Source organism: Trachypithecus francoisi, unplaced genomic scaffold, assembly GCF_009764315.1.
Source record: "Trachypithecus francoisi isolate TF-2019V2 unplaced genomic scaffold, Tfra_2.0 Lachesis_group1, whole genome shotgun sequence".
Taxonomy (NCBI): domain Eukaryota; kingdom Metazoa; phylum Chordata; class Mammalia; order Primates; family Cercopithecidae; genus Trachypithecus; species Trachypithecus francoisi.
This window is the reverse complement of record NW_022681454.1, coordinates 161,361,859-161,433,947: the sequence shown is the minus strand read 5'-3', so window position 1 is coordinate 161,433,947 and position 72,089 is coordinate 161,361,859.

Sequence of the window (72,089 nt, the reverse complement as noted above, 5' to 3'; positions counted from 1 at the left end):
CAAAGACTGATTTTAGCAACTCTCTTGAGAAAACAAAACAGAACAAACAAACAAAAAATTACCCCAACTATAGGAAAACAATGGTTTTTAAGATATCAGATGTCAGTCGATGAAAAATACTGATTTTTGAGAGACACAGAACAAATGAAGGGAGCCCTATTTCTACCAAATTTACTGCTGAGAGAATAGCCCAAGGTCATATAGGCATCAAGGGCAAAGCCAGATGAAACCTAAGGCTTGGGCTGTGGCTTCTCTCCTCTTCCCAGACAGCTCCACTAGGGAAACTTCTCAAGGTTCTCCCAGCTGCCCCATGAGTGCTTACTGGGGTTTTTGGAAGAAAAACCTGCAAGAGGGTGTAAAATCCTGTATTTCTCCTGCATTTCTGTGACCCTCCAAATCTTCATATTCTCACATTATCCCACAATTTACCTTTAAAATTTCTGATAAATATTTAGTTCAATCTTCTTAGAATCTTTCATGGCTTCCGTTCCTGATAAGCAGGTGCTCAGATCCTGTGTCTCTCTGGTGGTGCCTGTTTCTGTCCATATTTTGGGTTACTCACTGTTCAAACAAGCTCATTGCTCTGATAGGCTGAAAATAAATTGTTAATGCACACTGTTCAACATTTATTCTTGTAAGAGTGAGAGTGACACTTTCTCCAGCTCTCTGCATCTCTAACATTAAACTGGAAGTCCAAAGCAAAACAGGTTTAACAGGAAATTTATGAATATAACATTCAATAAATCTGGTGCCATCAACTGTAAAAAATACATTCAAAGTTTTGCTATGTGATCTAGTTATGCTAACTAAAATATATTTTATTATATGTAATGATGGTTCCATGACAGTTGTTCCCTGCCCCTCTCCCCATAAAGCTATTTTTTTTTGGTTTATGAATTATCTCCCTAACAATGCCATCATTTTTGTGAAAGAATGTACTATTGATGGGAACACAAATGCAGTGACCATTTCCACCAGCATTAGATTTCTCCTGGCTTGCCTCTGACATTTGCAATGCCTTTCTCTTAAATTAACTCTAATCAGATAACCGGAATTCCCCATTCTAATAGTTTTCCTTCTATTCCCCCTGCCTTGAAACCATATAATCCCAGTACTTCCCAAATCTCACCTTTTCCAGAAGGTCGTTATACCAACCGAAGATAGTTAATAACACATTTTAATGACTTTATACCGGCTGAGGCATATTTTTCAATGGCAAAACAGCAGAGGTGAGCTCATTTATGACTACTTACACCTCTGTGACCTGGATTCTTCTCCAAGTTTAATCTTCAGTTCATGTTAAAACTCTGTTACTTAATAATTTTGTTATATTGTGCAACTCTCTTCAACCCTTTCCACCTCTATAAACCTGATTCTTTATCTAGTTATCTCCAAATCATTGTTGCAGTTTTAAACTTCTACAATTCTTATCTGAAATCTAAAAATAGTAAAAACTAGTATATTACATGTGAAAATTTATTTCATACTGGGAAATTCAATGCTTGAATTGTTTTAGTAGATAATTATTATAAAATGCCAGAAATGTTAAATACAAAGTTAGCTATCAAATGCTACCTAGACATAATCCTATGCAAATATGCATTAACATCTTATTTCAGGTAAGTTTCTGATCCTCCTCAATGTGTTCTGATCCTTCCTTCCTGGAAGAAGCTCCCTGAAGTCTGAGACTCACAAAAGATAAACTGTTACAAAAAGTAGAGCAGACGTAGAAACAGGCTCTCTATTATGAAAGAAAGTGGTACCATAGAGGAAACCTGGAACGTAAAAAAGGATGGAGAGAGCAGAATCTTAGGTGAGGAGAAAGGATTTTGAACAATTAGAAGAAAGATACGCTAGCCTTTTTCACAACTTTGGCAGAATTTAGTTTAGCTTAATAGACCATGCCATAGACATTTCTGTGATTTTTAAGGGTGAATCTAGATGGCTTAAAGTTGAATGCATGATTTCCTTGGTGCCTACACTCCTATTTAATTTCTTACTCACAAGTAGCTTTAGGTTTCAAGATACTTCTCTGGGTTCAGTTTTGACTAGTTTCCTCTACTTTTACCCCACATCATGGGTGTGCATGGCTACTGGGCCAGGACATGCTGCCCACAGGGAAGCTGCGATCTTTCACTTCTTATCATAATGAAACTTAATACATAAGGCAGCCTGGAGCATATGCACATTTGGGAATTATGAAGAGTTGGTTTACTATATGTGGAAATGGTGGTACACTTAATTTAGGACCGATTCATATTATTCTTCATTGTATATGTTGGCTATGGCTTTGTTGAAGAATTCCTGAAAATACTCAGTTAAAAGATCACCACAAATGGTGGCAACAAGTATTTTTAATTCTCTGTTCCACTATTTTATTCTTTCATTATATGTGAAATATTGAAACATAAATAATTAACAAAGCCTGTGATATGTCACATTTGGAATTGAAGTAATTTGCAGGTCTCTATCTGATGATGAATTTAGAAAACTAATACCTTTAGTAGTGTTTGTAATAGCGTTATGTGCATAATATACTTTTTAATATTTCTTTTGATGATAGAAAACATGCCTTATTTTGAAATATATGCAATGTATTGGTTAACACTAGCAACATATATATAATTGCTGACATTGTAGTGTGAAACTAAATCATTTTTACTTTAAGTAGTTTTACGATTTAAAAATGGTTCAGGAAAAGCAGCACAATGCTCAATTTTCCAATGTGTTAATTTTTTTTTTTTTTTTTTTTTTTTTTGAGACGGAGTCTCGCTCTGTTGCCCAGGCTGGAGTGCAGTGGCCGGATCTCAGCTCACTGCAAGCTCCGCCTCCCGGGTTTACGCCCTTCTCCTGCCTCAGCCTCCCGAGTAGCTGGGACTACAGGCGCCCGCCACCTCGCCCGGCTAGATTTTTGTATTTTTTTAGTAGAGACGGGGTTTCACCGTGTTAGCCAGGATGGTCTCGATCTCCTGACCTCGTGATCCGCCTGTCTCGGCCTCCCAAAGTGCTGGGATTACAGGCTTGAGCCACCGCGCCCGGCCCAATGTGTTAATTTTTATATACATTTAGGATGCTGTGTAATATGTTGGTTATTGAGAATACAGTTAATTTGCAATTTTCCTAATTAATTGGTTATTTATATAAATAAAACAAAGTACTAAAATTATCTACATTCTTTTTTTCTATCTAAATCTTAAACTTGAATCATTTTCTCAGCTATTTTTTTCTCATAAAAATCAATTTACGTATTTGCTGTTACAGAAAAATACTGCTGTAATGCTAGGGCACCGGATAATGCATTATGCCACATTTACCTAATGTAACAAGAAGTATTAAAAGTAATAAAGGTATAGAATGAGAAACAGAGAATAGAGTAGTATATATGGATTGTTACTAAGTGAACACAAGCAAGGTGCTGAGGAAAAACATCTATCTAAATCTATATAATGTAAACATAGATCTATGTATTCTTTTTTTTTTTAATTTTTTTTTTTTTTTTTTTTTTTTTTTTTTTTTTGAGACGGAGTCTCGCTCTGTCGCCCAGGCTGGAGTGCAGTGGCCGGATCTCAGCTCACTGCAAGCTCCGCCTCCCGGGTTTATGCCATTCTCCTGCCTCAGCCTCCCGAGTAGCTGGGACTACAGGCGCCCGCCACCTCGCCCAGGTAGTTTTTTGTATTTTTTTTTTTTTTTTTAGTGGAGACGGGGTTTCACTGTGTTCGCCAGGATGGTCTCGATCTCCTGACCTCGTGATCTGCCCGTCTCGGCCTCCCAAAGTGCTGGGATTACAGGCTTGAGCCACCACACCCAGCCAGATCTATATATTCTATTCATCTATTTTAATAAACAATATTAACTTCAATTTAAATCATCTCTTAGAACTATATGCTCTTAAATCAAGTGAAGTCAACAAAAATTTTCTAATGCCTATTATGTGCAGATGCTGTGAGAAGTTCAGCAAGAAAGAAGGTGGAACATTTGTCCTTGGGGAGCTTATAATTTAATAGGGCTTCAAAGAACCAGTGACTGGATTGAAATAGAGGCATCATCATTGTACATGTTAGGTCAAGGCAGAAAATAAATGTAAAAGAAAGTAAAGGATGGAAAATTAACTCTGACTTTCAGTAGGGGGTAGAAAAAAGGGACTTATCACTTAATAGAAAATTGTCTTCCTGTAATCCCAGCACTTTGGGAGACTGAGGCAGATGGATCACCTGAGGCTAGGAGTTTGCGACCAGCTTGGCCAACATGGTGAAACATTGTCTCTACTAAAAATACAAAATTAGCTGGGTGTGGTGTCACAGGCCTGTAGTCCCAGCTACTTGGAGGTTGAGACAGGAGAATTGCTTGAACCCGGGAGGCAGAGGCTGCAGTGAACCAAGATGGTGCCTCTGCACTCCAGCCTGGGCAAGACAGAGCGAGACTCCATCTAAAAAAAAAAAGAAAGAAAGGAAGAAAGAAAGAAAGAAAAGGGAGGAAGGAAGGAAGAAAGGAAGGAAGGAAGGAAGAAATAGAAAGAAAGAAAGAAAGAAAGAAAGAAAGAAGAAAGAAAGAAGGAGAAGAAGAAGAAGAAGAAGAAGAAGAAGAAGAAGAAGAAGAAGAAAGAAGAAGAAGAAGAAGGAGGAAAGAAAGAAAGAAAGAAAGAAAGAGAAAGGAAGGAAGGAAGGAAGAAAGAAAACTGTCCTAAAATGCAACGAAATACTATAATGGAATTTCAACTATAGACTTAAATTATGTGAACTTTGCTTGCAGAGTTTTATAGGGAAACATCCTTACTTTAAAAAAGTGTGTGAGGCCTGAACAAGTTAAAAATGCAACAGTTTTAAGACTCACTCACTGAAGTGATAGACAAGGCACTTTTGGAAATCATAGTGGAAAATGAGAGAAGTTGTCTCACTTTTATATACTCTCGGTGAATCAGTAAAATGTGTAGTTTAGAGTCAAATTGTAAAGAAATGTTTTTGAGTAGGCAGAAGAAACTACAACTATTTCACTATAATAAAAAGAAAGCATGCAATTTAGAAGAGATCATAAAGCTGAACTGAAACTTCTAAGAACTAATTATCTTCTAATGCACTTACATTTATTTCATGTCTTGCCCGTATGTACCACAAAGAAACAAAACAGGAGTTATGGAATTTCAAAACGTTAACTTGTGCAGAAATGTCAGATTCAGATATTACCAGTATTAATAAGAAGAACAATGAGCCTAAAGTTGCCTCAGAACAGTTGCAAATACTGAGAACTAAAGAAAAATAGCATAGCCTGTTGGAATCAAGTATATATTTTCCATTGCATTCACTAATGATTTCCAGAAGATAAACATACCTGACATCCATCCATGCCTTCCTGTATGCAACAGGTGTCTGACTACTGTTTGCCAGGCACTGTGTTGTGTGGGATATAAAATACTGTGAGAGACACAATGCCTTTTCCCAAAGTGTTTGCAGTTAAGTGCAGATGTATCTTCCAGCAATTTCATTACTTTGTGATAAGCAGTGAATAGGGTCAAAAAATTAAAAGAAGGGTAATGAAAGCACAAAAGGAACACAGCTTAGCCTCTGTCAGGGAGTAGGATAATAAGATAAGGCTTCTCTTAAGAAGCAACTTCAGTAATATTCCTAGAATAATTATTCAGGAGAAGAAGAAAAGCATAGGTAAGAATAAACAGATAAAAAGTCAAGATGAGGGAAATGAGTAAAGTCCCAGAAAATAGAAGAATGGAAACAAAGACACAGGATGAATAATGTTCAACCCATTTAAGGAAAAACAACAACAACAACAACAAACCAAAAACCCAACTATATAACAAAGAAATCTCAACCAATCTGAGCAGAAGGAATTAAATCTAAAGTGATGGTAAGTTGAAAACACAAATAAGAAGACAGGAATGAGTCCGAATATATCTATAGTCACAAAAATGTGTTCAAGTAAATTTCATCTATTGAAAAACATACTGATAAGGTTGTCCAAAATGCAGTTGAACAGTTATGGCTAAGAAATGGTTCAGCCTTGGTAGTAAAATAATTGGACAGGCTAAAAGTTAAGACCTCCTCCTACAACCAAGCATTTGCTCTCTTTGTTTTACTCATCTGTTCCAATAATGCTGCCCCACCTGGGGGCCTTATTGGACAAGGTCTTATAGCCCGAACTGTAGGACAGTCATTGAGTAAAGGTAATGGGGGAAGACACTCAAGGTCAGATAACAATGCCTTCATACAATATGTATCTATTTATCTAGGTGACCTTGCACCAACATAATACAAGACTGTTTGTATTGATGATAATTTTGTGAGACATTTTTCTTTTCTGCTTTTTTCCGTATCTGTATTTTAAAGATGCATTATAATTCTATGCATTTAAAAAACATACATTTAAATGAAGAGTAGAATTATTAATGTCTTATTGTTTGAATTGTCTTTGTCTTCCATCACGTAACTGGTTTATGTAAAATCTGGAAGGGGCTACATGAAAGACAAATAATTCAAATTGTTCAACTGCTAATGATCCCCCTTAAACAGTATTTACTTTTTCTCTCAAAGCAAAGATTGGAAAATATTCAGCTGTGTTGTCATGCAAAAGTTATTTGTGATCTTTGTTATGCTTCAAGAGTTGGGGATCCAGTGACAGCTCGCACTGCCCAAGAGGAAGCCTGGAAATGGGAGTTTTAGTGTTGAAGGGATGCTTGGGGTTTTAGTTTGTGGTCGATTTGTTGTTCAGTGTTGTAGTTTATAGATCAATATATTTTACCATATTGCAGTATGTAGATTTATTTGCCAATATCATAAAATGATGTATACCAGATGGTTATTTTTAATGTGAATGCAATTTTGTGATATGTGGATCATAAAAGAGGTACTATAAAACCAGACTAATGAGATAACTTTAGTTAGGTAATCATATTCATAGCCAAGTACCTGTTCAATCAGTATACGATGAAAGCTTGTTGAAAGCTTTGTTTGCTTCTATTTTATTTTATTTTTTGCTCAACTTTAAAAATTTTCACAAAGGACCATTTTTGATTTATGTGAATGGAACTCATAGTATGAGACAACATGGATCTCAGTTGGAATACACAGGCTGCTCTATCTTTGAACAACAGTGGCTCATTACCCTCATTAAGGAAAAAGCAAGCAAACAAAGAATTATATAGATCAGAATTATAGAGCCAATATACTATTTTCATATCCTTTGAAGATTATGTGTTCCTTCTCCGGAATAGAGAATCAAGGAAAAAGTGTTGTTGGCATAAGATCCAAAAAACACAGGTAGCTACATAATTATTTTGCTTTACCATTATATTAAAGTACACAGGTCTAAGAGATTCTGAATGTAAGTGGCACCTTTTATTGTGCTATAGATTTGCTAATATTTTCTGGCTTGCTTGCTTCTTATATACTTCAGTTATAATGTGCTAGTATTTACTCCTTGATTAGTATAGAATAGAAATGACTTAATGAGATGTACAGAAATTATAGGAAGAATCTATATGAGGCATTACATTTTAGATTGTCCAGTTATTTCACAATCAGGTATAATCCAATTAATCATCAACAAATTTATTATTATTTATTTAATAGTTTATGTAGCTCTATAGTAGGGATTCATTAAAAGAGAAAGCTCTTAAGAAAGCAATATTTATAATTTTAAGTGCTCTTTCATTCTCATGGCTTTGATACCATTTAAATATGGTTCGTTTCATTAAATAAGCATACATATTAATATTAGAAACTCACACTTTCTGGCACTGTGTTACTTTTATATTCACTTTCTTGTGCATTACATCATTTGTCTATTTTAGGTATGCTGTAAATATGTAATCTGCCAATCAATTTTGTTAACTAGAAATATGCTTTTTTAAAATCTAAGGCTACTGTTTTGCAGCAGTGACAAACATATCTTTGACAGTCATCCATAAAAGCCAAGAAATATTTCACAAATGCTGTATAAAATATAAATGTTTTATATTTATATGGTTAGAGGTAGAGTCCAGGGAATACTGATATTTTGTGAAATTGAAGCACACTTTACCAGAGATAGTCATCAGTGAACCAACTAGCCACAGCCCTGGTTTACTAAAAATCTCTATATTAATAATAATAAAACATATCACATTATTTGAAAATAAAATGTTTTTTCATAAAAACATTTTTTTCTATCATAATGCAAAGCATGGTGAATCTTTAGACTGGTTGTATGGGATTAGGATGAAGTCTACATTGGTTAACTGCTTCCATGACAAAGCCACTTTTTCTGGTTTTGTCTGATACCCATTCATATCGACTTTCTAGTATTTTCTCACTTCATGGATTCTTGGGAACCATCTTTAGAAACCTCTTCTTTACAACTTTAACTAGGCTTGGCTTAGACTGAAAGGGTAACGACTTCATAGGAGCATGCATATTATGGATAGCATAAGTCATAGTTGAAGATACAAGAATAAAGAATAAAGCCTAAACAGAAAAATGCTTGTAAGTATTATAGCATACATAAACGAAAATGCATACCATAACTAAGACAATGCTGTTGAAACCTTTGTCTAAGCTTATCGCATTATTGAAATAATTTTTACATATGGGAGTGAATCATACACAGCAGAGCAGACACTAGTTAAGTTACAGCAAGATTTAAATCCATTTGAATAAATATGTGAACTAAGGAATTAATGTAGAAGATATTTTTATTTTAAAAAATATGTTGAAACAGGTTTTAAAATGGACATGAAATACCCAATTTTTCTTCCTCAGAAATCAAAAATCCATGCAGGAAAAAAACAATAAAAATATAATTTTAACCCCTTTAACTGAAAGCAAGACAACTTCAGTAGTGAATTCCAATGTGCATGCTTTAAACCTGGATTAAAAAAAATAAGACTGCATTAAAATACATGATTTTTTTTAAGGCTTGTAAAATGGATGATGATTAATGAAATAAATAGTATGTGAAAGAGTCTCCATATTAATTTTTCATCAAGTTGTATTTGCAGATAATGTATTTTTTAATAAAAGATTTCTCTACATCCTACACTACTATGAAGAACACATATGACAGGAAAGCTGACCTTTATGCTTCAATGAAGGAAATTATTAAGGAAAATTGAGAGAAACATACATACGACAGTACATAAAAATGAGCACGAAGATGAAAATATTCTAAGAAAATGGTGGAGATGTTTATCAATAATAAGTTAAAATAATTCTTCATTATCCTGTTACCAAATCCCAGACACAAGGGGAATTTTGGTTCATCAAAGAAAAAGATGAACACTTTTGTTTTGAAATGCAACTGGAAAGTACACAGTCTATAGGAAAAATAAATAACATTGGCACTAAAAAAGGAGAAATGTGAAATATATAATGCCAACAAACTCATTAACAAAGACAAAAAGGTGCTTTGCTCAACAAGTGTGTTTATATATTATGAATAATATTTGCAAAGTAATGGCATTTAATCACTAGACTAGACAACTGAGAAAAGGAAAAATATTGGAGCAATATTTTCTAACATGAAGGCATTGGCATAAATATCCATTAAATACCTCTTTTAAGGAAGCTATGAGAGGTAGTAGAAGAATGAAAGCAAAATGGTTCTTCTTTCTGAGGGTGATTTACATTGCATTTTATAGAAGTCACTGATAAAGTAGGGAAGACATCTGATTTCTCCAAATATTTATCTAGCAATCATCTATCACCTATCTGTCTATTTATCACTGCTTTTAAACTATATTTTATCTGAGATGGATAAAGGAAATGCAGAGGTCATATTCTTTTAATTTGTATAATAATAAGTCAGCGATGCAACAATGTTATTCTACTTTATTGAAAACAACAGAGTAACGGATAAAAATGAGTTCAATTCTTTGTTAAGCAAAATAGTATAATGCAAAATATTCAAAAATGTTAGACTACATTCCAGTTGTGCCAGGTTGTCTGAACTTGAGGAAATTCATTCACTTTTCTGAGTTTTGCAGAATCCAATCATAAAAATGCCATTTGAGTATCATCTCTTTTTAACTCTCAGGATAAACCACATTGTCAAGTCTAAAGTGCCACAAAAACATATTAAAAACTTATTGATAGAAAGCTTGCAAGTACAGCTTTTGTTTTTTTTGTTGTTGTTGTTAGTTGTTTTACTAAGAACATAATAAGACTTCATTATCAGGATTAAGCAAAGCTTTTATCCATAATTACTTTCAAGGGGAAAGTGCTACTTACAATTATTGATGCTATTTAACTAAGTGACCTTGTACGTGGAAAAACATTAACACAACTCTGCCTCTTCAGCAATATTCCCACAGGGTGGGAATGTCTTTCGGTAACATCAGGAATCCAGTATTTTAAAATTAAGCTGATTCTGTCAGTGAGTGGGCCTAGAAGCAATGACAGCTGGTAGCAACAAGCACCTCTAGCAATCAGATCTCAGTTTCTCATTTCATTATTCAATCAAAGGGAACCAGAGCCCCCGTAGCAAAGGCTGATTCTAGAACTGGGGCAAGGAATACATAACATAGCACCTGTACTTCCATGAAGCAAGAAGGTGCTCAAAACGAAAACCAACAATGAAACCAAACAAAAAATTCCACCTCCTTGATGGAGCATGTGAAAGAGACACAGAGTCCCCAATGGACAAAAGAGTCCCCAGTGGACAAAGCTGGAATTTTTTTTTTTTTTTGAGACAGAGTCTCGCTCTGTCGCGCACGCTGGGGTGCTATGGTGTGAAGTCGGCTCACTGCAACCTCCGCCTCCCAGGTTCAAGCGATTCCCCTGCCTCAGCCTCCTGAGTAACTGGAATTACAGGAGCCACCCCACCATGCCTGGCTAATTTTTGTATTTTTAGTAGAAACGGGGTTTCACCATGTTGGCCAGTCTGGTCTCCAACCCCTGAGCTCAGGTGATCCACCCACCTCGGCCTCCCAAAGTGCTGGGATTACAGGCGTGAGCCACCATGCCTGGCCAAAGTTGTAATAATTTGAGAAGCAAAATGAAGTAGTATTGGATTATAGCCAAGAAATAAATATTCATGCATTCATACTAATATAAATAAATGATTGAATAAATCAATAAATGGGAGACATGAGTTCCATGCAGGAGAATTTTAAACAAGTTACTGAGGTACTCTTTCATTAAGTAGATTGAACGTAACTCCCTTCTCAAGTGCAGGCTGCAGTGGGTGACTTCCTTCAAAGAGTACAGTATGGAAAGGAGGAAAAAAGGAGCAACTTCACAGTGAGAAAATCTGACAAACATTACTTCAACCAGGTGACTGAAGTCAACACCAATGGTGATGTCATGTTGATATTATATACCCTTGGTAGAATGTAATGAGATTGATACTTGACTTTTGTGGGATTTTCTTCAAAATCTATAATCTCAGTCTTCTTAGGTGAAAAATATCAGAAAAATTTCAACTGGGGGACATTCTACAAAATACCTGACTGATACTCCTTTCTTCAAACTCATCAAAAACTAGAAATGTCTGAGAAACTATTATAATCAAGAGGAAACTAAAGATTCCTATCAACTGAATGTTAACGCGATATCCCGGATTGGTTCCTGAGACCGAAAATTAGGCAAAAACAAAGGAAGCCTGAATAAAATGTGAACATGAGTTAATAGAAATGCGAAATAAATTGTCCTGGGATAAGCTTCTGCAGCTGAATTTTACTAAAGTATGACTCCAATGGAAATGGAAATCACTTACTAACAGAAATTAAATCTGCTCTTAATAACATGTGAACAAGATGGAAAAAACCAATGGAGGATGAAAGGCAGAGGCTTAATGATTTAGAAGGACAGAATTAAAACTACTACTAAGAATATTCAGTGGAATTTTTTTGATCATTCAACAGTAACGCAAGTGTTATAATAAAATTCCAAAAAAAGGAACTGCATTAAGTATCAACGTAATTGGGAGTTTAAATTGTCGGAAACTTTTTTCTTTTCTTTTTTTTTTTTTAAGCCGATAGGTTTTTTTTTTAAAGGATGAAACGTACTCAAGGGGCATAGCTGGCAAGTCGCTGGTTAGAGAAAGCCTTTCACCACCTTTAAATACTTTCTTCCTGTTTGATCTTATTTGAAAGATTTGGAAGTGTGCCGCTGCACTCCAGAACTTTCCTGTTTTGTTAGTGTGTAAGGGAAAAGAAATCACACAAGGTGTCTGTGGATACAGTAAAGAGAGTCTGCTGCTACTTAAAGCACATTTACTTGAGAGTGGGGAAACTACAGCGATCCTAGCTTGTGAGAAAGCCGTGCCACAAACACGCACTCCACACTGATGTGCATGCACACACTCCTGGTTACTAAGTTCAGGAACCAATTCTGCACTTACAAAAGTACAGAATATGTGTGCGGCGGCTCATGCCTGTAATCCCAGCACTTTGGGTGGCAAAAGAGGGTGAATTACCTGAGGTCAGAGGTTTAAGACCAGCCTGGCTAACATGGTGAAACCCCATCTCTACTAAAAGTACAAAATTAGCCAGGCGTGGTGGTGCATGCCTGTAATCCCAGCTACTTGGGAGGCTGAGGCAGGAGAATTGCTTGAACCTGGGAGGAAGAGGTTGCAGTGAGCTGAGATCATGCCACAGCACTCCAGCCTGGGCTGCAACACAAGACTCTGTCCCAAAAATAAAATAATAATAATAATAAAACCCAGAATGTGTGTCTTTTTTAATATACAGAGAACAGAATGAAAAGCATGCTGCTTTTAAACACTATATGCAGCAAATTTTCTCTCAAGTTTTTTTTTATCTTTATCTAGTCCATGTTCCTAATGAAATATTCACTTATAAGGATGAAAAGTATCTAGATACAATATTACAGTACAATCTGGCAAATAAATGGTTAGTGTTTTTGTTTACCTGCCTAAGGACTCAAGAAAAATCGCCTTAACTATTGACTAACACATGAAAGAGACGTTCTAACATACTTTTAAACCTGTGAATTTCATACTCTTCTTTTTTTTGAATATTTTTCTTATTTATTTTTCAATTGACAAATAAGAATTGTCTATATTTATGGTGTAAACCATAATGTTTGAAATGTGTATCCATTGTGCAATGGCTAAATTAAGCCAATTAACATATGCAGTACCTCACATGCTTATCATTTACTTATGGTGAGAGCTCTTAAAAACTACTTAACAATTTTAAAGTTTACAATTCATTGTTATTAACTGTGGATACCATGATGTACAACAAATATCTTGAACTTGTTTTTCCTGTTTAACTGAAATTTTGTATCCTTTGAGCAGCATCTCCTCAATCACCTAAATCATATCCTCCATCACCTCCCAACTTCCCAAACTCTTAAAAATTTAGGAAACAAACTTATCAGTATCTCATAGGGATAGGGAAATGTATTTGCTGAATAATTCTCAATTTTTCTAAAACATATATGTTTACATCTGAGAACATTTGATGTGCCCTGAATGTACTTATATCTGGTGATATTCAGAGTGTCCTTTAAACATTACTACCATCATGTTTTTAGATTACAGCAGCTGGTAACTAAAAACAAAAAAACAGTAAACAAAAGATACACTAAATGGAAAGAGTTAGGAATACACCTGACCTCCTCAAAGAGATGTGGACAAAAGCAAGTGTCCTATTTACATAGGTGTGTTTCCAGAATGATTGTGTATTTGCTAAAGGTGTATATTTACACCAACAGGAAGACTGAAAAGAAGAAATAATAGCCTTTCCCAAAATTACTTTATCCTTAGCATTCTATTTATGTCCAAATTTACTGTACTCCAATTTTTGTGTGAATCTAGCTAAGTACTTTGCCTATACAATTTATATTATACAAGTATGATGATAGGACAGAAATCATTAAATTTTACATGTTTTTCCATGACTGTTCTTTAATTTAAGATTTTGCTACCTTAGGTTTTAATTTCTTTTTTTTTTTTTGAGACAGAGTTTCACTCTTATTGCCCAGTCTAGAGTATAATGGTGCCATCTCAGCTCACTGGGAACTCCGTCTCCTGGGTTCAAGCAATTCTTCTGGCTCAGCCTCTCGAATAGCTGGGATTACAGGCATGCGCCACCATGCTGGGCTAATTTTGTATTTTTAGTAGAGACAGGATTTCTCCATGTTTGTCAGGCTGATCTCGAACTCCCACCCGCCTTTGCCTCCCAAAGTGCTGGGATTACAGGCATGAGCCACCGCACCTGGCAAAAATTTTTAATGTATGATTCAGAACTAGTGATGTTCTAGACAAGCATAGTCTCATAATAGTCTCTTCAAAGACTTACATATGAATATAGGTATGAATGAATGCAGGTATGAATTTATGAATTTATTTTGTATATATGCTTTTTCTTTCTCTCTCACCTTCTTTCTTTCTATTTTACCTGTATAAGCTCTTGCTCCAGCTCTGTGGATTATACTACTACCTACCTTAAACACCAGCATTGTGCAATACTTAAGAATATGCAGGCTTGAATGCTTGAATTTAGGCTTGACTGTACCAGTTTCCAACTGTGTAACTCTGTCTAAGTCATTTAAACCCTCTTTCTCTGTTTTCTCACCTGTAAAATAAAGGTAATAACTGTGTAGGTGTCATAAGTGTGACAATGATTGTTAAAGAACAACAATCACTGGCAGAAGATACATATTCTTTTATAGTGATTAAGCAATACAAGGAATTGCCTATTCATAGATGTCTGAACAAAACAGTACGTGTAAAAGAACACGTCCTGTTGGCAGAGCAAGCCTCCCTGTCTCTCAAGATACTGTACCAATAGCAACTGCCTGTAATAATGGATCCTATTAGATCTTTCAAAAATATTTTACCCTCTTGTTCTCCAGAACAATTTACTTACTCCTTGCCTCTCTAAATTGCTTTAGATACTGCATTTGTGCCTATCTCCTTACTGTTTTCAAGTAATTGATAAAAAATCTCAACACTTTTATAAATCCGTTTTGAGAGACTGAATGAAACAAAGGTCAGTGACTTAGGTGTCCTGGGTTGTAGTTGGTCTTGGCAGAAAGTTATATTCTGGCAATAAGAAAACTCCTATAGAGAGTTATATAACTGAGAGAGTTAAGTTAGATAACGTAAAAAAGGGCTACCAGCATTCATCAAGAAGTCAGTACATTTTAGCCATTTATAACTAAAATAAATTTTATCAGAATTTTTAAGACTGAACATCACCAGAACTTTTGTTCTTTTGTTTTGAGATTCTAACCATTTACTTTAAATAAAAATGATTTATTTTCATTGTCAGAAATTTTTAAAGTAAATCACAAAACTTCAATAAGACATTCCTGCATGAATTGAAGTAGAAAAAACTGTCAATTATTGAGTGATTTCCATATAGTAAGCAATTTACTTGGCAATTTAAATATTCTAATTTGCCAGACATGGAGGCTGATGCCTGTAATCCCAGTACTTTGAGAGGCCAAGGCGAGAGGATTGCTTGAGCCCAGGAGTTCAGGACCACCCTGGGCAATATAGGGAGACCCTGTCTCTACAAAAAATTTTAAATAATTAGCCAAGTATGATGGCATCCACCTGTAGTCACCAGCTGAGTAGCCACCAGCTACTCAGAAGGCTAAAGTGGGAGGATCACTGACACCTAGGAGGAAGAGATTGCAGTGAGCTGAGATCATACCACTGCACTCCAGCCTGAGTAACAGAGTGAGATCCTGTCTCAAAAATAAATACAAATGTAACATCAAAACTTATTTAGAGTTGAACTGTATTAGTTTGCGATGGTTGCCAAAATAGTGTTAACACAGACTGGGTAGACTAAATGACATTTTTTTTCTCCTCACAGTTCTGCAGCCTAGAAGTCTGAAATCAATGTGGTGGCAGAGTTGGTTTCTTCTGAAACCTCTCTTGTTGGCTTATGGTTGGCAGTTTTCTTCCAGTATCTTCACATGGTCTTCCTCCATGTGTCTGTGTCCTAATCCTCTCTCATAAGGGCATCAGTCATATTAGATTTCAGGCCACCCACATAGCATCACTTTACCTAATTACCTTGTTAAAGGCACTATCACCAAATAGAATTATATGCTGAGAAAATTAGGGTTAGGCCTTCAACACAGAATTTTCAAAAGATACACTTCAAGTCACAGCTAGGACTTAATTCTGGGTGCCTCTGACTTTGAAGCTCAAGTGCTTTCTTACTGTTATCTACACCAAATATCTAGATGGTGCTTTGTTCCATGGAGATGTGTAAGTACTGGGCCTTGGGTGTTGACTCCACATCTTATATAAATGCGTGGCCAGTACTGTCCACTGTTCATCAATCTGTTTCCCTCTCCTGAGCACAGGCTAGTCTACAGTTGGTGTAGTATTACTGACTGAGTTCTGGCTATGGAATGCCAGCTAAAGTAATATTGGTACTTTTAGTTATATTAGTACTTTTGGCCTATTAACATCTACACAGTATTATAGCTTTTCCCTCAACCCTATCTTTTGGCGCAGGATACTGTGTTTTGACACTGGGTGGGTCCCTGTCAGGATGGGCGTCCAAATGACTGTACAGATCAGAGTCCTCCCTGCTACCTGATGAACTTGATATAAATGTATGACAAAAAAACTGTATCATGCCACTGAAATATTGGAATTTATCTATTACAATAAATATATTTAGCTTAACTAAAACAAGTGACTGAGGCCAGACATAGAATATCTAAAGGAAAAAATAAGAACCCCAGAAAGCATGAGAAATTGCAGCCTGGATCTCAGTTGCATAAAAGTAACGACTGGTGAGAAGCTTGAAACTTTAGGGTATTCAGCAGAGCAGGACATGCTGGGAACTTGGGAATTCTTGCGTTTTGCAATATCTTACCTTGTTCTGGGGACTCGGATATAGAAATACAAGCACCGACACTGAGAGATTAACAAAATCCACATTTGTGCTCGAGTTATTTAATAGCAAATTGGTTCAGAATGATCTAAGAGTATTCAGAAACCTTGCTGACCACAGTACTTAAAAGCAATATTTATCACTAGATAGATTACTCAGATTTATAATTGTTAACCCAAATTTGTAAACAAAATAAAAACTCAATTTTCCTAAAATCTTTAAACATACAATGCTAGTTCTCAATTATTTGACTTTCATTACCTTGTTTTTAATCTCAGAAACTGTTTTTCATTTTTTTTTTAGTTCTGTTATATATATATATTGTCCCTTGCAAGATATAACCTATGCATTTGAAATCATGACAAGCAGAAGAAAAATACATAAAATGATTTTTATTCTTACATCAAGATGCAAAAGCATTACAACATCAGGGAAAAAGATATATGGCCACTGAGAATGAAAGCTGGTTTAGAGATGCCAGTAATGAAATCTGGATCTCTTTTATCACTTCAAGAAGAAAAAAGAAATCAAGAAACCCAGGCCGAAAGTTAGAAACATTAGCACAGGCACTGAAGGATGAACAAAACCCATGTTTTTGTTTGAGTTAGTCTTTATCAACTTGGCTCAGGATGATCCAAGAGCATCTTATCTACAATTTCCAGCTATGATAGAAGTTTTCTATCTGTGGAACATAGCCTAATATATGCAACACATGTATTTATTTCCTTGGTAATAAATATCAGCGTGGCATTCGATTTTCTCAGACAGATCTTGCATTACAATTTACTAATAACTTCTTTTAGAAAATTAATAGTGTCATGCACATTGATTAAATGCAAGTATGTTTATTAATTAAATGGAAATTCTTATCTCTTCAGTATATTTTTTCATAAAAGAATTTGAGGGAGACCAAGGTTGGAGGAATATTTGAGCTCAGGAGTTCGAGACCAGCCCAGGTACAGAGTGAGAACTCATTTCTACAGGTAATGTAAAAATTAGCTGGGTGTTGTGTTGCACACCTGTGGTTCTAGCTACTCCAGAGGCTGAGATGGAAGCATCTCCTGAACCCAGGAGGTTGAGGCTGCAGTGAGCCATGATTGTGCCACTGCATTCCAGCCTTGACAACAGAGCAAGGCCCTGTCTTAAACAAAGCAAAATGAACAAACAAACCAAAAAGAGTTTGATTGATCAAATATTTTCTGATTTAGAGGATAGCTTTGATTAATAGAACTTTTTGGACAGATACAGAGTGTTTTTTTTCCTACAAATAAAGTAAAATGAAATTTTAAATGGGTTTATTTTCTGACATCAAAAATGCTTACTTGGCTTACAGACAAGATGGAATAATGGAAACTAGATTTATCCTCCCACCTGAAACAAGAACAACAATGACAACAGAAAGAGAGAAAGAAAGAAGAAAGAAAGAAAGAAAGAAAGAAGAGAGAGAGAGAGAGAAGAAAGAAAGAAAAAGAGAAAGAAAGAAAGAGAGAGAGAGAGAGAGGGAGGGAGGGAGGGAGGGAAGGAAGAGAAGGTAGGAAGGAAGGAAGGAAATACTTGAAATAAAATTTCTCATGTCTCTGGATGTCAGGTAATAAAGGACACTCATCTCTAAGACAGTAAAGAAACAAGGTAAGCTCTGTCAATAGGGGAATTTCCAGGCAGTTGCCTATAAAGGGTCTACCAAGGTGGGACCCGGCAGACTCCCTGAGTTTAGGAGATGTTGCTAAGGCTCCCGGGAGATCAAAGTATGTAGGGTTGGAAGGACAGAGTATCAAAGAGAAGAGAGCTACCAAAAACATGACTACAATAATCTGAAAAGTGTCATCTTCACATGCTCAGCTCAGTGCTTGTCAATACATACATGTATGGAAACCATCTAAGAACAGGGAAAGATACCTTGAAAAAGACTATAGATTATAGTACCTGACACTCACACAGTGCTGGGAATCATGCCCGCTCTACCAGCCAGACTGGAAAATCTCATAATTCATGATACATCAGGTAAAGTATCCAGAATTATCTGGCCTCAATAGTGGGGGAAAATTAACCCTAAGCAAAACATGCTCTGGTCTTGTCTACCATACCTTAAAAGCAAGGCACAAAACGATCAAAGTATTTTCAAGTAACTAAATGAGATGCCAGAACAATGCAGACAATTTATTGGATAATAAAAATATTTAGCATCCAATAAAGTAAAACACATTTTATTCATGGCATAAAATTAAAGCTTATCAAATATGCAAAGAAGCAAGAAAATACAATCCATAATGATGAGAAAAATCTATCAAAACAGAGCAGACATGTATATTAGAATTAGCACACAGTGATATTAAAACTGTTGTTACAGTCTGTACTTCATGTGCTCCAAAAGTTAAGTAAAGACTTGGGATATATCACAAAGCCCAATTTGAACTTCTAGGGATAAAACTACAATGTATTACAAGAAAAATGAACTAGATAGAATTATTGATAGGATAGCTGCTGACTTCAAAACACAACAACGAACTGTAGAACTTATAACATACGTAAGTAAAAGGTATGACAACAATAGCATAAATCTAGGAGTAGAAAACATTGAAATGTATTATTGTAATGTACTTAACTTATCTACATGAAATGGTATAATATCACTTTAAAGTAAACTGCTAACTTAAAGATGTATACTATAACTCTTATGGCAATCAATAAAATGTAGACAGACATATACAGAAAGGCTAATTGGGTCATAAAGGAGATGAAATGGAATCATACAAATTTCTCAATCCAAAAACAAAGGCACATAATAAGATAATAAACACATGAAAGACAGAAAACATGATCTAAATACTCCGATTGAAAGGCAGACATTGTCAGATTGGATAAAAAGGCAAGACATAAGTGTTAAGATGTAAGTCTTAAGATAATAAATAAGAACATGAAAATATGACCCAAACTATTACTTATTATGGAAATATGACATAAATCTATAACGAGATACTGCTACATACTTACTTGAATCCCTAACACTAAAAAGTTTGATTACACCGTGTAATAGTGAGGACATGTGGGAATTAGAAACCTTACCCAGTATTGGTGGGTATTTAAAGAAACACAAGCACTTTGGAAAACTGTTTTTCTATTCTTGACAACCAAAATATACCTCCAGCTTATGTTCAAGCCATTTCACTTCTTAACATTTACCCAAGAGAAATAAAAACTATATCCATAGAAAGATGTGTACATGAGTAAGCACAGCTGAATAATAGCTTTGGCTATTACTTGTAATAGCTAAAGTCTAGAAATAACCAAGAAACAACTCAAATGTTCACCAACAGAGGAATAGGTTGACAAACTGTGGTGTATTCATAAAAAAATTACTCACCAATAAAAAAACCCATAAACTAATATTTAGTTGAGAAATTTTGTGTTTTAATTTTGTGAGAATTAAGTTAATTGTTCTTTAGTGTGTTTTTTGGTACTATTTTTGGGTTTTAATACCAGGATAATTCCAGCCTCAATAAATGATTTGGGAAATTCTCCATTCTGTTCTATTTTCCACAAAATATTGTGTAAAAGTGTTGTAAATTATTTGTGAAATGTTTGGTAGAATTCTTCACTGAAGTAGTTTGTGCCCGGAGATTTCTGTGGTGGGAACTTTTTAATTACAAATTTGAGTTCTTTAATTATTGTAGGAATAGTCAGATTATCTATTTCATCTTGGTTCAATGTGGTTGGTTGGTCCTTTATAGCTTTTGAGGGATTGGTCTATTTCTTCTGTCCTTCTAAATTTATAGGATAGCGTCATAAGCATATGAACAGCTGTTCACCATCTTTAGCTCTTACGTAAATGCAAATTAAAGCTACAGTGAAATACCACTACACTTCTATAAGAAAAATCAAAATAGAAAATACCTATAACAGTAAACAATGGTGGGGATGCAGGGAAACTGGATTAGTCAGCATAGCCACAAAAGAAGAAAAGTTGATGCAAAGATGGAAGAGGCATAGTTCAGGTGGTGACAACTGCGTTTATATGCATTTCTAAAACAAGAGCGAGCACAATATGTTTGAGATACAGGGAAAAGGCAGAAAAATCAACAAGAAAAAACAAGTTGTGCAAGATTATACTCAAATGATAAGAAAATTCCAAATTAGGTATAGCCATGCATTATTTTGGAATTTAATGAATACTGGAAAATGATATAAGGGTTTCAACCAGGAAAATTATAACCGTAGATTTGAATACTATTATTCACTATTGTTTGTATTGCATATCACTGTATATTATATATATGTTGCTTTAATCATGTACATTATTCTATAAGTATATTATTTAGTATATAAATCATATATTGTCAATTATGCATATTTTAGTAATTTTAAAAAAAACGAATCATGAAGGATCAAAGAAGGATACAAAGGGAACAGTTAAGAGTATGTGGAAGCAGTAAATGTGAATAATATGGTGTCTAGGCCTAGGATGATGGTAATTTTGAAAATAAAATTGCCTGAATAGATGATAAGTATACTGGATTAGGAAGGCTTTGAAACTGAATTGGTAGAGGTGTAGAGAGAATTGGCAGTTAAGGAGGATCCCTGTGAATTGAAGATATCGCAGGCAGAGGGGAACAAACAGGTTAAATGGACAGGGGATGGTGTTTGGCTAGAAAATGGGTTCAGTTTTGGACACATCAGTATGAGATGCCACCTTTAATCTAAGTGAAGACGCCAAATGGATAATTGGACATGCAGGCCTAGACTTCAGAAAGAGAAACCGGAGGCTCGGACAAGAATTTGAGAAATGTCAGCAAATAGAAATAAATGAAAAAACTGAGAAAGAATCACGTCCTGAGAGAAAATGAAGTATGAGAAAAGCAAGTTGTTTGACGAAAAGCGCCAGGGAGCCACAGGATTAATGACAATTAGACATAACAGGATATGCAATTGTTATTTAACCGTTTTCTATTGATGGGCACTCAATAGTTGTTTTCATGTTTGGCTATCACAAAAAATCATACAGCATGGAATTTTTGCAAACATTATTTTTCAGGTGTGTAGGCATATCTGCTGGGCCCCTGGCTAGAAGTGAAATTGCTAAGTAAATATATAAGTGCTTTCGTAATTTTGTCAGGTGATGCAAAATTGTTCTCTATGTGAAACTGTCCCATTTTGAACCCCCCATCAGCAATGTGTGAGAAAGTCTACTTCTCTATCGACTCACTAAATGAGTACTTTGTCAAATTTTTGGATATTTTCCAATATCCTACAGTGAAACATGACATCCCAGTGCAGTTGCATTTTCATTTATCACAAGTTTGATGAAGCATTTTTTACATGTTTCAATGTCACTCATAAGGTCTTCTTATATGAAATATTTGTTCATGAGGTTTGTCCATTTTTCTGTTTAATTTTTCTATTTTTCCTCAATTTTTAAGAGCTCTTTCATATTAGAAAGCCAATTTTTATGATAAACATTTCAAACATTTCCCTCCAAGGTCAATAGGCTTATTTTGTCGTTGATCTTTCTTGTCATGCCTTAGGTATTTTCCTTATTTTCATTTCCTTTTTAATGTAATTGAATTTATCAGTCTGTCTTTTAACAGCTCTCAGATTTGGAATATTGCCTAAAAAAGCCTCCCTGTCCCACATTTTCAAAGGAATCTTGGTGCTTTAATTGAGTAGTTTCACATTTTTACATTTAAGTATTTGATACATTTGGACCTATTCTGATGCATAGTAAGTATGGATTTACCATTAACTTTTACAAATCACTGCCTAGTTGCCCTTACACTGTTTATGAAAACATATATCTCTACACCCACTGTATGGAGGTCCTATATTTATCATATACTAAGTTTCACTAGGTATTTGTTTCTGCTTCTGGACCTTGTATTCAATTCTATTTCATTTAGCTGTCTATTTGCAAATCACTACCATTTTGATTTGATTATTGAGGTTTTACAGTATGTTTTAAATCTGGTGTGTTTAGTCTCCCTTTACTATACTTCATTTGAATAATTTTCTCCCAGATTTTTTTCATCTCTCTTTTAGGTCATGATTCCTGTGTAAGTTAAGAGATGGGGTGGGTCAAAATATAAAAGCTGAAAATGTTATTACTGGTCTGTCCACATGAATATAAACCAAGAGACTGGCAACCAAATTAATTGCAGGGGTCTGCACTGGCAAAGAAAACTCAGGCCTGGCTAGTGATATTCCCAGTTCCTCTAGTTTATATCACAGGCAGTGAACTATGGAAGTTCTTGTGCACCCAGAAAAGGCATGTTTCCAGATTCCCATCTGAGTTATTGCTGTGAAATATAAAGACTAATTTCTACTGAGCAATCAGTACTGGGATGTGAGACCGATGGATAAGGGGAATTCTTCCAGGGAACAGAACCGAGAGCTGTTGAACTACATAATCCAGGAATTGATGCCACTATATGGCGGCAAGCCTTCACTATTTCTGCCTTGCAGTATTTGCTGTTTGTATTTTTTACAATTATTGTATGTTTCTCATTATGTGTTTACTTTTTTGAAAAGTTTTGTTTGATATCGTGGGTATGCTGTTTTCTAGTAGTGTACATTAGCTACGATATCAGCTATATATGGTTTATAGATATTTGTATCACGATGAACTACAACTGATGGCTTCAAATTGAGAAGATTTGTCATAACCTTAAAACCCTGTGCTTTAAGGTAGACACTGAAGCAGGATGAGATTTTGGAGTCATGCTATTTGACAAGGGATGAGGGTATCTCGTTTATGGAAAAGATTACGTGTGAAGATTAGTTAGCTAAAAGAGTGGTACTGACAGGCGCTCTCAGTTGCCAATCTATATCTGCCCTCCCTTACTCATTACTAATAACAACTCTGATTTTGTTTAAGGTGGCAATGTTCTGACAGAGTTTAGGACCTACTACTCCAAAATAGAGCATCTTGGCATATGAGAAAATAGCAGAAGCAGGATGGTTTCTCTGACCTTTTACTAGCTTTTGCCCTTGAAGCATGCCATAAGATAATTCTCTGACCTTCCTCTAAAGTAGACCATAATACTTTCATTCCAGCAGTGTCCTTGTTATGCCTGGAAGAAAAGAATGAAGAGACAAAGAAATGGAGAAGAATGTGAACAAATAGGCCTTGCTAAGTTTCCTCCAGTTTATTACCATTCAATGTTACACCATTTTGTCCAATCATACTTCTGTATGACTGTCCACTCGTCATCAAACCTAAGAATAGGAACATACAGTTTTCCTTGTCTTCATTCCTGAAGGCTCTCATGTCACATAAAACTTGTATTAAATGAATTTAAATATTTTTCTCATATCAATCTGTCTTTTAGTATTAGGGTGGCAGCCATGAACTTTGCTATGGGTGACGAGAAGATATTACTCTCTCATCCCTGTATTATCTAAGCCAAAATCCTCTCCATGCCCCTATACCAAGTTTGAATAGCCAATAAAATATAAGGTGGAAATTTCTTGGTTGGATTTCTGGAATTACATTTCTTTTAATTTGCTATAAAAATTTTGAAATCCACAGAAATGTTGAAATAATATCCTAACTGAAACACTAAGATTATCTTCAAATCTCAGTGGCTTAAAACAACACATCTACACATCCACTGTGGTTTGACTGAGGCTTTTGCTCTAAGGTCCTCACTTGGTGGCAGCTGAACATGCAAATACTATTTGAAATGTTGCTAGTCCCATGAAATTAGCACACAAAGGAAGGAAGCCCTGTACTCGCTATGTAAATTTCTGCCTAGAAAGATAGACAACATTTTTACTCATGTTTCTTTGTTAAAAGCAAGGTCCATGGCCACACCCAACTAAACTGGTTGTAAAGAACGAACCTGGATCATTTAATTTAATTAGACTCTGAGATGCCTGGAAGCTGAGTTTAAATTTCTACTGGAGCTAGTCCTTCCAAAGACTTCCCTTACTCCTGTGAAATGACCACTTAGGATTCAAATCCAGAGTCCTGGGGACTTTTTAGTGCCTAGTATGATTTGAATGTTTGTCCTCTTCAGAACTCGAGTTGAGGCCGGGTGGGGTGGCTCATGCCTGTAATCCCAGCACTTTGGGAGGCCGAGGTAGGTGGATCACCTGAGGTCAGGAGTTAGAGACCAGCCTGACAAATGTGGTGAAACCCTGTCTCTACTAAAAATACAAGAATTTGCCTGGTGTGTTGGCGCATGCGTGTAGTCCAAGCTACTTGGGAGACTGAGACAGAGAATCGCTTGAACTTAGGAGGTGGAGGCTGTGATGAGCCAAGATGGTGCCACTGCATTCCAGTCTGGGTGACAGAGTGAGACTCATCTCAAAAGGAAGCAAACAAACAAACAAAAAAACTCGATTTGAAATTTAATTGCCATTGTAATAGTACAAAGAGTTGAGACCTTTAAGAGGTGATTAGCCCAGGAGGGCTTCACCTTCAAGAATGGATGAGTGCCATTATTGTGGGAGTGTGTTTAGGATAAAAGCCTCCCTTTTCTCTCTCTCTGCTTACCCCCTTGCCTTCTGCCATTGGTTATTGCAGCCACAAGGCCCGAACTAGAAGCTAGCAGTTTGATCTTGGACTTTCCAGTCTCTAAAACTGTGAGAAATAATTTCTGTTCTTTATAAATTGCTGTATTTGTGTTATTCTGTGATAGCAGCACAAAAAGGACAATGACAATGCCTTTTCTCCTGATGGGACCTGAACTCAAGTATTTGTCAGTCCAGTCCCAGCGCTGGTCAGCTTCTCAGCGGATGCCTCTCTTTGCTGATGCTTCTAGACAAAAGTGGTTCTCCAAAGCCATCTGTCTTCATTGAGTTTCTTAATTCTCTTATATCTTCTTCCTATAATTCTTTTATGTCTTTTTAGTTCTCAATTTTTTAAGCAAAAGTTTTTTCTTTTTTTTTTCTTAATACTACTATCATTTCTTGTCCACAGGTGTAAACATGCTCTGAATTGCTTAATCCACCAACTCTGGAATTGGACATCAGATTTTTTAAAAAAAGAAACACTCAACAGACATCCACCATTTGCTTCTTGTTCTTCCCTTTACCCACTTCTTCTAGCTTTTCATACAGATATAGCTGCAGAATTGGAGTAGTCTTCTTGTGAGTTTAAAGGTGAAAGCAACATATGCATAGCAGATGTGTCTGATGGCATCATGGCTCTCCTTATCTACCTTGAACTACATACTTCTCAACTTATTTAAAAAGCAAAAACAAAAACTACCTTAAACTAATTTAATATGAATGCATTCTCATGAATATGAATATATTCTCCAGTAATAAAGACAGGAACTGTGCCTCAGTGGTGACACTAATGGTTATAAACAGATCACACACACACACACACACACACACACGCACACACACACACACGCCGTAGTATTTTTTAGAAACCTACTGAAGAGCCCAGTAATTTTCCCTTACTCATTGACCAATGCAGAATGCAGCACAGGGAAAAAGACAAACATCAAAATTTGCTCTTCCCTAGGAAACGTGCTGACGTGTTTAATACCAACAAATAAGATGTGCTCAAGTACACTTTGTGTAATATTGCAAACAAAGGAGCAATTTAATTTCTGAAAAATTAAAGCAAGCAAAAACTAGCAAGTTGATTTACCAGCCCTATACAGTTCAAGGTATGGCATGTAGTGAAATTGGAAATTTTACTTGCTACTTCTTACTGGTAATTGTTTGGAAATGAACATATACTGTAACTATACAGTAAATGCTGAGAACCTATTTGAGGTACACAATAACTGCTTACATAAAGGATTATCCTTTCTTGATCTGCGTGCATCAATGCTCTGATGTAAGGCATCTATTGCACAATATAATTCTAATTGTACTGCCCTTACTCTTTTTGAACACACAGTGAATCACCATGTTTTTTATGAAAGAACTAACACAGTCTGTAAAGTATGAGGAATACAAACTTGTCACCAGATATTGATCCGTAGTCAGCTTTCTACTGGTGATATTAAATTAAATTTCATCTATCCTAATTCTAAGTGTGGAAAGAGAATAATAAATAACAACAACTCCTCTTCTAGGCATAGTTTTAGCTTTACATCAAAATAAATTCAATGATAACTTAAGTAGTTTTTATTCTATACCATGGAATGCTTTTATAGAATTTAAAATATAACTCTTAACTATCATACTTCTTCTGTTATCTTGCCAACAACACCCACAAAGCCTTAGGAACGTAACCATTAGAGCATTTAATATTTTTATATCTTTCCCTTTTTCAATTAGGTTTTGTAAATTGTGTTATACCTAAGCCCTGAGAGCAACACAAAGAGCACTGAATATATTTAACCCTTCTATCTCAGTTAATGCATGCAAAGATTAGCAAAAATAATAATATACACCTGTATGGGATTGTATGTGAATGTGTTACTAAGATAGAGTTGAGAATTGCAGAAGGGAAATCTAGCATTTTAATCTTCCATTCAGCAGAGTTTGTTTCTCTCTTCCCCCACTTTCTCTCAAAACACATATGCCACTGCCTGCCTATTCTTAAAAGTATCACAAGGTGGAATGTAAAGAGACAGTTGAATTCTCAACTTTCCCGAAATAATTGTTCAGATTTCAAATCATGGGTTAACATGAGACTTCTAAAATGCGATGCCTAGGGTGGAGAAATGGGACAGAATTTTCTGTAGGTTCTTGTGCTCCTTCTTTGATTGCCTCTCAATATTATTTGCTGGCTCCTTCTTATCAAATTGACCTTTCTGTGTTGGGTTGCCAAAGGTGTTTGCTTTTGGCACTTCTCCTCCTCTACAATTTTTATCTAAATCAGAATTTATTTTTATTTATGGTTGAAAATACCATATATGCAAACAACTTTCATATGCACATATCCACCATAGATCTTTCTCGTAAGCTCTGTTTTAGACATATAGACCTGACTATCATACCTCCATTTTGATGTCTCTTGAAAACTTCACATTAAACATGTCTGACTCTCAATTCTTAATTAATCCCTATAAACTTCCATCTATTAATACATTCATATTGCCCATCTGGGAAATATGACCATTCTATTAATAATTCATGATGGAGACTTAGATGAACATTGATATTTCTGTCTCTCATTCCTAATCCATAATCAATAAATGATAATACTCTACTTGTTTTCTAATGAGATTACTCATCTGCTCACTTTTCTCATGTCACTGTTAGTTAACATCCTTGTTGGGGGCTCAGAAAATGATACCCCAAAGTATGGGACATTGGCATGCAGAACACTTTGAATTAAAAGAAATTGGAAAGCCTTACAAGATGCCTCAGAATAAAGATGTTTCTGACCTTTCTTTGTTTCTCCCCTCCGCATAAGGGAGGACTCTCTGAAGTTCCCTTCTCTGACTGAGGGAAATTCTTCCAAAAGAAACACAATTGTCTTCACTCCATTGTCTGAAATTGCATGAACCAGGAAAGATTAATCACTGAAAAAAGAGCTAAAGATCATCATCCTGCCTGCCTGAACAGACTTTTTATCTATTCTTCTGAATGCTGTTATCTGGGACTTTGTCTGCATAATGAGACAAACTTTGAAGTGCAATTCCACCCCTCACCTTGTTACCATAACTCCTTACTAGCTCCTCCAGAGCCCAGGGGAGCTTTGTCTCAAGCCATTGTCTGTTCTTGCAGCCTATTCATTTCCTCTAAATATTATTTACTCTTTTTCGAAAATTGCGTATGTTCTCCACTTTCTTTTGCCTTAGAAAAGGGTTTTAAACTTCAATAATCTGGCTCTTTGAATTTCATACTTAGAGTTTCTTACTTTGTGGGATTCCCATGCACTTGCATGTTGATATATTTGTGTGTCTTTTCTCCTTTTAATCTGTAGTTTATTTCAGTAAATTCAATGATGACACCTTGAGAGGGAAATTTACATTTCCCTACATCATCTTTCCGAATTGTCTTTATAGTAGGCTCCTAACTGGCCTCCTTGATTCTATTGCTATTCCCCGACAGTCTGTTCATATAAGAAGCCAAAATCATCTCCTAAAATGAAAATTTGATAACATTATATCCCCAAAAGAGTACAGGCATACCTCATGTTATTGTGTTTCACTTTCTTGTACTTTGCAGATCTGGCATTTTTAACGAATTAAAGGTTTGTGGCAATCTCGCATCAAGCCAGTCAATCAGTGCCATTTTCCCAACAGTACGTACTCATTCCATGTCTCCGTGTTATCATATTTTAGCAATGAAGTAATTTTAAATTAAGGTATGTATATTTGTTAGACATAATACTGTTGCACACTTAATCAATTTTTGTGCCTTTTATACATACTGGGAAACCAAAACAATTGTGTGACTTGCTTTATTGCAAATTTTTTTTTTTTTTTTTTTGCTATGATCTGGAACTAAACCCCAGTATCTCCAAGGCACCCCTGTGCCTGTATTTTACACAGGCATGCTAAGGCACAGAAGGCCTGGCTAAAATTCACACAGTTGATAGGTGGTAGAGTAGGGATGTGAATCCAAACATTCCAGGTCTGAGTGCCTCCACTGAGCCCCAGTGCCTGTGAACATTGCCATAGTATCTTGTAATTGTCCTTAGAGTCATTTAGCACCTCACAAGGCAAAGTCACTAAACTGATAGGTACTAGGGAGCAAGAACCACAAATTAGTCTTCCTCACAGGCTTAACTCTGAGCACAGTGCTTGGTGTATTCCAGGTGAACTGATGTTTATTATAATTAATTACAATAAAAGCTAAATTCATTACTTTATAATCCCACTTTGTATTTATGTATCATATATATCCAAAATAACTCAAGTCTGGCTTAACTGATCATGTAGAAAGAAAGGTGGTATACAACTAATTTAGACTCCAGGCCAATTCCAGTCCCAACATTAATTTGAGTCATGAAATAATTCAACTGGCTGATTCCTTTTGAGAAAATGATGCTGTCAGTGCAGAATCCTAACGACTCTTTCTACTGCATAAAAGCCTATGAGCCACAAAGATATTCCTAGTTTTGAGCTGTAGAATCCATTATGCCAATGTATTGCGTACACACACACACGTGCGCCCACACACACAGTGCAAATACATATTTGTTGCCATATTTTCTTTGTTGTGGTGATCTGGAAGAAAACGTGCAATATATCTGAGGTAAGCCTGTATCTACAAAGCAAAGGGTAGCCTGTTCCATTAATAAAACTCCAGCTTCACTTCAAGTTATTCTTTTCCCCTAGTCATACATTCCCATTTGTTTACTTTGTGAGTATTCCTTCTTAGCACATTTTAGAGTTATACTTCTTTGTTCTCATAAATTAGGTATGGCCACATACCTTTTTTTGTACTATGAAATGAGATCCTTGTCACTTTCAGGCAACATTTAAAAAAAACCACGGAATACAAAATTTGTCACTTTTATTACTAATGATCTAGAGGATGAAGGACACACCAATATATGTAGAGTGTGAGAAATAAATATCCTTCATTTAAAACCACAGAGACTCAAGGATTGTTTGTTCTCTTCCTATTCTCTAGCATGGCAGACCCTCCATTAAAATAACTTACCAAACTCCCTCCTATTTCTGGACAATCACATATAATTTTCCTCTTCTGGAAATGCTGTCTTTATCTTTTTCCCAACTGTTTAATTTCATCTTGTTGACTCTAATATTCTTATATCAATTTAAATGAGAACTTCCTTACTACACTGGATTGTATGCTCTCATAAGTTCTACATTTAAATACTCTTCATAATTGTCAGTATATGGTTGTTTATAAAATAATTTTTAAATTAAGTATGTATTTTAAAAATATTTAAAATTTGAGTTCCATCATAACAGGACCCGAATTTGTCTTATTTACAAGAATGAATAAATGAATGCAATATTTTTGATATAATCTGCAATTAAAAAATTTCTTGAGTTTAAGTCAGACTTGGCTTTCATTTGGGCTTAGCCATTCAATAGTATATAAAGATTGAAAAATTACTATATTTCTTTTTTCCTTAAATTTCCTCATCTGTAAGTGAGGTAGTATTTATCTGTCATGTTGATAAGTCTCAAGTTTGTTGAGATTACCAAAGAAGTTAAAGTACTTAAAATGTCTACCATAACACTCCACATGATGTTCATGCACAAGAATGATAATTTCTTTTATTCCCCATCTTGAGTAAGTAAAATGCCAATGTCCGTGGCATCAGAGATATTCAGGCCTTTATGACTCACATAAAAAGGCAATGTTGGTTTTCTATACCATATGCTATTTCAGAAATCATATATATCCCCTCATCAGTTTCATTTGTCTTATCTATTATATTTCCATCAAATTATATAGTATTTCAGAACATAGACTGTTTGATGAAACAAATCTCAAATTTCAGTATGTGCCTCCAAATATTATGGAAAAAAATTTCAAATTGATAAGATATAACTTTATGATACTGTTGTGTGTCTCCTTAGATTGGTGGATTTTCAATCATACTGTAAGAGGTTTTACTCTACACCACTTGATAATCATTAAGGAGGTTAGCACAGCTCTTGGTCTGATGGTTAAGCTTTGTTGTATTCTGGCTGACTTAGTCTTGATTTAGAAGAATTTAATTTTATGACCATGTTTTTTCTCCACCTACCAGGTGTATAGCGTTATGCAAGTTACTATAGTTGACCGCTGTTGGAGTTTCAGAAAAGGTGGTGGTTTACAGAATCTCATGACTGAACAAGTTACTTAAGCAAAAGTCATAATGGTATAGATAGTACTAAAAAGGAAGTTAAGAACTATGCAATTTCAAAAAAGAAATAGAAAATTCCACTTGTTGAGGAGTTATTAGGAAATAAAGCATTCCTTGAAATATGGCTCAAATAATAGTGACATTTGAAAAATTATGGTCTTTGGAGTCAGAAAAGCACTTATGAGATAAAAAGCCTCAGGTAATTTTCTTATGCTTTTTGAAACTTTGTTTTCTCATTTGCAAAACAGAGACCACTATAAATGTTTAATGGATTTATATGAAATCAAGTTACAATATACCTATTCTGGTACCTACTAATACTATTATTTATTGGTGCGTTAGAAATGCACTGTTTTTCTTTTCTTTCTTCTTTGAAGTCAAAAGCAACTGAGGGAAATGTAGTGGTTAAACAGATACAGATAAAAATATCTGCATTTTTAGCAACAAAAGCTTGGGTGAGTGTGGTTGCTTAATTCAATGAATTTTCTAATAGTGAACCCAAGGATTAGGCAGATTTACAAGACAGTGATTAGACTACAATTGTTTTGGGAGTGAGGGTAGATACTTTATAGCTAAGTGTACCTTATCACTCAGCCAAGAACAGACAGAAGCACACAGTTCCTGGAAGCAGTTTTATCCAAAGTGAAAATGAGGAAAGAGGTGAATCATGTATGCTCACAGGATTCAGAGTGTTGAATTATAACATTCTACCATTGAATACGTTACTTCCTCTCTAGGGGGTAGGGTAATGAGAGAGGACTCAATAGAGACATGTATGTGAAAGGACATGTCAGATATGGTGACAAAGCATTTCCTCCCAATAGGTTCCATCTTATTATATTCTTTATCTGTTATGCTTAAAAAATTAGTCTTGCCAACTAGGAGTAAGCTATCCCTCATAGCAGAATATCAGTTTATCAGTGAGGTACTGCTCTTACCTTGACGTTGCTCCTGCACACCAACTAATGCTTGCTTGCTGTTTTGTTGAGCCTCCTGGAGCCACTGTCACATATTATGTTTTCTGACCCAGTGAGAGGCAATTACCACAAGTATTACAAGATTTAAAATCTAACCCCAAAAGTAAAAATCTGTGGAACAAAATACCTACAAAAGGAATTGAGTTGTTACTGTCCCTACATTACAGCAATTATCTTAGGGAATGATTGTTTAAGAGTTGGAAAGAATTATACAGAAGAAAATTACTGGACAAGTGTAAAATAAATACCTATTAAGAATAAATGGCTACTTCTCCCTATAAAAGATAAGAGAGTGATTCTTCTCACCTTGTTTTTCTCCATAGCATTTACCTTAGAAAACTTGTAAGACTTTTTCATCTCTTTAAAATGTATGTATGGATATAAATCCTGTAGAAGACAAGAAGGGCCTTTTGTCAGCTTTGTGACCTAGGAATGTTTTTCTCTTTAACATTTAAATATTGAAGGAGATAGCACACCCATCTTCCAGTTTCTGTGGAAGGTTAGGAGACTAACTTCCATGAGCAGCTTGCCCTAGATTGTAAAACTATCTCCTGTCCCAAAGATTTGAGAAGTTTTGTTTCCCTATAGATTCAGTCAACTAGTTAACCCAGATGATTGCCCCAGTGTCATCTTCATACTTCATCCTTCATAGGATGAAGTATGAGGGACGACAAATGGTGCCGTCAAGTCATCTTACTTGATGACTATTTATTGTCTATTTTGAAAACATGTGTAATGGGTTGTTCTACTCGTCTATAGAAAAGGGTGAGATTTCTCTCTGTTCTTGAAATCTCTTAGAAATTTTTTGTGATAAGCATCACATTCTGGCTTAATGTTTATTCAATTATAAAGCTTTTTCTTCTCTACTTTGTGGAAAGGTTTTCATGACTGGGAGAATATTATATTTTTCATTATATTTCCCTAATACTATAGCTCCATACTCTAAACCAAAAGGGGTTATTTCATAGGAAGAAATCTGAAGAGGAGCATAATATAACATGAAACTCTGGACAAGATTGGTTTTGAGTAGAAAACTCTGCAATGAATTATAGTGGTATATTTATTATATTATAGTCTATAGGTGTTTTGTACTAACACTCAGAAGTCACCACCAACTAAAATTCTGATCTCAAATTATTAGCAGCCTTACCGTTCAACATAGCCAACTAGAGATTTTGAAATAAAATTAAAAATGATGTAAAGCTACCGTAAAAAAAGTTGCCAATAATTAGATTCCCTACATTTGATTACCTATGTTCTCCCTCTATAAGCTTATTATGGAGGGAGTTAGTATCCTACATTTAGATTGCTTTGCAACTCAAAATCTAAAGAAATTAAAGTTTACATTTAATTCTCTTGCTCTTTTGAGTTAATATTCCAAGAAATTAAATTTGAAAATTCGTCCCACATCATTTTCTGTTTTGTTGAATTCAGCTAGAAAAATCCTAAGAGTTATAGAAGAGTTGGGGTTCTTTCTGCAGTTGCAGCCTTGGCTGTCTCACACTAGGATGGGTGTAATTTGGACAGAAATTTGTATCAGTCAAGATCAAACCTCTGGGCCGGGCATGGTGGCTCACGGCTGTAATCCTAGCACTTTGGGAGGCCAAGGCAAGCCTAGCACTTTGGGAGGCTCAAGACTTCTCACCCGAGGTCAAGAGCATGAGACCCGCCTGGCCAACAGGGTGAAACCTCATCTCTACTAAAAATACAAAAATTAGCCAGGTGTGGTAGAGGGCACCTGTAATCCCAGTTACTTGGGAGGCTGACGCTGGAGAATCGCTTGACTCCAGGAGGCAGAGGTTGCAGTGAGCCGAGATCATGCCATTTCACTCCAGCCTGGGCAACAGAGCAAACAAACAAACAAACAAACACACAAACGAAAAACACAACTCTGTCTCAAAAACAAAAACAGAAAGAATCAAGCCTCTGATGTTTCCTACTTTAAAGTAAAGGGTTTACACACAAAGACACAAAGATAAAATAGCAATGACCTCATCCATCAAATTTAGATCAATTTTCCCAGGAATTTTTCCTTTATCAGTACGTTTTCTTGTCTGGCCAATGGTAGCCCAAAGCACTAATCTCTGCAGACTGGCAGATCTTAAAAGGGAGAAAATGAGGGGAGGAAATGAGAGCGATGAAAGGAAGGGGTTGAGTTACATTTGTTTAGCTCTTCTGAAAGTCTTCACTCTGATGAGCCAATCATGTCTCTCAGAAGGTGTAAGAGAAATAGGGTGTACAAAAGGATGTCCAGCTACTTAATAAAACAATGGGGAATAATTACTTTTCTATCACATTGTAAATAATAAAAAATCTTGGAGCAGTGGAAACAAGATGATTTAAACTGTTTAAATGTAGAATATAGAAAGGGTGATTTTCATAGGTTTTTATTATGCCATCTTCTCCTGATTTCGTAATTTATCTTTTCCATTTTCCCCCATTTATATTTTATGTTGTTTTCTATCAAAGTACTTGGTTTCATGTTACGTCCTTCTCTTTTTCATATTTCTCACTATGAAGTAATCCTCTTTGCTTTGAAGCATGAAGCTATTAGCTCAGTAACTTTCTTCTTTATAATTTCTTTTAATGTTGAATAAGTGTTTCCTTATAAAACTACTATTATGTATGGGCAGCCACAATCTCACATCTGTTTACAGCTATTTTGGTCCACGTATTTTTACTTCTCAATGTTGATTTTGAATCTCATAAAAACCTGTGGTTTATGCTCTCTTTCTATGTGCGTGGGCCTTTAAAATCTACTATGTAGGTCTTGTGTATTTTATATGTTACAGGATTGCTAGATATGTAATGCTAACATGGGTGAACTATTGATAATTCATTTTAATGATTACATAATTATAAGCCAATTATTAGTAGCACTGTCATAAGCAACCACATCTTTGACATATGAGACAAATATATTGTCTGCCATATATTACTTCTTCAGTTATGTGGATAAAAATTTCAATTAATTAAAAAAAGACACTTATGAACTGAGCTTCTAAGAATAAAACAAGATTTTTCATTAGATGAGAAATTTTAGTACTGAGCTCTGAGTTGAAATATCTGCCCTAGGAGGACAGTGTTCTGGGAATTTTATATCTAATGCATTAAAAAGATAATTTAATATTTTTGAACCTTTCCAGAAATCTGAAGGCTATTCCAGCAAATACCATTCTATCAGGGTGAAATACAGAACAGTATGAGGACACTGAATTCAACAACACACATTGACATTTAAACAATGCAGATTAATTTAGCATTTCATTTATTCATTTATCATGTAAAGTTGCCTTTAATTCTTTTTGTCAGTTTTAACAAATTAGCATTTACACCTATGGATATAAGACACCTCAGAGTGCTTTGTCAGCATTTATGGTTTTATGATAATGTTATCTTAGTGCAATTCCCTTTGTTTCATGATGTATGTTTGTGGCACAAAATTAACTTTACTACAAAAATCCTCAATTTAATGTTTTCCTTGGAAATAACCTGAAACTAAAAGGTAATTTTAGTTTTTATTTTAGTGCTTGTTGTGCTTTTTAAATTTTAAATTTTTATTTTTTAAGCACCTGTTACAACAGGTTTGGAATCAATCTTGAGCACTTACTCCAAATTAAATGTAACCATACTAAATTAGCACTATTTCTGCTCGGTTAGTGTTATAAGACTGTCAACATGAGTTGCATTAAACACTACTTTTGTAAAACAGAACAAATGCTTTTTAAGTTGACAGAGACTTTTGCATGGGAGAACTAAGTATATAAATGAGGTAAATAAAGAAACCTACATTAAAAACATCTATATCAGCAAATAATATTTGGAGACAAGAAGGAATTTGAGGCAAAATATTAGTGCAACCTTTGTGCAACAACAAAGTTGTTCAGAAGAAATCATTAAAAGTCTAATTAATTTGGAAAGCAAAAGATGCTGTAATTTCAGCACACCAAGATTCAATATCCTTTCGTGTGAGCTAGAGAAAAATGAAGATTCACTTTGCTTTGGACGTAGTCTCGCTCTGTTGCCCAGGCTGGAGTGCAGTGGCACGATCTCGGTTCACTGTAAGCTCCGCCTCCTTAGTTCATGCCATTCTCCTGCCTCAGCCTCCCGAGTAGCTGGGACTACAGGCACCTGCCACCACGCTCGGCTAATTTTTTGTATTTTTAGTAAAGACAGGGTTTCACTGTGTTAGCCAGGATGGTCTTGATCTCCTGACCTTGTGATCTGCCCACCTTGGCCTCCTCTAAAATTTTTTAGTAAAGAAGCTGTATACTCACATAGTCATAGCTTTTTTACATTTGGCAGTAAAAATTTTTTAAAAATTCTTAAAATGTTTAAACAAGCTAAAATTTGAGCTCTTATTCAAGAAAACACACTACATGTTTGATTGTAAAGTTTTCAAATGTCTTTTACAAAAACAAAGTTAGTCATGTGTAGTCAATTAAGATGAGGCAGAATATAAGATATAAACTGACATATTTTAGCCAATTACCAATAAAATTTTATTGCATAAATAAATAGTATTTTTGATATTTGTGTCATTAAGGTCTATCATTTTTATTTTGTACCAATAAGTATTTCTTGAGTCCTCCCCATGCAAATTAATTTATAAGGTAGTAAACAGTAAAACATACAATCTGTTTGTCACAAGCTAACAGGTTATTGAATGCTGTATCAGTCCTTTCTCATATTGCTATAAAAATTACCTGAGATTGGGTAATTTATAAAGAAAAGAGGCTTAACTGACTCAAAGATTATGCGGTTGTATAGGAAGCTTGGCTGGGGATAGCCTCAGGAAACTTACAATCATGACGGAGGGCAAAGCAGAAGCCTGAACCTCTTACATGGCTGGAGCAGGAGGAAGAGAGTGAAGGGGGAGGTGCTATACACTTTTAAACAACCAGATCTCGTGAGAACTCTATCATGAGACAGTACTAAGGGGATGGTGCTAACCATTAGAAACCATTCCTATGATCCAATAACCTCCCACCAGGGCCCACCTCCAACACTTAGCATCACAATTCAACATGAGATTTGGGGAGGGACACAGAGTTAAACCATATCAAATGCATACTCATATAAAAATTTCCCATATTTAATTTTATTTTAGATTTCCTAATGATTTTGTAAACATTGTTTCACATTTAAGTATTCAACTACTTAATTTATGCTTACAAATATAAGGCATGCTTTTCTTTCCAGTCATGATTGGGTAACTTGCCTTACCACATAGACAACTAGAAAGCAGGAAAAAAAATGATACAGGTGTTTACAGATTTTTGACAACTGTTGGACATAATCTACAATCCTTTAGAAAAGAAAAAATGAGGACAGTTTTATAATTGATCATACTTTCTGCTTAGGGGCACATTCTCATATGCTCCAATGGAAGGAAAAACCAAAGTAGAATGTGGAAGTTTTCATGAGTCAAAAAAGCACAGATCAGAGTTTAAGAAAGCTAAGGTACTAGAATTAACTAGATAGTATAACAGAGAAGAAGGGAATTACTTAGTGAAAAAGAATAAGAAGCTGTTTAAGAAAGGATGCTAAGGATAATGATAGTCCATTTTGCAACCATAAGGTGAAAATCCATGAGGTTGAACAAAGAACAAATAGATACCAGGGGACTGTAAACTGCATAATTCTTAGAACTTATTCATTGTGTGAAGTCCTTTGAGTTCAGACAAATGAGAATGCAAGTGGTAGACTGGTTGGTAGGTTTAAGGTATCCTTAGAATAATGTCTACTATTGACACATTCTAAATTCTAAAATGGTCCAAATAAATCTATAACAACAGAAAGCAGATTAACATTTCTGCTGGACCCGGAGTTAAATGAAAAGGACTGCAGTGACGGCAAGGAGATATGGGGAAACTCTTGGAGTTATGGGCATGTGCTATATTTTTATTGTTAAATTGTTGTGTGCATTCTTGACAACTCATCTCATTATAAAGTTAAAATAGAAACAATTTACTGTTGGGATTATGGGCACGTCCCCCAGGGTACTGGGAAGATTTAAGATACACTACTGAACACAAGACAGTGGAGCACTACCAGCTCCCTAGAACTGAAACTTCTGATGAGTAAAACAAAAAATCCATTTTTGAGAACATTAAGAACATGGAAATGGGGCTAGTATCAGGAAGTTTTGTGTACTTAAGTCGACATAAAGTTAAAAAGAAACTGGAAGGCACAGTTCAATGTGAAATTGGACAGAAAATCCATAATTTTAACTGAAGAAAGTAAGTAGAGCAGGAGAGAGGAAAGAGTTCCTGTGAGTAACATCCCTATGGGGTTGGTCTTGAATGGCTGAAAAGCCAACAATATCTAGTGTGCATGCACACACAGACACACATACACACCCACACAAACACACACACAAATACACACACACATACACACAAACACACACACAAACACGCACAAACACATACACCAACACATACACAAACACTCATACAAACACAAACACACACACACACACAAACACACACACACAGTGACATGAAAAGAAGTCTAGTTAATCCTGAACTAGTATCCTCATCCTTTTACAGATAGGAACCTCCTGAAGATAGTTGGTCCAGAAAGAATATACATTATTCAATAACAAATAATATTCAAATGTTCCCTAAAAAGATAATGACGAATGAAAAATAAATGGCAGTAGAGGAAAACAAATGGCAACAGGAGGAAAACTGGTGGCAAAATTTGCTTTGGAACAGATAAAGAGTGTGACCAAACATATTTATTTAAATTTTTTTCAAAAAATGTAATACATAACTTCCTTTATCAAACAAGAACAAAAGAAGCTCAGATATTATTTATCAGAATATTAGAAAGACAGAAGTACTAAAATAAAAACATGACAAAAATAAGTGTCAAATGCATAAACTCAGGAAGCTGTAGTGAACACTGAAATGAGAGCAAAATACGACTCAAATAAATACAATGGAAATAAAAGATAAAAAATAATTTTGAGACTATAATTGACAAAGACAATCAAAATGGAGTTAATAGACATATAGCTGGTGTGCCTATTTAAGAAAATTTAAATATTGAATATAATTTTTAAAAATGTTTGAATAATGAAAGAAGACTTACATCTACAAATTGAGTGATCACAAGAAAAACATTGGTTAAGTATCATTAACCCTAATATCTGTTCTGGTAAGTTTACTAGATACAAAACTTAAATAAAAAAATGTATTAAGAAACTAGGTAAAGAAAAATCATCTATCACACGGCAGCAGATTTTTTACAGCAACATTTAACACTAGAAAGCAATGAGCCTTGCCTATGATATGAATTAAAAAACTGATGCAATAAATATATTCCTAGCCAGAGTATCATTTGAGTATAAGGCAAGAAAACTAATTAACAAAAAATAGATTCAGGAAAAATAATTTCAATTACATTTCCTTAAAGAAACTATTAGATAATAATATGTTGCCAAATAAGCTATAGCAAATATTGGAACCTCTACTGCAAAAGGACTAAAAATTAACAGACTTTGGTATGAAACAAAAAATGTTGGGGTTATGCTTTGGAAACTGTGTAGTAAGAAATGTAATCTTGTCCAAAAAAAGGTCTGGCGTTTACTCTCTGATTTGGGGAGATAATCTCTAAGCCATTGGAATGTCATGCAGGATAAAAGATTTTTTTCTTTTTTTAACCTGGGAGCTTTGGGTCACATGGATAGACAATGTTCAAGTTTTAGAGTCAGGGCTACTTTGAGTCTTGGAATAGCAATAGACCTCCAGAGGGGCTTGAGACTGAAGTTCAACACACAGTTGGTCAATCAGGTTTATGTGATTGAACTCCAGTGAAGATTCTGGATAGCAAGGCTTGGCTAAGCTTCCCTGGTTGAAAATACTCCATGCATATTGTCATACGTCAATGACAGAAAAGTAACATTGTCCATGACTCCATGGGAAGAGGACAACTGGAAATGTTTGGAAACTTCCTGGACTCTGGACATTGCACTCCCTTAGGCTGATTTTAATCTTATCCTTTACCTGTAATAAATTATAATGATGAGTATAATAGCTTTAAGTTAGTTCTGTAAATCATTCCAGTTAACTTTTGACCCAAGGGTGGTGGTCATGTGGACCTCTGAACTTGCAGTTCAAATCAGAAGTGAAGGCAGTTTTGTGGCCTGCTTCCTCTGACATCACAGAAACATAGTTTAAATATAGGCCTTGATAATAAATAATTTAGTACCTAAGAAAATGTGTGAGGTAAGTATAAAAAAATCAGTGAAAATATAAGCACAACCTTTAGTTTTTCATCCTTTTTAGTCAAAGGTAAAAATATATAATATGAGCTAGATATATAAAATAAACCAATATTCATAGACTAAAGAGATAATTAGAAAATACTGAAAATATATAATCTAAAAAAATCAGATATTGGATAGTTATTATGGGAGATGAGAAGAGGTAAATATAGTCTATCATTTTGCATAGTAAGAAATCAGAAATGTTTAAATAAATAGTATAATAATAAAGCTATAGTTACAAATGTGATCCCTAAAACTAAAATTAAAAACACCCACTCATTAAGATATATACCCACACAATATTATAGAGAAATGTCTGTAAACATTGTAAAAAGCAGAACAAATTAAAACATTAGGAATTTTCATTTTGCATAATCATTAACTATGTCATCTGGATCAATCTACTTAAGAATGACATGAAAATGAGAATCAAACATAAAAAAGTTTTGTTTGAAGAATTTGTAGGGTTCCTAAGGAGTGACGACATCTGGAAACAATATTCAAGAGAAGAAAAAACTCAGAAATGTGAATCTGGCTTCTGGGTCTCTTTTTGCCTAAGTTCAGGTGGCAATGCTACAGAACGTGACTGAGAAGATTGTTGAGGATGAGAAGCTGACCACATGTAACCTGCAAATAGACTCAAGGAGTAAGAAAGATACAAAATGGAAAGGACTTGTGTGTCTCTGTGTGTGTGTGTGTGTGTGTGTGTGTGTGAGAGAGAGAGAGAGAGAGACAGAGACAGAGACAGAGACAGAGAAAGAGAGTGGGGGTGAGAAAGGGAGAGAGATTGTATGGGCCTGGGAATGACAAAAGTAGGTTTGGGCTAGATCTCTGAGACGATGCCATATTATTAAAGGTATGGTATCAACAGACAGGTTCTTGCAGAGACAGGAGACAAATTTCTAATCACTTTAACCCTTCATTAGATTAAGAAGAATCAGAAATGCTAATGCTCCCAAATGCCTGACAGGGCCAGAGAAATCTATTCTAAAGAAAAAAATAAAATTCCTCTTGCTATTATTTCAAAATAATTCTATACAATTTCTAGGTTTCAGTAATAAAATAACCAAGGCCACTAGGAGAAAAGAAATCAAAAGTGGCCTATAATCCCAGCACTTTGGGAGACCAAGGCAGGCGGATCATGAGGTCAGGAGATCGAAACCATCCTGGCTAACACGGTGAAACTCCATCTCCACTAAAAATACAAAAAATTAGCTGGGCATGGTGTCAGGCTCCTGTAGTCCTAGCTACTCAGGAGAATGGCGTGAACCCGGGAGGCGGAGCTTGCAGTGAGCCGAGATTGCACCACTGCACTCCAGTCTGGGCGACAGAGCGAGACTCCGCCTCAAAAAAAAAAAAAAAAGAGAGAGACCCACAGAGATATAGATTCACTGTTACATGCATTCTGAAATATCACCATGTCTATGTAAGACATACAGATTATTGCATATGTATATAAGAAAGTATAACTATATCAAATATATTTGAATATATTATAAAGAAGGCTTTGAATTTTAGCAGAAAATTGGCACTTAGGGAAAAAATCAAAGAAAAATTATAAAACTAAAATGCAAAATAATTAAAATGCAGACTGTAATGGATGCATTTAATAGCTGATTAAACACAGGGAAGAGAGAATTAGAGAACCAGAAGACAGATCCAAAAGATCATAGAGAGAAAGAGAGACATTATTTTTTTATACATGACAGTCACAGAATTACACAAATTGGAGAGCATAAACTGCAAGGTTTCTCAAAGTTCCACATGAAACAAATTCTCCAGGACTACTGAAATTATGGGGCTGGAGAAATAGACAATACCTCCTAATAGAACAAGTGGAGAAATTATAATCAAAGTGGCATACATATAATGGTAGAAGTAATACATAGCATTTTTAAAAAATACTGAAAACATAAAAAATGAAAGTCAATAAATCCATACAATTAAATGACATATAGTGCTAAAAATGATGTTGCCTTTCAAGACTGAATAAAACAAAGTGAATAACTATGTGTTTTATAAGTCATTATCTATTGCCACATACATGAGAGAGGAGAAAATGTGATTGCCTTTTAAAAGGATATCAGCTGTGAATATAGGAACTTTCACAACATGCTATGCTATAGAGTTGGAATTAAACTAATACACATCTACATAGTTAAAAAAGTTGGTGGAGAATCCTTTGATAAAGAAAAATCTGGTAATCAAAAGCATGCAACAGAATATTGAAGCCATAAGCCAGCTATTTTTGTAGAAAAAACAATTTTGTATAGTAGATTGAACATGTCAAGAGGTAAAATTAGAATAAGATCTTTTTAAATTAGGCTAAATGGTTTGAATTTATTTTTTAAATTTTATTTATTTATTATTTTTTGGAGAAAGAGTCTCATTCTGTAGCCCAGGCTGGAATGCAGTGGCATTTCTGCTCACTGCAACCTCCACCTCTCAAGTTCAAGTGATTCTCATGCCTCAGCCTCCTGAGTAGCTGGGACTACACGTGTGTGCCACTGTGCCCAGCTAAATTTTGTAATTTTTTTTTTTTTTTTTTTTTTGAGACGGAGTCTCGCTCTGTCGCCCAGGCTGGAGTGCAGTGGCCGGATCTCAGCTCACTGCAAGCTCCGCCTCCCGGGTTTACGCCATTCTCTCGCCTCAGCCTCCCGAGTAGCTGGGACTACAGGCGCCCGCCATCTCGCCCGGCTAATTTTTTGTATATTTTAGTAGAGACGGGGTTTCACCGTGTTAGCCAGGATGGTCTTGATCTCCTGACCTCGTGATCCGCCCGTCTCGGCCTCCCAAAGTGCTGGGATTACAGGCTTGAGCCACCGCGCCCGGCCCAATTTTGTAATTTTTGTAGAGACAAGGTCTCATCATGTTGGCCAGACTGATCTCAAACTCCTGAGCTCAGTTAATCTGCCCACCTTGACCTCTCAAAGTGCTGGAATTAGAGGCATGAGTCACCATGCCCAGCCTGAATGTATTTTAACGTCATAAGTCCTCAAACATTTTTGCACAGAAGTACAATGAAAGCAGAACATCAGGGACATTGTTCTGATTGTTTTGCCCAGGATAGAATGGGAAGAAGAGATCAGATGCAGTTAGAAGTCTATTGCTAGAGGGCATTGTAATTCAAGAGAAGCAAATGTAGTAAAAGCTAATACAAAGTTGTTTGAATTTAATTTTGGCCTTCTAAGATAAATAAAGTACATCAGAGGAGCCAAGGAAAGTTGTGGATAAGATTACTTAATTGCTGTGAGTAATCACTGAGATGTACTGGTAACCTGGTAAAATGCCCAAGTGATGCAAAAAGTGGCAAAAGTACCTCAGTGTTGTGTTTTGTGTTTTTTTTTCATAAAAAATCAAAATGAAAATTAAAGCCTATAGACAATAAAAGTGAAAAGCATGCACACAGAAAAACTTTTTATCAGATGACTATTAGGCTGTTTCTGAGCACCAGGTACCAGCAGACTTTTATTTTTTGACTTAATGTAACATTAATTTGTATTTTGCATAATTAAAACTTACAATAGAAATAGTAGTTATAAGATCCTATGCTTTTGTGCCTGAAAAATGACTACAAATTTTATAATTGTCCCTTTGTTCTAATTAGCAGTAAGTAAAAGAAATTCTGCTTCTGGGAAGCTAGAGTATGTGTGCTGTTCCTCATTCTTTGCACTAAATAGCCCTGGGCATTATATATAAAACAAACAGGAACACTCTGCAGGGCATAGAGAAGATGACAGACTGGCTAGGGAACTTGAGATCTAAGAAATGACATGGCAGTGAGTTTTTGTATTTTCTTTTTGTTGTTGTTTGTTTGTTTTTTGCCTCATATATACCAGCCTGGAAACTAAATAAGCCAGCAACCCGGAAACATCAATGAATTTAATACCATCCCCACCAACAAAGCCTGCTTTCTTTAGCCAATTGTCCTGGAAAGGGACGTAGCAAGGCAGAACTTTTTAGACAATAGCCACCCCACTCCAGCCCAACAGTGCAGAAGTGCAGTGGGCCAACTTCCATTCATGCAAGAAAAGGCAAAGCAGGGAGCCTAGACTTTCACCCCACTCAGGTTATAATGAAGCACTCCAGGCCCTCTGCCAGGATGGTGTCATAGAAGGTCAAGTAGGAAGCAAGGGCTTTAATCTCTCCCAAGTAGTAATGACACTGCTTCTCAACACAAACTACAGTGTCAATGAGAACCAAATTGGAGCACAGACTTCTACCCCAACCTGGCAGAAGTCCATTTTCACCCTCCAAACTGATGTGGTGGCTAAAGAGGGCTAATGAAGAATCAGGACTTTCACTCTTTCCCAGGGGTGATGAGGACATCCTTTTGAAGGGTCAGTAAATACCATATGGGGAACAATAATGAGGCATTGCTGCCTTTTCCAGTCAAGTAAGTATTGAGGCATAGTAGAGAGCCAAAACTCCCACCACTGATGAGCAGTAACGAGGACCCCTCCCTACTATCTAAGGTGCTACAAACATCTAAGTCAGGAATCTGGTGTTATGCCCCCAGTTGGCAAAAACAAAGTGGCACCCCCTGTTTCCTTGCTGAAGCATTCTTAGAGGAAGCCAGCTAAAATACATTTAAATATGATTTGGAGTATCATAACATAAACCTGGCATGTCCAGATTGCAGTTGAAAATCTCTTGTCACATCAGAAAGAAGATCTTAAACTCAATGAAAAGATGCAATCAATAATGGCCAAAATTCATATGAAAGAGATGTTAAAATTCTCTGAAAAATATTCGAAAACAACCATCATAAAAATGCTTCACCTTGTAATTGCAAATACACTAGAAACAAATGAAAAAAATAGAAATTCCTAGCAGATAAACAGAGTTTAAGCAAAGAAATACAAATTATAAAGAACAAGATAAAAATTTTAGATCTGGAATAAACCAACCTAAATTAAAAACTCAATGGATGAGTTTGATTGCAGAATAGAAGAGTCAGGAGATAATATTAGTAAATTGAAAGACAACAATAGAAATTTTCTAATCTGAACAACAGAGAGAAAATAGACTTAAAAAAAAAAAAAAGAACAGAGTCTTAGGGACCTGCTTTACTATAACAAAAAGTATAACATTGGTATTGTCAGAGTTTCCAAATAAGAGGAGAAAGAGGTCAGGGATAAACCATCCTTGAAGAAAAAGTGGCTGAAAATGTCCCCAAATTGGCAAAAGATATAAACCTGCAGGCTTAAACTACTGAATTCCAAAAACAGTAAACCCAAAGTAAATCTACAGTGAGATGCATCATAGTCAAACTTGTGAAAACTAAAAACAAAATCTGGAAAATGGAGAGAGATGCCACTTTATCTCTAAGGAAAAACAATTATGTTATTTGATTCCTCATCAGAAATGATGGAGGCCAGAAGAAAATCATGCAATAATTTTCAAGTTTTCTCAAGCGAGAATTCTATATTTAGCAAAAATGTTTTTAAGTAATAAAGAGGAAATCAAGACATTCATATATAAAAGAAAGTGAAGAGGATTTGTCACCAACAGAGTAACCCTGAAATCATGACTTAAGGAAATTCTCTAAACAAAAAGGAAATAATGTTTAAGAATGAAAGAAGATGAGGAAGGAAAAAGGACATGATCTCTATACATCTTTCTCTGGTCATCAGCAACACCGTGGGATGGTAGTCACTGTTCCTGATCTGAAGATTTAGGCATATCGCTGTGTTCATACACAATGAGGTCCATTCAAAGAGCAGGTAATTTTACCTCATTATTTTCTTTTCACAAATGTATAAGAGAAATTAATGTACATGTAAATTAATTTTCTTGATAAGGTTTACATTTTCATAACATTTCAGAAAATATTTCAATCAAACTCCCCCAAAAAAAACCAACATAAAAAGACTAGTTAATATTTGACAGAATTCCAGTCTATGATAATGCCAGAAGATTGATTAATGCAATAAGTTATTAATGCAAGTAAATAAACAGAAAGAAACTATACTGTGTTAAAAATCCAAAAGTAAATGTAGAAGTAATGTTCGACTACAGTTGAAGCAAAAGTCTGAGGCAAAATATAGAAATAAATCATACCTGATTAAAAAATTTCTGTATAAATTTAGTAAGAATCCCAAATGTCATTTCATATAGTACTAGCTAATGAAAAAATGCTGACCTCAAAGGCAAAGAGTCTATGCATGCACTTAAGCAATATAATAGAAACATATGCAACAACAGAAGCAGAACTAAAGTTTAAGTGACATTTCAGTAGGAGAGGGAGTTTCTAGTTAGAGTAGCTTCCATGAGTAATGTGAATTTATAGTCAGCTTTTAAGAATGGGAAGGATTGATGAGCAGATTTCTATGTCAAGGCATTTCTGGAAATGGAGGCTATCTGAATAAATTTAAAAGAGTCAGGATATATAATCACATAGAAGGACTCTAGTGATGATCTAATTCTTTCATATTACAGAAGAGAACTGAGCAATTATATGTATTACAAATATATGTATTTGTAAACCTTAATTTTTCAATCTGTCAGTTTAAGTGCAAATAATTTTATACAATCACTAAATCTAAACACGGCTTAAAATACTGACTCATCTTTACTGAAATCTACTTCAATAAAAATCTAGTACAATGCTCAGCACATAATTGGACCTTATTAAAATATGTTAAATAAATGAAATGATAATTAAATCATTAGGAAAGTATTAAGTAACTGATTTGAAAATGAAAGCTAGAGAATAATTCAAGATTCAATTATAGAGGCTTTAGGAATTTGTTTTATGGGTCTGCTGATTGTAAAAGCCAAACCCATCCAATATCCAAATACTATAGTTGTCTAGTGTTTAATAGCTTAAATGCCCAGACATTCCAGATCTATATTTATCACAAGCAAAATTGAATCTGACTTTTTCTCTGATGAATCAGAAAGCAGGGACCTTTACTTATCAAAGTTAAATTGACAGAAATATAATGTGACCTTGGTTGGGAGAGTCATAGACTCTCTTGGACAGCAATTTTCAGAACTTTAAAACAACAGAGTTTTTGTTTTATTCCATCAAGGTTTTATTGTCCTTGTTGTTATTGTTTGGTTTTCATTCTTTGTTTCTTAAAAGAATAGTTACCATGCTCCTTAATGCCATAATTCAGAATATCTTTCATATTCTATATGTTATGAACAATCTTTCTCATGGAAAAGGGATCCATGAAAGAAATCACTATTTTCTTAAATAATTTTTGTGCCTTTTCTTTGTGCCTCTATAATATTGAGTTTCCTTTTTTGTTCTTATCTTAGCAGACATTTGTTCTGGTTAACTGATTACTCTTAAATTTGAAGACAAAAGCTGAAAAAAGAATAAAAGCCTCTGCCTTTAACCAGACTCTGTCATCAACTCCCATACCCTTTAGAAAAGACAGTACTGTTTAATCATTTTAATATCACATAATTAAAATTATTTATTTTATCTTAAATATATCCTACAAATTGCAACTGGTTTTATTGTTTATCTTTTCTGAGCTTATACCAACCTAATCATATGATTTTCTAAATACTTCTTTTTACTGGATTGATTTTTCTTACATTGCTTAACTTACAGTTACTTTATATGTTCCGTATAATTTAGGTTTAGGTGAACTTGACACTTAACACGGTTTAGATAAGTGACCTTTCAATAATTCTAAAGAGATGACTGCTATTTTTGTTTACCTTTATTTACCTTTTAGAAGCTTTATTTATTTTATTTTTAGAACACTATTTGCAATTTTAGAAATTTGTTTTCCTGAAATTCATTCTACTTACATGGTTAAAAAACTTCACTTGCATATTGTAAGCTGATTCTCAGTTGATTTGTTTCACTTGGCAAAATGAAGGGAGATAGTGACATTATTATTACCCTAAATAATGTCACTCCATAGTGACATTACTATTACCCTAAATTTAGGTTCATGAATAACAATGGAGACTTTTTCCATGGAGGAAAAAGTCTCTGCTTGCCCTCGGCCCACCTTGACAGCATCCAACAGAGCCGTCAACTGTGGGGTACAGGTCAGCCAGTGCTCATATTAGAAGAGAGAGGAGGTTTCAATTCTTTCCTTCATTAGCCAGGATTTCTGAAATTATTCTGTTATATATAGGACAGATATGAGTACCACTTGTTAATTGAGAAGTTTTTGGAGAAAACAATAGTGAATTAGTATATTGAACAGATATTTATTGAGCTTACAGCATGGGCCAAACACTGTGCAAGGCATTAGGTCAATACTACTGATTAACAATGCAACTTGTCCCTAATTCACAGAGTTTTCATTAATGTAAGGGGAAACACACTAATAAAACAATTGCATTGTTGAATGTATACTTACAAACTAGGCCAACTGAAGCACTTTATAGAAAATGAATACAATAGTGTGTGAGAATACACTAAAGAAACTGGCCCTGAGTTGAGCTCAGGATGGTTTGTTCTATGGGCATGAGGTTCCTGATGGGAACCAAAAGATAGCAAGGGGTAAACCATGTGAAGGGAATGGAGAAGGGAGTGGCACCCCAGGCAGTGGGAACAGCCTCAGAAAAGGGCTCTGAAAAGAGGGGGAAGAACTGGAGAAGGATCTGTCTGACTGTGGTGCAATGAGAAAAGGGAAGAGAAATTTTCTCCTCGGGACTTGTAAGCCACGTTGAGGATTTGGGTCTTTATCTTAAGAGCAATGTTACACCATTCATTGATGTTAAACTTGACAGGAATTAAACTAATCAAATCTCAGTTTTGAAATGATCACTCTGGCTACAATTTGAGGAACAGATAGGAAAGGAACCAGAAAAGATTTAGGGAAAATAATTAATTGGCTGTTGTTAAGAAATGACAGTAACTTGGACTAAAGTAAAGCCAGTAAAACAATGAAGGAAGGAGAGATGTAGGAGATAAGAGGTAAAATAGAAACAGGATTTGGTGATAAATTTTATACGGTGAAAACACTAAAGGAGGATGATGAGGCCTGCATTCACTGACAGAGCAAGTCTGGGAAAGGAACCTATTCAAGTTTAAGTGCATTTGAGATACAACTGCACTTACAAAATAAGTTTCCTGCCCTGACAACTCTGGAACTGATGGGTGGAAGGTCTGGAGAATGATGGACAGGTGGGCAATGACTTATTTAGAGCTATATTCTAATGAGGGAAAAGGACCAAAGATAGACCAAAGGCATAGGAAAATCATCAAGAGGAAGTTTTGGATTCTTATATACAAAATCCAATTAAACCAATCATCAGGCCGAAGTCTATAATTCACCTTTGTTCAGGAAGAGGAGAGAGCCCAGCTGAAGAAACATAACAGATTTAGGTATTTAAGTCATCTCTAAATCATCTTGGGAATAAGATATGACATGTAGACATCTCCTAAAAAGTTATGTAAAAGGAATATTTCATCTACTTCTTGACTACAAGAAAAGTTCTCATATTTATTATCACAGAAAACTTTTTAAAAGCAGTGTTGTTGTTGCTTTTTTCTTTTGGACTGATTCAAACCCTAACTCTAAAAATGATTAAAGGGAAAGAGACAAAAATAAACATTATTTCAGGGAGAAAAACTTAAGTGTTGAAATTTCTAAACAGTCACAAGAAAATACGAGTTTCAAAAATAATGGTATTAAAGAAGATGCTCCCTTCTAGCTCCATAAAGAAAGACACAGTTTACCAAGGTTCCTCACAACCCAGGTTTCTCAGTCTTGGGCTGCACAGAGATTCTGTGCAGTCAGCCTCATCTGTTTCACTTTTGACTCAGTCTACTTAAACATGACTTTTTTGTTTAGCCTTCATAGTCTTCCAAGAGTAGCTAATGACTTTCTTTCTTGATGTGGTTTGCTAGGACACTGTATTCCTTGAAAGTCTACATCTCAATTCATAATCATGTATTTGTGTGTTTGTTTAATATTTATCTCTGGTACTAGAATGGATGTTTTAAGAAAGACAAGATTATCTCAGCCTAGAACCTAGATGCATAGTAAACACTCAAAGCTTTTTGAATGAGTAAGGGGGTATGATGTTAGATATACTCCCCTGACCAGTGAATTGTTGGAATTTTTCTTGTTGGTTAGTGTTGTTTTAAAAGTCTTACCACAGTCTTCTTGATGCAGTCAGGACCCAGATAATAGATAGCTTCGATCAAAAGTTAAGATTTAGTGCCTGAAGTCAAGATATCTAGGTATTCTATGAAATTAATTTAAAGGATTTCCTCAGACATCAGTTGGCTGGAGGCACCCTTGATATAAATGTACAATTTAAAGACAGTCCTCCCTAGGTACAGGTATGGGATTGGTTCCAGGACCCAATTTCATGTATACTCAAGTCCCTTTGTAGGTCCTGAGGAACCCAGAGCTATGAAAAGTTGAAAAGTCGACCCTCTACATACCTGGGTTTCACATCTGCTAGTAATGTATTTTCCATTTGAATTTGGTTGAAAAAAAATAAGTCACTTGTAAGTAGACCCTCACAGTTGAAACCTGTAAGGGTCAACTGTAATCTGGATAGCAGCCTCTTCCCTGAAGAAGATCTATTCACAGTGAACTACTTCGTAAAAGACAAGTTCAAAATATTTCCCAGGAAGAAAATTTGTACCTGACAAAAAACTTAGAGAAATAATTGACTGAAGTTATAGATTTCTGGTCCAACACAATGAAAGACTGGCCAATTAAGTTGGTTTAGTCATAGTAAAGGCAGCAGTTAGCAATTATCTAACTTCTATTATTAAACAAACAAAAAAGGTTTTTGAGAGGGGTTATGATGGTGATAGTTCAATGGATCCACTAAAACAAGCATAGTTCATCTTTAAATTCTGATTTAAAATGGCAATATTAACATTGGTGTTCGCTATTTCTAAAAATAAGTGAACAACAACTTGGCTAATTGTTTTGCTTCCTAAACTCATTATCAGTACAAGAAAGTGTTAATGAGTGAACGAGAACAGTTATTTTCCTTTATTTCATTGTCAAATAATCCAAATACACTTCAGTCATGAGTAAAACACGTTAAAGAAGGTGTTCAAAAACAGAGCTTGATTTTCTAGTTTCTCTGTCACCCTAGGACTCTAGAGGACAGTTATCCCCACCTCATTCTGATCTCTATATTTAAGTAAAGTAATATAAGCTTTGTTTTGACTTTTTTTTTAAAGCAATTGTGTTCTAGCACTGCTTCTGTTCAGTTGAAATCTGGAGGGCTTTTTACTTGAATCAGTATCTTAGTGTATGTTTTTCTGGAAGCAGGGCCAGGCACAAGGACTCGAGTGTGGGTAGTTTATTTGGAATGTGATCCAGGGAGCAGGATGACAGGGCAGAAAAAGATAGGAAAGGAGGAAAAGTTTTTATAAGTGCACAATTAGATTTACTGCTCTAGATAGTGGGGACTCCACACATCAGAACCTCTGAGAAATGAACTCCCCCCACTTTCTGATAGGTTTGAATGGGGGCTGACCCCATCAGCACACAAAATGTCTGAACTCACAAGCAACTTTGCATTGCGGCTGCAGCTAATGTCAGAGGTAAGCAGAAGGAGGGTCACACAAGGCAGCAAAGGTGTCTGCTAAAGCAACTCCTTATTTTCTTTTCTCTTTTCTTGTGATTACCTTTTCTTTGCTCCTATATGGAGGTTCTTCAGATTCATTTTTGTTAAATTTTATATTATTTTATTCTCCTATCATTCCAGGTGATTAAAACCTGTAAAAAGATCTTTACTCAGCAATTGTGACATTTGCAGATGTAGCATACATAATTTTTCTGTCTTCTTATATTTCCTTAACAATGTTCCATTATTCATTATTTTATCTGAATTTCTGGGATTTTTCTTTTCAGTCTGAGCCTCTTACATGTCACCAGTGTTTGAGAGACAATAATCCAATAGAAACACAGTGTAAATTAGTATTGTAAAAACTCTATCTGCAATGGTAGAGAAATACAAGATACTAATATGAGAGAATTTTTTTTAAACATCAAAGTTTTAAAAATTACAACTACTTTATAATGGTTTTGGAAATACATAGCACACTTGATTCTACTTCTCCCTAAACTCTGGGCAGTCTACACCTATGCAAGGTGAATCTCTGGTCTTTGTTGTGGTTTTCCATACTAAACCACTGGAGATGATACAAACACAGGAAAGGCAGTAAAATATTAACATGCTTTTCCATTCTATTTTTGTTTGTTTATATTACAATGAAACCTGTATATTGACTATCTCCCCGCAAAATAATGTGCATTCAGTTAGGGATGGGATTTTTAATCTATTCCACTCACTGTGGGATCCTTAGTGCCTTCAGGGAATTGAATTAATACTTGCTAACAAAATAAAAGCTAAACCATAAATGAGTCAAGTTGTCACTAACACCAAGTTCGTCTAAGTATTTACTTTTTGCTATGTCTTATTATTTTGTTGATCTTTCATCTGAAGTTGCACAATATTGCCAAAAATATTTCTTTCATTATTTTTTGCTCTTTTCCTTATAGCTATATAGGATATCAATTTTTATAGCATGTCAACATTTTATATGTAAAAATTGGATTTTTTTTTCCTCTGGCTATATTACTTAAAATTTGGACATTTGTTATTTTTTTCATTTCACCAGGAGAAATATGTGAGTTCCTTCTGCAATTTATCATCACCAGGATAGACTTCATTACCAGAAATATGTAATATTACTCTAGTAAATTGCGTATTTAAAAATTTTTTAAAAGTTCCTTAGTAAGTCACATATATATACACATATATGTGTATATATATATATATATATTTTTTTTTTTTTTGAGACAGAATCTCGCTCTGTCGCTCAGGCTGGAGTGCAGTGGTGCATCTCGGCTCACTGCAAGCTCCGCCTCCCGGGTTCACACCATTCTCCTGCCTCAGCCACTCACTTATATTTTTAAGATTTTTTTCTTGTTCTTATACTAGATGTTATCATATATAAATGTGAAAGCAAGATAAATTCTTCTTCTAAAAAAATGTATAGGGAAAGCTATTCTCAATAATGTGCTCTTTTGGGTAAGACATTGCACAAATTAAGCTTTGGGCATTGAAACATTAAGAGGCAGTGAAAGATACTCTTGGAATGTAATTAATAAAGCCTTAATGTATTTTAGAAAATAAAACCATTATGCAAGTAGTCCAAGCTGTAAATTGACTTTCTCAATTGTCTTGATCACACGTATTTTATTATCTTTTCTCTCCACAAATTTGCAAATATATGTTACATATTGGATGTGGCCTGATAGTGAGATTTCAGTTGTAGAAGCCGTTAATAAGTAGCTATGTTGGAGTTTCATTCGACCTGGCACTTACTGGAGAATAAGATGCATTTTTAGTGTCCTTATGGAGCCTCTATTCCCATCATTGGGCATGTATACTAAGAGTAGTTGTAGTCAGGAAGAGTAATGATTGTCACTTTTCTTTTTAAAGCAGAAGATGATCTGCAAAGTAATCTTTCTTTCTTTCCTTTTCCTTTCTTCTTTCCTTTCCTTCTTTCCTTCCTCCCTCCCTCCCTTCCTTCCCCTCTCTTTCTCTTTCTTTCTCTCCCTCTTTCTCTCTTTCTCTTTCTTTCTTTCTCTTTCTTTCTTTCTTTCTTTCTTTCTTTCTTTCTTTCTTTCTTTCTTTTTCTTTCCTTCTTTCCTTCCTTCCTTCTTTCCTTCTTTCCTTCTCTCTCTTTCTCTTCTCTTCTTTCTCTTCTTTCTCCTCCTCTCCTCTCCTCTCCTCTCCTCTCTTCTCCTCTCCTCCTGTGTCTCTCTCTCTCTCTCTCCTTTGTTTCTTTCATGACAAGGGTCTTACCATATTGCCCAGGGTGGTCTTGAACTCCTGCGCTCAAGCGATCCACCTGCCTCGGCCTCCCAACCTGCTAGTATTGCAGGGGGAGCCACTGCACCTGGCCTATTCTGTTTAGAAAAAAGAAAGTATCTGGAGTTAAGTTGTCCTCTGTCTCTCCATACAAACTAAAACACATATTATCTTCTAAACACATGATATCATCAAATTTAATTTATCTATAATATTAGATTAAAGTAACACCATTTAAAATTAAGAGAAATCACCCAAAATGACTAAAATTAGGGATGCCTATATTAAATATACCTGTAATCACAGAAATGATTGATTATATTCTTGTTGAGATACTAAAATAAATTTACAAACCAATGAAAAACTTCCAAAACGAGTCAATATCCAATATCAATGTAAATGGCATTCCACCAGGCACAATTTTTATTTCTATGGACAGAAATTATTTGCATTACTATCGGTTTTCAACAAGTTAACTTTATCTCTGCTTGCGAAATAGCCTAGTCAAATATGAATAAAAAGCAGGAATAAACTATAGGATTAACTAGCCAGAACACTCACATAATTGTAATATCTCCCAATGTTTTCTTACCTCCTTCACCTGGCTAACTCTTCAGGTATATTGTATTGGAAAGAAAAAGACACAAGAGGGACAGTGTAGTTCTTACTCGACTGATACGTTTTAAGTATGTGACATGTTTTCTAAACGGACAGATATTTGAGCCTCTTGAGAGGTTCTTGAGAACTTCTTTCTGAATTCTCTAGAGCCCCCCCTCAGTTGCTGAGACATATCAGAGCAATTTCTTTAATGGAGTAATGTATTATTCTCTGACTCTTAACTTTGTCTTTTCTCTGCCTCTAGACATCAGGAGATAACCCAAGCTTTCCTTTTTTGAGATTTGTTTACCCCAGTTTTTCTTGAACAGATCCTGAGGCAACTCTGGGCATGTCTTTTTCCTATGGCCCACATCTGGTTAGTGGGAAACACAACTGCATCTCTTGCTTTACAGACTTTCAGACTGCAGATCTCCTGATGAAATCACTTCAATTTCATCCCTTGTATAAGCCCTTGAATAAGCAGCTTGCAATCTAATTTCTTATCCTTTATATTACTCAGATGGGATTCAGGCATATATGTGTTTGTACTGTAGGAGTCATATGCCAATGTTATCTAATACTCTTATTTAAATCCCACTTCCTAGATTAGATGTTGTATATGTGTGCATGCATACAGGTGGTTTGGAGGGCAAAGAGTGAGGCACTCAGAACACTAATGACTCTCACCAAAAAAAAAAAAAAAAATGTTTTTCAATTGTCACTCTCTGCTTCTTAGGCCTTCATGGTCTTCTTTATTAGCCACTTTATTAGCCAGATGTAGGTATCAGGAGTTGCAAAACTGGTCTTCTGCTCTCTGCTTCAAAAGTCCTGAATAGTGGTATAGATATATATTCTGTAGTTTTCATGCTATATGAAAACTGAGACTGGAAGAGTTTCTATTTTCACATCTTAGATATGGGAAAATCTCATTTTAACCTTCATCTTTATGTTTTCATTATGTGCCCTATGTCAAATAAAAGTAAATCTGGACTTAGGCACAGAGACACTTTTTCAAAAGGATTATTGCAATAAAGGAGAAAACTATTGCTGTAGGCGATGGGAACAATTACAGTGGAGATACTCCTCTGACCATAAGATCTATAAACTTTACAAGGGTCAAGTAGAAAGAAATTTTCTTTTACAGGCAGGAGTAAATAAGGCTAAGAAACTGGGTATGGGTGAGTGGGTTGAGAGGGCAAAGTGATCTGACATTTGAGCAGAAAATATTCTCTGAAGGGAGGGGAGGGTCTCTTAAGGGAGGGTTATTCCACACTCCATGCTAATACTGGGTTCAGCAGAGAGGGAGTCAAAGTTCAGGGCTCTGAGGGAAGAAAAGAAGCTTAATTAAAATTTGGTAAAGTTAAGGCAGCAAGTATTTTGTCCAGATTGGTCAGTCGGTACAAAGAGTCAGCTAATCTTTCATGAGGCAAAGAAGGGAAATTTGGAGAGTCTCTCTGGCCTTGTCATGGGTTTAAAAGAGGGCTCCGTGAATTTTATCGAAGTTGTATGGGAAAGGGTGGTTCTTTCTTTGCAATAAAGCTGTTTGGGGAGCACAAAATGATGGGGTTATTTCTTAATCATCATTATTTTCCACAAGCACAGGCTGAAGGAAAGGTTAATATTATCACTTTACATAATTTGTATAATCTGACTAGCATATCTATGAACAAAGTGTTCTTAGAGCAGCTTTTCCAATTTTATTCACCGAGAGAAACATGACATTTTATTAATTTTTGACAGTAACAACAACAACAACAAAAGAATCCAGTTTGCAGTTTTGCAAGGGACACTGGAAGCAAAATTGTCTTTGGCAGCTCTTTTGGCAGCTCCATTTCTGAGGAGGCACAAAGCTTTAGGCCCTTGAAACGAAGCCATACAGATGGAACCTTTATGACATCTTTGCTGAGAGTCCCCATGTGAATAATTACAGGCAAGTCTAAGCCTGTGAAGAGTATATTCACTTCAAAGAAAACTTAGAATGTTCCCATGGAAGAGGGAGCAAAGTCTATCCTATTAGTGTGAGCACTGGACTGGAAGATAAAACCCTAGTGTTCTATTGACAGCTTTAATGGAGATTGGCTATTGTCCCTGGGGTCTCCTTTGCCTCAGTCTCCATGTTTCTTTTTTTTTTGAGACAGTCTCGCTCTGTTGCCAGGCTGGAGTGTGGTGGCCCAATCTCGGCTCACCGCAACCTCCGACTCCCTCGTTCAAGTGATTCTCCTGCCTCAGCCTCCTGAGTAGCTGGGATTGCAGGCACGTGCCACCACGCCCAGCTAATTTTTGTATTTTTAGTAGAGACGGGATTTCACCAGGTTGGCCAGGATGGTCTCGATCTCCTGACCTCATGATCTGCCCACCTAGGCCTCCCAAAGTGCCGGGATTACAGGTGTGAGCCACGGTGGCGCAGTCTCCATGTTTCTACAAGTTATTTATAAAAGCAGGTCACCAGCTCCCTAAACAGAGTCAGTAGACACAGCAGCAACCAGTGCTGAACATTGCATGCATATATACAAAGATAAACACCAATCCACGGAAGAATTTTAATAAGGCTAAATATGCGTTTATTAAAATCTGTATGATTCATGAAAATGAAATGAATCTTTCAATTGAATACCTATTATTCACCAGACTTTGTTCTAGGCACTTTACATATTACCATATTCCTTCATTTAAAACTTGCAACAATTCTTTGAGGTTGATGGCATTATTACCTCAGTTTTACATATAAGGCAATTCAAGAGAGAAGAGGGTAGGTAATTGGCCCAAGTTCACATGCTGGAGAAATGAAGTTTTGTGTCTAAGCATCTTCAAATCATTAATTTACTGTTGATGGGTAATAAAAATAAAGCACCTAATGCAATTAGAGTTTCAATCAACTTGTCTCAATAATTGGTCCATTTGGTAAGAAATCTTTGGTAAGTAAAGGTTTAATTCTGTAAATCTCTGGAATAAAAGACAAAAAGATACGGAGTTCAGTCTTAGATTTGATGGAGAGAGCCTGCATGTTGAGCATACATAATTAAATGTCATCTCTATTTAGAAAATTTTGCCCCCCAAAATCTGAACAGCTTCACATCTTTCTAATTGATATTTCTAGTAATTAATGTTATGGTGAGTAATATTATTTTATAAGCTCTGTACGGAGGGTTAATGAGGATACATTTAGTCTATAATTCAGTCTGACGATAATTCTAGAGTAAATGGGAACATTATGTGTTAATGGATTCATTTACCACAACACTCCAAAGCCTGATAGATTGTACAATACCCCATTCTGCCTATTTGCCGTGTTTCTGGATGCACAGACAGAACCTGTGGCACTTGTGAGTTTAGGAAATCATATTGAGGTGTTTATCAATTGAGCATTGTCTTTTCTGGTAATTTCTACATGACAGGTACATAATTATGGCAATTATCTCTTTTAGAAAATAAAACAATTGACTTTCTTTCACTGGAAAGATCAAACAAAATTTGAAAGCTCGAATCTGTCCAGACAATCACCTGTTTCCTATTTTGCAAATATATATAATATATAAGCTAAAATGAATCAAAGCCCGAGAACTAGAAAACGTGGCCCTGGAATTTATATTACCATTTTAGTTTACATAGCAGATCATTCTTGAATTCTTTGAGCTATTTTCTGTTTCAGAAATAAAACTTTCTAAAATTATAGTCGCATTTACCTCACAGCAGGCAGTAGCCCTTGAATTCAATGAGAATTAAGTATCCCAGAGCAAAATTTGGCCCTAAAAGTGATCTAGGGGCATGTAAAAAGATAAAAATGAGTTTCCTATGCTAGGCCATATGCTCTACTTTGCAGCATTTTTTTTTTTCTGGTAGCATAGAGCCACCATCGTTTCCTAGAAAGTTTAGAACTCCTTGGTCTTTCAGAGAGAGAAAGATGTATGAAGCTGTCCTTCAGGGATGAACCCTTAAAAAATCTGATTGTTATGAATCTCTTCTCTGGCAATAATATACTTTTATTTAAAAGAAATTCCATTCATCACGATGGTCAGTTGGGCTGATAGCTTCAGAATGTAGAGTTTTTATTAAGTTATCTGACAAACAGAAAGAAAATCATCAACTGTATAGTTAAACCTTCATTATTTGATTGGGGGAAATGGGTGCAATTAGAATGAATGAATGAAAAACGTTTGTTTGTAATGTAATACCAGCTATCAGGAAAACATTTACTCATGCGGCCAAAGTTCTGCCAGAAGCATTTTAGAGATTAGCTGATATACTGAGTTTTAGTAAACTATTCTAAAGAGCTAAAAAAACAAAAAATGGAGTTTTTGATAAAGTAACATGTTTTACATTTACTGTCAGACAGTGCTGACATTCATCTGCGTTTCGTGCAGTCACCCAAATGTTTGTCAAGAAATATTTTGTGGTTTTCTTTGAAAGTTAATATAAAAATATAAACTATTATTAATATGAATATTAACATTTTTATAGCTCTCCTGTTCTTCACTTGGTAATCAAGATATACAGAAAGTCCTTGATGGTATAGTGGAGTGAAAAATCAAAATAAAGATTTTTGATTAAAGATTTTGACAGGGTCCCAGCTAGGATTAATTTAATTAGTTTATTAGAAAATTGTCCTCTGGATCACCAGTTCTAAATAAGTACATGGAACACTCCAATTTGCTAACTGTTCTCAAATATCTTCAACATTTCCAAGCCACCCTTACCATTAATTCTATTAATCTTTTAAGGTTAAATTTCTACTCTTGTTGCAAAGTACAGATCAAATGCCCTTTCTCTGCAATGCCTTCCATACTTTCCCCATTTACTTATATTCTGGGTCCCCAAATCATTGTAGCTCTTTTATTTTTCTGACCACATGCTGTTTTATGTTTTTGTTTGTTTTTGTGCCAAAAAAGTTTGAACATGATTTTATGGAGCACTCAATGTAGTTTTCCTATAATAATAGAAGGAGGGTTTAAATTAGGCAGACACCATCTGCCAATATTGCTGCATTTCCTTAGTAGTCTCTTTTGCTTTAAACTAAAAAAAAAAAAAAAAATCTAGAAACTCATTATTATTTTTGACACATACGAATTCATTACATAGAGGCTATCATTCCGGTGGAGGTGGAGTTGACCTAGTTCTCCCTTAGCCCTTTAAGACTTAGGTTGCTAATGTCCTCTCACTGTTGCTAGTCTCTGGAGCCTCTCAACACTGTTATTAATGCCCTCTCTATATAGTGTCCTCATTAAATCTCGTAAACAATCTTTTCAGATTCTGTCTTTTGCACCAGTCTTTTCTGTGTATTTATTCCTAGTATAAGAAGGCCTAGTCTAGACATTTAGAAGTCCCAGACTTGAGCAATTTATTTTAAATTTAGAAATCTGAAGGATCATTTTAGCCCATTTGGTTTCCAACATTCATTTTCTTAAACTTTCTTAAGTTATTTGACTTTGTTTTAAATGGATTTGTTCCTATACTCCCTTCCTTCCTGTGAGTTTCCAGGTGAGTCTTAAAGAAGTCATCTTCCTGAGTAACACGCCATCAAGTATGGGTTTGATTTGACAAAGACAGGCTGTGGGATGGAGGGTCTGATACAGGTGTGCCCTTTTGTTCTCTCCCTCACATAGTCTTGAGTGGACTGTTGCCTGCTTACCACCCCATTGATAGAGAACGGAAACTGCAAGATCCACTCAGCATTATCCCCTGAGAGAAACGAAATCTCTTAGAGGAGAAATGTACACAGTCCATCGACTTTTCATGCTTTCAGGATGTTCACTGGGTCTAATGCAGAGCCTAATTCCAGGATGCTGGGTATGGAGCTCTTGAGGAAAGCATAGATTCCCCCATAGCTGCCACGTGACATTCCAGCTGTAGAGGTGCTCTGGGAAACACTTCCTCATCTGCTTCTTGGCCCCCAGATCACAGAATTATTACATAAGTAGCTGCTGCATAGGTTTATTTTGTGGTAAGACAGTTTAATTTTCTCACAGTATACCCCAGAATGTTTATACAGTTTAAGTATATGCTATACAAATGTTTCAGCTTCAAAATTCCAACTTGTGAATTTAGCGACACGGAATATCTTACAAGAAAGTTAGGTAAATGTGTTTTTCTCAATCAGCAGTTAGTCTTCATGCAAAGAAGTTTAATAATTGAAAATTGTTCAATCTTAGTGATTTTTACATTTCTATGCCCACTTATTCGAATAAGGAAAATTGCCTGAATTAGGGAATTACACATTGAATGCATAATTGCTGATGTTTGAAATGCTATAAACCAAGCAAGTTATACAACGTTGCAAAATTTCTAGCTTGCAAGTAGGGATTTTTGGTCCTACAGTAAAATTGCCTTTGGAGATTTAATTTAGTGATGCTGCAGGAATGGTATCATTAGCTACTCTGGTTTCCACAAATTCATTACACTTTCAGCCTATATGAATTATGAGGGCAATAATTATGAACAAAACATTTACAGTCATCAAGGCTATGCATTTAAAACAGGGAGCTGGTGTGTTTAAATTGCTAATTTAACAATGCAATTGTACATTTCTACTAAAATTGTCCCATGTAGGTATAAGTAAATTACCCTTAAATTGAAAATATAATTATGAAGATCAAAAGCAAGTCAAAAACTATAAATCATCCAACACAGGTATTCCTGAGAACAGTTATATTACTCCGCAGATAAACATTCAAACAGTAATTTTCCACATTTCATGCATCCTAATTTGGGTGAAATTTCTTCCTTCATTCTTCGTAAGGGTACTTTTTGTTTCCCAGTTTAGCTTTCAGTGTATGCCATTTACTCCTCTAACAAAATAATTAATACTCTGCCCAGTGTTTACATGATCACGAGATGATCTGATGAACACAAAACTACATGAAACCAGAAAAAAGGCTAACTAATCTAAATCTTCCTAATACATACTTATTTATTTCATAAAAGAAAGAAAGTCACAGGGCATGATAAAATAGCCACTGTCATTTAAAAACAGTTTTAAAATTAAATCTTAAGCCACAGAACCAACGATACAAACTTGAGAAAAAAATTAAATGGTACAAAACAATTATCCACAAAAACATTCAACCAGTGGAGACTTTTAGATTCTTATATTTGGGGCGCCCGGTTAGCAGAGAACTCTCAAGGGAGAACTATTTGGATGGTTGATCAGCCTGAACAGGGTTGCAAGCCAAAATTCTGAGGAAATAAATAGTTTTATTTTTACATTTTCATACTCAATTAATTTCTACTCTACATATAATTTATGTTAACCTTATTATTCCTATATTCTTTCAAACTATTCTGATGCAATACATGTTAGAAAAGATTAACAAAAAAAGCAAGCTTTATAGTGGTTTCGTGTTTTACACTGATGATGTTACTTGGTGACCTCAGGTTGCATTTTATGGGAAACTGTTGTTCTCCCTTATGGCTTCAAAAGGTGAAAGCTGAAACTCTGATATCACTAACACCTTTAATAATTTATTGTCACTTAGTTTATGAATACAGCATATATACAGTATATATCTGTCCCTATGTGTGCATTTGTGTGTGTGTATACAAGGCTGTGTATACACACACACACACACACATATATATATATAAAATATACAACCTATGTTACCCTCCAAAAACACTGAGTTGTATACACTTAGGAATTTTCTACTAAAAATATGTATATTTTGCTTCAAAATTACATTAATAAACGGCATTCTTCAGAGCACATAAGCAGGATACCTAGCCAAGGCTGTAGTATCTGGAAAAGGCTTCCTGAAAGATGTGAGCTCTGTACTCACCAGTAATGAGCTACCAGTAGAAGGTATGAGTAGAAATGTATTAAGCACAGAGAAAAGCCCATAAACTCCAAAGCAAGCCCAAATATGGCAAAGTGGAGAATTGCCAGAAATATACTGTATGATCTACACTACGATGCCATAAACTTCAAAATGTATTTTGATCTTTCAAATCTAATATTGTCTTCAAAGGAAAACGCCTTATCTTGTTTATAATTTGGTTTGTACTTATTTTACCAGAGCATTATTATTTCTTTATTTGAAGTTTAATGCAGAAATCTATATATCAATATAAGGTGGAGGTTTGGTACACACTCATGCTTCACACCCTATGTGACAGGCAGTACAATATAATGATTAAGAACAAGGACCCTCACTGGGTGCGGTGGCTCACACCTGTAATCCCAGCACTTTGGGAGGCCAAGGTGGGTGGATCACTTGAGCCCAGGAGTTCAAGACCACCCTGGGCAACATGGCAAAATATGCTGTATACAAAAAATACAAAAATGTGCCAGATGTGGTGGTGTGAGCCTGTAGACCCACCTACTCGGGAAGCTGTGGTGGGAGGATGGCTTGAGCCCTGGCGGCAAAGGTTGCAGTGCATTGAGATCACACTATTGTACTCCAGCCTGGGCAGTAGAGCCAGACCTTGTCTGAAAGGTCTGATTTCCAGCTCCACCATCTATTTGCTATGCAATTTTAGTTAAGTTTAGGACTGTAAGTAACCCATTTGGTCACTCTTAAAATTAAATATGTGACTGCATATTCAACACTTAGAACAATAGCTATACAGAGGGTGTACTCATTGATGTATTCATTTTCTCATAATGCTATCTTCCTATCTTCCTATCTATCTATCTATCTATCCTGATCATGTAAGAAGTCACTTTATGATGTCATATCATATCACTTCCTAAAATCCCTTCATGATTGTGCCAAGAGCCCAGACCCTACTTTCTGATATGTTCATAAATAGAATTTTGCTCATTTGTCAATAAATGTTTTACCACAATTTGGTGAGCATGGAACTATACTGCCATTTTCCCAGTCATTCCCAGAACACAGAGAAATTTTGCACAATTTCATCACATCGATATGATACGTTACTAACCATAAAAGCTTAGTGTTATCTCCAAGCTTGGAGTTAACCTTCCTTATGGCATGGCTTTGGGACTAAGCCTTATTAAACTAAGCTACTTCCTTGGGTACATATTAGAAATCTAGGAAACTACTCTTTCAGGTTTATTCAACTACATGAAACTAATCACATTTCTAGCTACCTTGGAATGTAGGGTCTATTCTGGCTTAGGCTTCAATTAGACCACTATGTATGTATGTCTCCTTCTGGAGACTGTTAACCTTTTAACCCTCTCATCAAAGACAATGATCACTTTACTTTAGTCACGCTCTCAAACACACTCAACATTCTGCTTTAAGACCTTTGCACTTGCTGTCGCTAAATGTTCAAATGCTCCTTCTTGTTATTTGGATTTTGATATTATCTTCCAAGACCACCCCAGTCATTGTTTGTCTCATATCACCCTGTTTAATTTACCCCACTGTATATCTAAAACAATCATGTTCTATACTTTGATTTATCACTTATTGCCTATGGAATGTAATAAATTAATGAATAAGTGAATATAGCCCTATAAAAACAATTTGTTCTTCTTGATATCTGCTGTATTCTTGGAACTAAAAAAGTGACTGGTATATTTCAGTGATTATTAAATCCTTATCAATACATGCTTTCTTTCTACAGAATAACAAGTGCCTTATTAACAGCTATAAAAATGTAAAAAAAAAAAAAAAGTGCAACAACCCCCGTCTGGGTATTCTAGCAATCCACCTAAAATCTTATAGCTAAAAACAGTGTGTCCACAGTCAATGTCAAAATGACTGGGCAAACATCATATTGAATAGGAAAAAGCTGAAATAATTCCCCTTGAAAACCAGTATAAGACAAAGTTGTCCCCTCTCATCACTCCTATTTAACATAGTATTGGAACTCCTGGACAGAGCAATCAAGCATGAGAAAGAAATAAACGTTAAGCTGATAAATGACTTCAGTGAAGTCTTGGGATACAAAATCAACAAACGAAAATCACTAGCATTCCCATATACCAATAAGAGTCAAGCCAAGAGTCAAATCAGAAATGCAATCCCATTCAAAATTGTCACAAGAAGAATCAAATACCTAGGAATACAACTAATCAGGAAGGTAGAAGATCTTTACAATGAAAATTACAAAATACTGCTCAGAGTAATCGGCGATGACACAAACAAGTAGAAAAACATTCATTACTCATGGATAGTAGGAATCAGTATTGCTGAAATGGCCATACTGCCCAAAGCAATGTATAGAGTCAATGCTATTTCTATCAAACTACCAATGACATTCTCCATAGAACTAGAAAAAATTATTTTAAAATTTATATAGAACCAAAATGATCCCATATAACCAGCCTGCCTGCCTGCCTGCCTGCCTGCCTTCCTTCCTTCCTTCCTTCCTTCCTTCCTTCTCTCTTTCTTTTTGATGATGTCTCACTCTGTCACCAGACTGGAGTGCAATGGTGAGATCTCGGCTCACTGCAACTTCTGCCTCCCGGGTTCAAGCGATTCTCCTGCCTCAGCCTCCTGAGTAGCTGGGACGACTGGCACACACCACCCCGCCCAGCTAATTTTTGTATTTTCAGTAGAGATGGGGTTTCATCCTGTCAGCCAGGATGGTCTCGATCTCTTGACCTCATGATCTGCCCACCTAGGTCTTGGATTACAGGCGTGAACCACCATGCCCAGACAATAGCCAAGGCAAAAATAACAAAGCTGGAAGCATCATGCTACCTGACTTTAAACTATACTAGAGGGCTACACTAACCAAAACAGCATGGTACTGGTACAAAAACAGACACATACACCAATGGAACAAAATAGAGAGCAAGGAAATAAGGCAGCACACCTGCAACCATCTGATCTTTGACACAGTATATACAAAAATTAACTCAGGATGGATTAAATACCTAAATGTAAAACCCGAAACTATAAAAACCTTAGAAGACAACGTAGGCAACACAATCCTGGACATAGGAAAGGGCAAAGATTTTATGATGAAGACACTGAAAGCAATTACAACAAAAGCAAAAAGTGACAAATGTGATCTAATTAAACTAAAGAACTTCTGTACAGACAAAGAAAGTATCATCAGAATGAACAGACAACCTGCAGAATGGAAGAAAATTTTTGCAAACTATGCATCTGTCAAAGGTCTAATATTCAGAAATTACAATCAGCTTAAACAAATTTTCAAGAAAAAAACAATTCAATTAAAAGGAAGGCAAAGGACATGAACAGTTACTTATCAAAAGAAGACATATATGTGACCAAAAACATATGAACAAAAGCTCAACATTATTAATCATTACAGAAATGCAAATCAAAACCACAATGAGAAACCATCTCACACCAGTCAGGCTATTATTAAGAAGTAAAAAAAAAAAAAATAACTGATGCTGGCAAGGTTGCAGAGAAAAAGGAACACATACCCACTGTTGGTGGGAGTATAAATTAGTTCACCCATTATGAAAAACAGTGTGGCGATTTCTCAGACCTAAAAAATAGAACTACCATTTGACTCAGCAATCCCTTTACTGAGAATATAACCAAAGAAATACAAATCATTCTATCATAAAGGCATGTGCATGTCTATGTTCACTGTGGCACTCTTCACAACAGCAAAGACATGGAATCAACGTAAATGCTCATGAATGGTAGACTGGGTAAAGAAAATGTGGTACATATAAACCATGGAATATTATGCATCTATAAAAAAGAACAAGATAATGTCCTTTGCAGAAACTTGAATGCAGTTAGAAGTCATTATCGTTAGCAAACTAGTGCAGGAACAGAAAACCCAATACCACACATTCTCACTTATAAGTGGGAGCTAAATGATAAGATCACTTGGACACATAGAAGGGAACAACACACACTGGGACCTACTGGAAGTTTAAGGGAGGGGAGGAGGAAGAGGATCAGGGAAAACAACTAATGCGTACTAGGCTTAATACCTGTGTGACAAAATAATCTGTACAACAAACCACCATGACAGGAGTTTACCTGTATAACAAACCTGCACAGGTACCCCTCAACTTATAAAAGACAAAATAAAGTAAAATAAAATCACAGTGGACCTAACAATCCCACATAGTGTAGCAGGATGAGTGGCAGACAAAACTCCTCAGACACCGAGTTACAGAAGGAAGGGATTTATTCAGCCGGGGACATCTGCAAGACTTCAGTCTCAAGAGCCGAGCTCCCTGAGTGAGCAATTCCTGTCCCTTTTAAGGGCTCACAATTCTAGGGGGGTGCACGTGAGAGGGTCATGATTGATTGAGCAAGCAGGGGGTACGTGACTGGGGGCTGCATGCACTGGTAATTGGATCCGAACAAAACAAGATAGGGATTTTCACAGTGTATTCCTATACAATGTCTGTAATCTATAGATAACAGAACCAGTTAGGTCAGGGGTCGATCTTTAACTTGGTGGCCCAGGGTGCAGCGCCGGGCTGTCTGCCTGTGGATTTCATTTCTGCCTTTTAGTTTTGACTTCTTTCTCTGGAGGCAGAAACTGGGCATAAGACAATATGAGGGGTGGTCTCCTCCCTTAATAGGTTCTAAGAAGAAATCACAGAAAACTGCTAATTATCTCTTCTAAGGAATCGAGGGTGGTGAGGAGAATTTCTGGTGTTTAAACCCATCATCATTTTCTAGTGTTTATGAAGTACTAGAAATACAAAAAAAGGAAAGGAAAAGAAAAGTAAAGAAACTGTTATTGGCCTGAATATTTTAGTTCATTACATCTTATCACTTTGAGAATCAAGATGCAGATTTTATTTCAAGAAAAGGTAGGAGGATTTTAAGAGGAAAATTCATAAAATGTAGGATACTTACAATTATGAGGAAATGAACATTGATTTCCTACCTGAAAACTGTTGAGTTGTATTACAACTCCAGTTAAGGCTTACTCCAGTCCCACAGAGACAGAGTAGTGAGAGCTTGACAGAGGTCTCTGAGTTTTGATGACTTCCAAAGGCATTGATAATATTGACTATTAGCTTAGAGAATTCTGAATGTAAAGAGCTAACTGGAATAGTTCTGAATGGCAGAGCAAAGAGAGAGAGAGAGGGAGAGAGAGCATTAGTAAGACTAGTTAGGTTCAGTTAGTTTCCCACCCTATGGGACTAGGAGAATATGTGAATTTTTTGTATCTTAATGAATGCCTAAGGAATCGCCTGGGTTCAGTATGTCTTACTACACCCTGGACAAATTAATGACCTACTTTGGCATAGACATCAGCCCTGTGGAATGTAACAAATGAACACAAATTCAAGAAGTGCAATATAAAAAAAGCTGATAAGAATTGCTGTGTTGGGGGCCGGGCACAGTGGCTCACACCTGTAATCCCAGCACTTTGGGAGACCAAGGCAGATCACGAGGTCAGGAGATCGAGATCATCATGGCGAACACGGTAAAACCCGGTGTCTACTAAAAATATAAAAAATTAGCCGGGCATGGTGGCGGGTGCCTGTAGTCCCAGCTACTTGGGAGGCTGAGGCAGGAGAATGGTGTGAACCCGGGAGGCGGAGGTTGCAGTGAGCTGAGATCGCGCCACTGAACTCCAGCCTGGGTGACAGAGCGAGACTCCATCTCAACAACAACAAAACAACAACAACAACAATAACAAAAAGAATTTCTCTGTCAGGAAAATGTGCAATGTGATGGTTTCTCTGGAACTTCAAAATAATGACTATATGTGTCTGAGCACAGACATGGTATTTTAATGTCCATGGCACAGAGTACACCCAGATTTGTCCAGAACATAAGCTTTCATCACATAATATTTATTGACATCCCTACCATGCGGTAAATCGGAGTAGGAAAAGTCTTCCTTAGTTAGTACTTCAGTGGGCTAGTGTTGCTATTTTCTGCATTTGACAGATTTAAAAAATGCTCATCCCAGCATCTTGGTGGCAATTATTGTATCTCTTCTAGTTGGCTGTTTATGATTCTATCTGTATAAGCTTTGTGCAGACACCTCCACATTCTTTCGGCTAACATGCAGCCCTCTTAGATAGGATCTAAGATAGTTTTACAAAAGTATTCTCTTGCAGGAAGACTGTATGTGGTCTGAAGAAACACTCTCATTCTCTGCTCACGAAGTGCATGCCAACCCGTGGCAGCACCCTTATCTGTTTGAATAGAGAAACTCACCAACCTTAGTCTTCTGATCCATCAGTTTTCCAAGCTCCTGGAGATTTATGCCAGCTTCTCAGATGATCCCATTACAACTTTTCTCTAGGCCTGAAGCAGAGAAAGGTCACGTTGATATGATTAGGTCTTTCAGCAACCTGAGAGGCTGGTCCAAATATTCTATTCTTTAAACCTAGTACAATCCCACTTAAAACATTCTATAGTTTTGCTTTTTTTAGAAGAGTGAGAAAAGCAGATAAATTGTTTTAGACTGTTTTTTGTAAGTTTTTCAAAGGTGGTTTTAATCAGGAGTGTAGGAGTGGCTGGTCGCCATTGTTTGGGAGCCTCAGGTCGGGTCAATTTTTCCATAAATTATTTTCAACACCGGCACACATATATACATTCTCGAAGTATTCACAGGACACAATTATTTTCTTGGATGGTAGGCTTATGGTGGGTGGGAGCAATTGGGAAAGCATGCTTTTAACTTTTATCCTTACTTTATATAATGTTTAATGTTTTAGCCCTGTGTATATGTGCAAGTACTTTGTATGCTTTTATGTATGTATATTTATGTGTATATATGTGTATACACACAATGAACACAGAAATGCACAGATGATTACTTTAAGAAAAGCTTTCTTACTGAGTAAAATTTATGCAGTTGTTACTTTCTGATAGGCAAAATGTATTACAGCCTGAGGAAAATCCAATCAATATTAATAGTAACTTCTTGAAGTGTTCATGTGACATGCTTATCTCTACACTTCTATTCTTGAGTGTAGTTTTTACCAGATGTGTTTTAATATTCAACACAGAATTATACCTGGTTTTCCACCTTGATTTCTTTCTTCTGTTTTACCTTTCTTCTTACATTAAAATCGTACAGAATAGAAATTTGTCACTAGACCTGAAGTATTCTAATGTCAACTACAGAGTAAACATTTAAGTGAAAAGCTTATCAGTAACTCATCTCTCTATACTTGGTGTATTTCTCAAATTTTCAACAATATAGATGCCAACAGCTGAGACTGAAAAAGTTTTGCTCAAAATGAAATTCTATTGGAACAAAATAGCATAGAATGTTATGAAAATATAGTAAACAGAAGAGTGGTTTATACAGTAGAGAAGAGAGTCAAAGAATTTCAAAGAAATATTATTGACTGAAAGCATGACTAACAATTTAATTTGTATTGACAGTAACACTGTATCAACTGATTTTGCTAAACCAATATATTTCTTCCAATAAAGAAGACTAAAGCTTTAAATAAATCAGATATCAGTATTCTAATATTTGAAAGTTTTTCAAAATTGACTTTTAACGCGTATCTTTGTAAAAACATTTCTACAAATTAGAAAAAAATTATCTACCAGTTTAAAGTTTATTTCAAAAATAAAAACAAATCATTTCATATTAGTAGTAGCAATAGCAATGAGAGTTAGGAATGTTTAAGTATGATTTAGTCCAGATCTGTCTGCATTTTTAAGGTATTAATCAAGTCAACATTAATAATTCCTTTTTTCCAGTAATTTTGTATATAATGAAACAGAAAATAATCAATATCAATTATTTGAGGAAAATAAAAACTGTAACCTGAATATCATGGTAACTTTAATAACTGTCTCCAGATTCAGCTTCTCAGTTTTACTGGATGGAATGTAGGTTATATGTGACAAGTAAAAATCTCACAGGTGCCAAATAAAAATATAATACCATATGCATTTCACATTCTTTCCCTACGTCAGTGTGAAGTGACTGGTCATTACTATGGAAAAAATGCAGCTAACTCTTGCCTCATGGTAGACACGTGAGAAAGTTTTCTAGTTCCAAATGATCAGCCCCACATTTTGTTACTGTCTGGAATTGCCAATATCATCAACAACTCTTTGGTAGAGGGTTTTACTCAGATTCCTTAATACCTGGAATGGACAAGTCACAGTGCAACTTGAGCTAGTCCCAGTATTGCCACTGCCTATTGCATTGCCTTAGGAGTGTCACTTCGCTTCCCTGCTTGTCTATTGCTTAAATGTGTAAAATATGACAAAACTAGACTGAACTTAAGTGCCCTCTAGCTCTAAAATTTGGAAGGCATAACAAAGATAAAATGCATTAATAGTAAGAAGTAGAAAAAGTTTGAAATATGGAAAATTGCTTGGAAAAGTGACCTCTGGTTGCTGAAATGTTGAGCCATGAGAGGGACTGAACACCTGGGAGAAGATGGAGGAATGGAAAAATATGATGCCTGCTTTCCAGACCTTGTCATTTTGCTTAATACCAGATCTAGCTGTAAAAGTATTCTATTCTGGATTACACTGTTACTTAAGAAAGATAAAGTGAACACATCTCATTTAACTTCTCTAGAATAGAAACCATGGCTATAGCCGTATACACAAATTGAAGTGAATAAACATAGGTAAGTTATGAACTATTAAAAAAATTTAGACTTTTTCTGTTTAGAAAAACAAATGTATGTTAATGTAAATCTAATTAAAGAAATGCCACTTTAGCTCTACTGTTAAAACTCTGTGAGTAGTTAAAGACTTAGAAAATAATCTAGGAAAAGTGTAAGTACTGCCTTAGGACAAGCCTGATTAAAGAAATCTCTATTTCTCAGTAACTTAGGAGGAAAACTCAAGTCACCATGGGGAAGAGCAAAAATTACCCTACATCTGTTCCTAAGGTTAATATTCATATTTATACTTTCTTCCTCCATCAGTCCTCCCTGCTCTCTAAATGCAGTGGTTTGCAATTCAGTAACTGTGCATAACAGTAGGGTATATCCATGTGCTTGAGAAAAAGAGTTTATAAGTCATTGGATAGCTTTCTATGCTTTGAAACATACACACTTATTTACCTCAAACCAGTGTTAGCCTGTATGATGTTCATTTTGATAGCCACACACTTTTTAACTCGAATAACTCACTTATTTCTTTTATTACAGAA